This window comes from Coregonus clupeaformis, chromosome 36, assembly GCF_020615455.1.
Source record: "Coregonus clupeaformis isolate EN_2021a chromosome 36, ASM2061545v1, whole genome shotgun sequence".
NCBI classification, from domain to species: Eukaryota; Metazoa; Chordata; class Actinopteri; order Salmoniformes; family Salmonidae; genus Coregonus; species Coregonus clupeaformis.
Genome location: NC_059227.1, coordinates 753,337 through 825,425, shown reverse-complemented (window position 1 = coordinate 825,425; position 72,089 = coordinate 753,337). Strand labels below are relative to the sequence as shown.

At 43.2% G+C, this 72,089-nt stretch overlaps 1 protein-coding gene across 4 annotated transcripts; it reads right to left on the bottom strand.

Moving 5' to 3' along the window:
• Nucleotides 1-36,780: 36,780 nt before the first annotated feature.
• On the bottom strand, nucleotides 36,781-71,686 carry LOC121552215 (Golgi resident protein GCP60). Of its 4 annotated transcripts, none has more exons than XM_041864956.2 (8): nucleotides 71,369-71,686; nucleotides 52,021-52,162; nucleotides 51,552-51,692; nucleotides 51,265-51,423; nucleotides 50,906-51,080; nucleotides 40,661-40,880; nucleotides 39,854-40,141; nucleotides 36,781-39,549 (listed from the first exon to the last, which is right to left on the bottom strand). In XM_041864956.2, the coding sequence occupies exons 1-8, from the start codon at nucleotides 71,637-71,639 to the stop codon at nucleotides 39,335-39,337; spliced, it is 1,611 nt and encodes a 536-aa protein (XP_041720890.1). In that variant the 5' UTR covers nucleotides 71,640-71,686; the 3' UTR covers nucleotides 36,781-39,334. The 4 variants fall into 4 exon arrangements, with proteins under 4 accessions (XP_041720890.1, XP_041720891.1, XP_041720893.1 ...); XM_041864957.2 differs by having other exon boundaries at nucleotides 39,854-40,138; XM_041864959.2 differs by having other exon boundaries at nucleotides 40,682-40,880.
• Between the last annotated feature and the right edge of the window lie 403 nt (nucleotides 71,687-72,089).

The following is a 72,089-nucleotide window of genomic DNA, read 5'->3' as shown; positions in this document are numbered from 1 at the left end:
ATTATTCGCAAATGGAAGAAACACAAATTAACTGTCAATCTCCCTCGGCCTGGGGCTCCATGCAAGATCTCACCTCGTGGAGTTGCAATGATCATGAGAACGGTGAGGAATAATAATAATAATAATAATATGCCATTTAGCAGACGCTTTTATCCAAAGCGACTTACAGTCATGCGTGCATACATTTTTGTGTATGGGTGGTCCCGGGGATCGAACTCACTACCTTGGCGTTACAAGCGCCGTGCTCTACCAGCTGAGCTACAGAGGACCACAGAACTACACGGGAGGATCTTGTCAATGATCTCAAGGCAGCTGGGACCATAGTCACCAAGAAAACAATTGGTAACACACTACGCCGTGAAGGACTGAAATCCTGCAGTGCCCGCAAGGTCCCCCTGCTCAAGAAAGCACATATACAGGCCCGTCTGAAGTTTGCCAATGAACATCTGAATGATTCAGAGGAGAACTGGGTGAAAGTGTTGTGGTCAGATGAGACCAAAATCGAGCTCTTTGGCATCAACTCAACTCGCCGTGTTTGGAGGAGGAATGCTGCCTATGACCCCAAGAACACCATCCCCACCGTCAAACATGGAGGTGGAAACATTATGCTTTGGGGGTGTTTTTCTGCTAAGGGGACAGGAAAACTTCACCGCATCAAAGGGACGATGGACGGGGCCTTGTACCGTCAAATCTTGGGTGAGAACCTCCTTCCCTCAGCCAGGGCATTGAAAATGGGTCGTGGATGGGTATTCCAGCATGACAATGACCCAAAACACACAGCCAAGGCAACAAAGGAGTGGCTCAAGAAGAAGCACATTAAGGTCCTGGAGTGGCCTAGCCAGTCTCCAGACCTTAATCCCATAGAAAATCTGTGGAGGGAGCTGAAGGTTTGAGTTGCCAAACATCAGCCTCGAAACCTTAATGACTTGGAGAAGATCTGCAAAGAGGAGTGGGACAAAATCCCTCCTGAGATGTGTGCAAACCTGGTGGCCAACTACAAGAAACGTCTGACCTCTGTGATTGCCAACAATGCAGAGGGGTCAAATACTTATTTCCCTCATTAAAATGCAAATCAATTTATAACATTTTCTACATGCGTTTTTCTGGATTTTTTTGTTGTTATTCTGTCTCTCACTGTAAAAATAAACCTACCATTAAAATTATAGACTGATCATGTCTTTTTCAGTGGGCAAACGTACAAAATCAGCAGGGGATCAAATACTTTTTTCCCTCACTTTATGTACCCAACTAATGTGCTCTCTGTCAGCTGGGGCTGCATGGTAAATTGCCCCAAAACACAAAGACAAAGATTTAAGTATGCCTTTCCCCCATTTGAGGGGCCAAAATGTATCTCTCTCTCTACAGTATCCAGATGACTGACTATACAGCTCGCCAGCTTGTAGTCCTAAAATCCGGAAATGATTTACCTCTAGTTCGTTCAGCCATTCCTTTGGGCAAAATGAATGGGGAAAGAATAGGGTTTTGGAATAAATGCAGAAAATAAGGTCTGACGTTAACACAGGCTTATGATTGAAATGGACTTCACGTGACACGACAGAATGGACCAAATTTAACCAACTATAGCCTCTTAACACCCGGAAAAGCCCACTAAGTTCGCAAACTGTACTTTGTACATAATTGGATGATTGACTGGTAGAGGAGTCCGATGGGAGACCAGGCAAACAGCAAATTAATTTGAGACAGATTGGCGTGCTACCAAACAAATGATGACCGAGGAGGAGACACCGAGCTGGGCACGGCACCTGACTGAGGAGGTCACCAGCATCAAGAACTCATTCCAGCAAGAGGATTGACATACTCGACAACTCCATGAACGTAATCCCGGTTCTATGATATTATGTGTGAGGTCTCTCACTTATGGGTAGCGTCCCCTTTAGGAGCAGAGTCAACAGAAGATCTCACAATGTCTCTCAGTCCCAAAGAACGTTCTCCTAAAATATAAACATGTTTTTAGACACCACCCCTTATTGTTGCTGAGCCCATCAAGGCCCTGATTGGTAAACCACTGATCCATTCACAGCTCTTTGTCTGCTGGCTAGGGACACCCACAGTGATTTTAACACACAATGTTCTCAACTTACATGTTTGACACACACGATTACATTGTGCATTTATACAGTAATTAATATTCAACATGTCTTCACCTGGGATTCTAACTCACAACCTCTTGGTTCACAGCGTTCCAATCTTCCTGCTACACCACCATGTCTCTCTAGTGTTTTATGTATAGTTGTCTCATGTTGCTGGGGCATATTACTCTGTTTAATGCTACTCCTTAATCACTATGGTAAATAAAATGGTTTTTATTGAGTGTACTTTTAACAGTGTTTAGATTTACTTCAGAGTGCAAAGTGTAGCAATACAGGTGAAATTAGTAATTGACATGGTGCCGTAGCAGGAAGATTGGAATGCCGTAAACCAGGTGGTTGTGAGTTCAAATCCCAGGTGAGGACATGTTGAATAATAATTACTGTATAAATGTAATTATGTACAGTATGTCAAATATTTAAATTGAAAGCACTGTTTGTGGGTGTTCATAAACTTGCCAACAGACAAAGAGCTGTGAATGGACCAGTGCTTCTATTTCAATTACTCATTTGGTCTCTCACATATGAGTAGGGCCCCCTTTAAGGGCGGAGTCAACGGAAGATCCAATCACACAACATGTGTCATAGACAGACAGGAGCAACGGCCAATAGTGGACCACTCTACTTCCCATGTAAGGTTCTGTAGTTGGATCATATCTTCACTTCTTTCGTCTTCCTTACAGATTTGATCAGGATCCTACGACTCTCCTCAGCTTTTGACTTGGACCTCTACTTTCCTGCTAACCTGTTCACAGGTGGACCGTCAAGGACTCTGCCGCCGAACGTAGGAGAGCAGCTTCTCGTCGAGAGGATTGAGCTCACAACAAAGAAAACATGGCTAGCTCTCGCCCACTTGCACAGTAAAAATTACAGAGTAAATTTAACTCTAACTGAAGAAAATGCAGCTCTGTTACAGATAAGATTTGGTCCCAGTCTAAAAATAGTAAAACGTTATAAATGCTCAATTTAGTGTTGATATTTAACTCTGCGTCATTGTATTTTACTCTGTACTGTATTAATTGAAAATAACTCTGTTACTTTAAGTCTCTGCAGTGTTGTTCAGTCATCTAGAGTTAATTATATAGAGTAATGTTTATTCTCATAATATAATCACAAACGTTAATTAAATTATGGACTCAAACTCAACACTATCTTGGGGTTTAAATGGTCCCATTTGAGGTGTAAAGTCAAATTTTCATATTTCTTAGTGTTTAATATAATGGTGGCTTGCAATGTGACATCCAATGTGACACTGGTATTCATTTAAGAAGGAGGATGTCCAGGAATTTTACATCACCCACAACTTAAAATCAAAATGCATGTCAGAGCCTGTTGTTAGAGACTACCTACATTATATAAACTGGAACAGCCTTCTCAGTAACGGTTGCAATAAATCCAACCACTTACAGATTAGATTAGGAAAATGTATATTACATAAAATTGTATAGCATAAAATCAAAAACAATCAGTGACGTGTATTCATGGATGCGAAGGGTAGCCAGGCTTTTTCAAAAATCTGACCAATATGTTTTATTTTTTAATCAAACAATTTCTCTTTCGTCTCTCTGTGTATTCCAAATGTTCCTTCAATTGGCTGAATTTATCTCACCGGAGAAATCATCCGAAGCGAGGGAAAAAGCACACCTACAGTTGAAGTCGGAAGTTTACATACAGTTAGGTTGGAGTCATTAAAACTCGTTTTTCAACCACTCCACAAATGTCTTGTTAACAATCTATAGTTTTGGCAAGTCGGTTAGGACATCTACTTTGTGCATGACACAAGTAATTTTTCCAACAATTGTTTACAGACGGATTATTTCACTTATAGTTCACTGTATCACAATTACAGTGGGTCAGAAGTTTACATACACTAAGCTGACTGTGCCTTTAAACAGCTTGGACAATTCCAGAAAATTATGTCATGGCTCTAGAAGCTTCTGATAGGCTAATTGACATCATTTGAGTCAATTGGAGGTGTATCTGTGGATGTATTTCAAGGCCTACCTTCAAACTCAGTGCCTCTTTGCTTGATATCATGGGAAAGTCAAAAGAAATCAGCCAAGACCTCAGAAAAAAAATGGTAGACCTCCACAAGTCTGGTTCATCCTTGGGAGCAATTTCCAAATGCCTGAAGGTACCACGTTCATCTGTACAAACAATAGTATGCAAGTATAAACACCATGGGACCACGCAGCCGTCATACCGCTCAGGAAGGAGACGCGTTCTGTCTCCTAGAGATGAACGTACTTTGGTGCGAAAAGTGCAAATAAATTCCAGAACAATAGCAAAGGACCTTGTGAAGATGCTGGAGGAAACAGGTACAAAAGTAACTGTATCCACAGTAAAACGAGTCCTATATCGACATATCCTGAAAGGCCACACAGCAAGGAAGAAGACACTGCTCAAAAAAGCCAGACTACGGTTTGCAACTGCACATGGGGACAAAGATCGTACTTTTTGGAGAAATGTCCTCTGGTCTGATGAAACAAATGTAGAACTGTTTGCCCATAATGACCATTGTTATGTTTGGAGGAAAAAGGGGATAGCTTGCAAGCCGAAGTACACCATCCCAACCATGAAGCACGGGGGTGGCAACGTCATGCTGTGGGGGTGCTTTGCTGCAGGAGGGACTGGTGCACTTCACAAAATAGATGGCATCATGAGGAAGGAAAATTATGTGGATATATTGAAGCAACATCTCAAGACATCGGTCAGGAAGTTAAAGCTTGGTCGCAAATGGGTCTTCCAAATGGACAATGACCCCAAGCATACTTCCAAAGTTGTGGAAAAATGGCTTAAGGACAACAAAAGTCAAGGTATTGGAGTAGCCATCACAAAGCCCTGACCTCAATCCTATAGACAATTTGTGGGCAGAACTGAAAAAGAGTGTGCGAGCAAGGAGGCCTACAAACCTGACTCAATTACACCAGCTCTGTCAGGAGGAATGGGCCAAAATTCACCCAACGTATTGTGGGAAGCTTGTGGAAGGCTACCCGAAACGTTTGACCCAAGTTAGACAATTTAAAGGCAATGCTACCAAATACTAATTGAGTGTATGTAAACTTCTGACCCACTGGGAATGTGATTAAATAAATAAAAGCTTAAATAAATCATTCTCTCTAGTATTATTCTGACATTTCACATTCTTAAAATAAAGTGGTGATCCTAACTGACCTAACACAGGGAATTTTTACTAGGATTAAATGTCAGGAATTGTGAAAAACTGATTTTAAATGTATTTGGCTAAGATGTATGTAAACTTCTGACTTCAACTGTATGTCTCAGTATGTGTAGCCCATGTACAGTGGGGAGAACAAGTTTTTGATACACTGCCGATTTTGCAGGTTTTCCTACTTACAAAGCATGTAGAGGTCTGTAATTTTTATCATAGGTACACTTCAACTGTGAGAGACGGAATCTAAAAAAAAAATCCAGAAAATCACATTGTATGATTTTTAAGTAATTAATTTGCATTTTATTGCATGACATAGGTATTTGATACATCAGAAAAGCAGAACTTAATATTTGGTACAGAAACCTTTGTTTGCAATTACAGAGATTTTGCAGAGGTTTGCACACACTGCAGCAGGGATTTTGGCCCACTCCTCCATACAGACCTTCTCCAGATTCTTCAGGTTTCGGGGCTGTCGCTGGGCAATACGGACTTTCAGCTCCCTCCAAAGATTTTCTATTGGGTTCAGGTCTGGAGACTGGCTAGGCCACTCCAGGACCTTGAGATGCTTCTTACGGAGCCACTCCTTAGTTGCCCTGGCTGTGTGTTTCGGGTCGTTGTCATGCTGGAAGACCCAGCCACGACCCATCTTCAGTGCTCTTACTGAGGGAAGGAGGTTGTTGGCCAAGATCTCGCAATACATGGCCCCATCCATCCTCCCATCAATACGGTGCAGTCGTCCTGTCCCCTTTGCAGAAAAGCATCCCCAAAGAATGATGTTTCCACCTCCATGCTTCACGGTTGGGATGGTGTTCTTGGGGTTGTACTCATCCTTCTTCTTCCTCCAAACACGGTGAGTGGAGTTTAGACCAAAAAGCTCTATTTTTGTCTCATCAGACCACATGACCTTCTCCCATTCCTCCTCTGGATCATCCAGATGGTCATTGGCAAACTTCAGACGGGCCTGGACATGCGCTGGCTTGAGCAGGGGGACCTTGCGTGCGCTGCAGGATTTTAATCCATGACGGCGTAGTGTGTTACTAATGGTTTTCTTTGAGACTGTGGTCCCAGCTCTCTTCAGGTCATTGACCAGGTCCTGCCGTGTAGTTCTGGGCTGATCCGTCACCTTCCTCATGATCATTGATGCCCCACGAGGTGAGATCTTGCATGGAGCCCCAGACCGAGGGTGATTGACCGTCAACTTGAACTTCTTCCATTTTCTAATAATTGCGCCAACAGTTGTTGCCTTCTCACCAAGCTCACCAATTCTATCCCTGATGTCCTTACACAGCTCTCTGGTCTTGGCCATTGTGGAGAGGTTGGAGTCTGTTTGATTGAGTGTGTGGACAGGTGTATTTTATACAGGTAACAAGTTCAAACAGGTGCAGTTAATACAGGTAATGAGTGGAGAACAGGAGGGCTTCTTAATGAAAAACGAACAGGTCTGTGAGAGCCGGTATTCTTACTGGTTGGTAGGTGATCAAATACTTATGTCATGCAATAAAATGCAAAATAATTACTTAAAAATCATACAATGTGATTTTCTGGATTTTTGTTTTAGATTCCGTCTCTCACAGTTTAAGTGTACCTATGATAAAAATTACAGACCTCTACGTGCTTTGTAAGTAGGAAAACCTGCAAAATCAGCAGTGTATCAAATACTTGTTCTCCCCACTGTATCTGATGCTGTCTGGCCAAAAATATTATGACATGTTGCTGCCGTAGCATTTGATTGACTGATTGATGCCAGAGAATATTTGGCTTCCCTTGATATTTGTTTATTTTTATAATTAGCCAATCAGCGTTGAGCTGAGCTCAACTGTGGTTGGTCCTGGCGCAGTGAAATCACCCCCCAAGGGAAGCCAGTTTGGAGTGAGAAAAACATGTCTGTTTCTGGTCTGCTTGTGTTGTTGTCCTGCAGTAGATACAGTGCCTTCAGAAAGAATTCACACCCCTTGACTTTTCCCACATTTTGTTGTGTTACAGCCTGAATTTAAAATTGATTAAATTGAGCTTTTTTGGTCAATGGCCTACACACAATATGCCATAATGCCAAAGTGAAATAATGTTTTTAGACATATTTACAAATTAATAAAAAATGAAAAGCTGAAATGTCTTGCGTCAATAAGTATTCAACCTCTTTGTTATGGCAAGCTTAAATAAGTTCAGGAGTAAAATGTGCTTAACAAGTCACATAATAAGTTGCATGGACTCACTCTGTGTGCAATACTAGTGTTTAACATGATTTTTGAATGACTATCTCCTCTCTGTACCCCACACATACAATTATTTGTAAGGTCCCTCAGTCGAGCAGTGAATTTCAAACACAGATTCAACCACAAAGACCAGGGATGTTTTCCAATGCCTCGCAAAGGAAAGAAGGGCACCTATCAGTAGATGGGTAAACTAAAGAAGTCTGACATTGAATATCCCTTTGATCATGTTGAAGTTATTAATTACACTTTGGATGGTGTATCAATACACCCAGTCACTACAAAGATACATGCATCCTTCCTAACTCAGTTGCTGGAGAGGAAGAAAACCTCTCAGGGATTTCACCCTGAGGCCAATGGTGACTTTAAAACAGTTACAGAGTTTAATGGCTGTGACAGGAGAAAACTGAGGATGGATCAATAACAATGTAGTTTCTCCACAATACTAACCTAATTGACAGAGTGAAATTAAGGAAGTCTGTAAAGAATAAAAATATTCAAAAAAATGCATCCGGTTTGTAACAAGGCACGAAAGTAATAATGCAAGAAATGTGACAAAGCAATTAACGTTTGGTCCTGAATATAAAAGTGCTATGTTCGGGGCAAATCCAATACAACACATTACTGACTACCATGCTCCATATTTTCAAGCATAGTGGTGGCTACATCATGTTATGGGTATGCTTGTAATCGTTAAGGACTGGGGAGATTTTCCAGCATATAAAATAAATGTAATGGAGCTAAACAGAGGCTAAATATTAGAGGAAAACCTAGTTCAGTCTGCTTTCCACCAGACACTGGGAGATTAATTCACCTTTCAGCAGGACAATAACCTAAAACACAAGGCCAAATCTACACTGGTTGCTTACCAAGAAGTAAGTGAATGTTCCTGAGTGGCCGAGTTACAGTTTTGACTTAAATCTACTTGAAAATCTATGGCAAAACTTGAAAATCATTGTCTAGCAATGATCAACCACCAATTTGACAGAATTTTAAGAATTTTGAAAAAAATTATGGTTGCACAATCCAGTTGTGGAAATCTCTTAGAGACTTACCCAGAAAGACTCAGAGCTGTAATTTCTGCCAAAGCTGCTTCTACAAAGTGTTGACTCGGGGGTGTGAATACTTATGTAAATGAGATATTTCTGTACATCATTTTCAATATATTTGCAAAAATATATAAAAACATGTTTTCACTTTGTCATTATGGGGTATTGTGTGTAGATGTGTGAGAAAATAAATGTAGATTTAATCCTGTCACGCCTACTCCCGTTCCCTCTCTCCGGCGCTCGATGTCGCCGGTCTACCAACCACCTGTCCTGACAACCCACATTACGCACTCCTGCTCCCCATCGTTATGCACACCTGGACTTTATCATTACCTTGATTACTATCCCTTTATTTAGCCCTTAGTAGCCTCAGTCTTCAGGCAGTATTGGTTTTGTTCACGTTCAGTATGCTTCTCCTGTTTTGTTTATCTGCTTATTCTCATTATTGAACTCACCTTCTGCACATGCTTCCTGACTCCTAGTGTTTACGTGACAGAATACGGCCTCTGAAAAAAATGGAAGCAGCAGAAGATAACACCATCTTCCGGACGGTCGAGGAACAGGGTCATCTACTCCACCAACACCACAACCAGCTGGCTCTACTGGGTATGACCATGAAGGAGGTCCTTCGTGTTCTCCACTGCCTCGACACCACCAGCGAGGTTCTCCATACTTCTGACGGAGGGCCTCCTACCATGGGTCGTCACAGTGAGCCAGTCCCCCAGCCTACCCAGCCGTCCACCCAGGTCGGCGATGCCCAATTGTCCCTTCTGGAGAAGTATGACTGTACTCCATCGAAATGCCTTGGCTTCCTACTCCAGTGCTCCCTCTATTTTGCATATCAGACGGGAGCCCCCACCACCGAGAGGTTCAAGGTTGCCACAGGCATTTCCCTGCTGACCGGACGGGCGTTGGAGTGGGCTACGGCCGTCTGGGAGAAAGAAGAGGAGGAGCTGGGTTCCTATGAGAGGTTCATGGCTCTGTTCAGGGAAGTCTTCGACCATCCTCCAGAGGGCAGAGAGGGAGGTGAGTTACTTTTCCAACTCCAGCAGGGTGCCCAGACCGCTACGGAGTACGCCCTCAGCTTCTGGACTGTGGCAGCCTCCAGCAGATGGAATGAGCCGGCGCTCCGCACTCTATTCCGCAGTGGACTGCACGAGGAGGTCCAGACGGAGTTGGCAATATCGGGATGACAACATATCCTTGGACGCTCTCATCGCGATGGCTATCCATCTGGATAACCTTCTTCGGGAGCGCCAGTGTCCACCTCGCCTCCCTCCTTTGGCTGTCCTGAGGCAGAGCCTGAACCCATGGAGGTAGGGTCCACACACCTATCCGCGGCAGAGCGGCGTCGTCGGAGACCGCTGGAGCTCTGTCCCTATTGTGGCCAGGAGGGGCACCAGCTTCAGCGGTGTCCGGTGCGTCCCAACCCGCCAATCCCTTTCTGGTTCCCATTTCACTGGCTGGCTGTCCCTCAAGTGTTGCCTCTACAGCTCTAGTGGACTTCCTGACTCCTAGCATATATAAGATAAGAGTACATTCTTCAAGATGTTCAAACGTTCTTAGATGACCAGCAGGGTCAAATAATAATCACAGTGTTTATAAAGGGTGCAACAGGTCCGCACGTCAGGAGTAAATGTCAGTTTTCTTTTCATAGGCAAGCATTCAGAGGTATAGAGAGAGAGCAAGAGTTCCATAGTCGCAGGCAGAACAGCAGAAACTGGATCAGCAGCAAGACCAGGTGGACTGGTGACAGGGACAGCCAGGTGTCACCAGGCCAGGTAGTCCGGAGGCATCAGCTTGGAAAAGTAGGCTGATCGAGCAGCAGTGAGGGCTTTTCGATATTGCACAGTACTGTCTTTACAAGCTAGTCAGAAGACTTCCAATTTGGTGGAGCGCCATTTCCGTTCCAATTTTCTGGAAACTTGTTTCAGGGCTTGGGTATTTTCTGTATACCAGGGAGCTGGTTTCTAGTGTCAAATGTTTTGTTGTTGTTAGCAGTCTGACTGCATCTAGGGTATTACGCGAAGTTAAGTTTAGATCCTCCGTTAGGTGTTTAACAGATTTTTGTACTCTGACGTCCTTGGGTAGGTGGAGGGAATCTGGAAGGGAATCTAGGAATATGGAAGGGAATCTTTGCGTTGTCCGAGAATTTATAGCGCAGCTCTTGATAATCCTTGGTTGGGGTCTGAGTGAATTATTTATTGCAATTGCGTAATAAAATGGTCGTCCAACAGTCCAGGATTATGAGGAAAAACATTTAGATCCACAATATCTATTTGTCGGGACAAAACTAGATCATGGGTATGATTGTGGCAATGCGTAGGTCCCAAGACATGTTGGACAAAACCAACTGAGTCAATGATGGCTCCGAAAGCCTTTTGGAGTGGGTCTGTGGACTTCTCCTTGTGAACATTGAAGTCACCAAAAATGTGAATATTATCTGCCATGTCTACTAGGTCCGATAGAAATTCAGGGAACTCAGTGAGGAACGCTATATCAAATCAAATCAAATCAAATTAAATTTTATTGGTCACATGCGCCGAATACAACAGGTGCAGACATTACAGTGAAATGCTTACTTACAGCCCTTAACCAACAGTGCATTTATTTTAAACAAAAAAAGTAAGAATAAAACAACAACAAAAAAAGTGTTGAGAAAAAAAGAGCAGAAGTAAAATAAAGTCACAGTAGGGGAGGCTATATATACAGTAAAATAAAGTGACAGTAGGGGAGGCTATATATACAGGGGGGTACCGTTGCAGAGTCAATGTGCGTGGGGCACCGGCTAGTTGAGGTAGTTGAGGTAATATGTACATGTGGGTAGAGTTAAAGTGACTATGCATAAATACTTAACAGAGTAGCAGCAGCGTAAAAAGGATGGGGTGGGGGGCAGTGCAAATAGTCCGGGTAGCCATGATTAGCTGTTCAGGAGTCTTATGGCTTGGGGGTAGAAGCTGTTGAGAAGTCTTTTGGACCTAGACTTGGCACTCGGTACCGCTTGCCGTGCGGTAGCAGAGAGAACAGTCTATGACTAGGGTGGCTGGAGTCTTTGACAATTTTGAGGGCCTTCCTCTGACACCGCCTGGTATAGAGGTCCTGGATGGCAGGGAGCTTTGCCCCAGTGGTGTACTGGGCCGTACACACTACCCTCTGTAGTGCCTTGCGGTCAGAGGCCAAGCAGTTGCCATACCAGGCGGTGATGCAACCAGTCAGGATGCTCTCGATGGTGCAGCTGTAGAATTTTTTGAGGATCTGAGGACCCATGCCAAATCTTTTTAGTCTCCTGAGGGGGAATAGGCTTTGTCGTGCCCTCTTCACGACTGTCTTGGTGTGTTTGGACCATGATAGTTCGTTGGTGATGTGGACACCAAGGAACTTGAAGCTCTCAACCTGTTCCACTACAGCCCCGTCGATGAGAATGGGGGCGTGCTCAGTCCTCTTTTTTTTCCTGTAGTCCACAATCATCTCCTTTGTCTTGGTCACGTTGAGGGAGAGGTTGTTGTCCTGGCACCACACGGCCAGATCTCTGACCTCCTCCCTATAGGCTGTCTCATCGTTGTCGGTGATCAGGCCTACCACTGTTGTGTCGTCGGCAAACTTAATGATGGTGTTGGAGTCGTGCCTGGCCATGCAGTCATGGGTGAACAGAGAGTACAGGAGGGGACTGAGCACGCACCCCTGAGGGCCCCCGTGTTGAGGATCAGTGTGGCAGATGTGTTGTTACCTACCCTTACCACCTGGGGGCGGCCCGTCAGGAAGTCCAGGATCCAGTTGCAGAGGGAGTGTGTTTAGTCCCAGGATCCTTAGCTTAGTGATGAGCTTAGAGGGCACTATGGTGTTGAATGCTGAGCTGTAGTCAATGAATAGCATTCTCACGTAGGTGTTCCTCTTGTCCAGGTGGGAAAGGGCAGTGTGGAGTGCGATAGAGATTGCATCATCTGTGGATCTGTTGGGGCGGTATGCAAATTGGAGTGGGTCTAGGGTTTCTGGGATTATGCTGTTGATGTGAGCCATGACCAGTCTTTCAAAGCACTTCATGGCTACAGACGTCAGTGCTACGGGTCGGTAGTCATTTAGGCAGGTTATCTTAGAGTTCTTGGGCACGGGGACTATGGTGGTCTGCTTGAAACATGTTGGTATTACAGACTCAGTCAGGGACATGTTGAAAATGTCAGTGAAGACACTTGCCAGTTGGTCAGCACATGCTCGGAGTACACGTCCTGGTAATCCGTCTGGCCCTGCGGCCTTGTGAATGTTGACCTGCTTAAAAGTCTTACTCACATCGGCTACGGAGAGCGTGATCACATAGTCGTCCGGAACAGCTGGTGCTCTCATGCATGCTTCAGTGTTGCTAGCCTCGAAGCGAGCATAGAAGTGGTTTAGCTCGTCTGGTAGGCTTGTGTCACTGGGCAGCTCGCGGCTGTGCTTCCCTTTGTAGTCTGTAATAGTTTTCAAGCCCTGCCACATCCGACGAGCGTCAGAGCCAGTGTAGTAAGATTCAATCTTAGACCTGTATTGACTCTTTGCCTGTTTGATGGTTCGTCGGAGGTCATAGCGGGATTTCTTATAAGCGTCCGGGTTAGAGTCCCGTTCCTTGAAAGCGGCAGCTCTACCCTTTAGCTCAGTGCGGATGTTTCCTGTAATCCATGGCTTCTGGTTGGGGTATGTACGTACGGTCACTGTGGGGACGACATCATCGATGCACTTATTGATGAAGCCAGTGACTGATGTGGTGTACTCCTCGATGCTGTCTGAAGAATCCCCGGAACATGTTCCAGTCTGTGCTAGCAAAACAGTCCTGTAGCTTAGCATCTGCGTCATCTGACCACTTTTTTATTAACCGAATCACTGGTGCTTCCTGCTTCAGTTTTTGCTTATAAGCAGGAATCAGGAGGATAGAGTTATGGTCAGATTTGCCAAATGGAGGGCGAGGAGAGCTTTGTATGCGTCTCTGTGTGTGGAGTAAAGGTGGTCTAGAGTTTTTTTCCCTCTGGTTGCACATTTAACATGCTGGTAGAAATTAGGTAGAACGGATTTAAGTTTCCCTGCATTAAAGTCCCCGGCTACTAGGAGCGCTGCATCTGGATGAGCGTTTTCCTGTTGATTAATGGCCTTGTACAACTCATTCAGTGCAATCTTAATGCCAGCATTGGTTTGTGGTGGTAAATAGACAGCTATGAAAAATATAGATGAAAACTCTCTTGGTAAACAGTGTGGTCTACAGCTTATCATAAGATACTCTACCTCAAGCGAGCAAAACCCTCGAGACTTCCTTAGTATTTGATTTTGTGCACCAGCTGTTGTTTACAAATATACAGAGACCGCCACCCCTTGTCTTACCAGAGTCTGCCGTTCTGTCCTGTCGATGTAGCGTATAGCCTGCTAGCTGAATGTTATCATTGTTGTCGTTCAGCCACGACTCCGTGAAACATAAGATATTACAGTTTTTAATGTCCCGTTGGTAGGATAACCGTAATCTTAAATCGTCAATTTTATTCTCAAAAGATTGAACGTTGGCTAATAGGATTGATGGGAGAGGCAGTTTACTCGCTTGCCGTCGGATCCTTACAAGGCACCCGGATCTGCGTCCGCGATATCTCCGTCTCTTCCTCACGCGAATGACGGGGATCTGGGCCTTGTCGGGTGTTAGTAGGATATCCTTCGCGAACGCCTCGTTGAAGAAAAAATCTTCGTCCAATGCGAGGTGAGTAATCGCTGTCCTGATATCCAGAAGCTCTCTTTGGTTATAAGAGACGATGGCAGAAACATTATGTACAAAATAAATTACAAATAACGCGGAAAAACACACATAATAGTACAATTGGTTAGAGGGCTGTAAAACGGCAGCCATCTTCTCCGGCGCTGTTATATACGGCCCAGGAGGCCTGTAAACAGTAGCTATAAAAGTGATTGAGTAGGCTGCATAGATGTCATGACTAGAGCCTCAAAAGACGAAATCACTGTAAATTGAAATTTGCTGTCATAAATGTTAGCAACACCTCTGCCTTTGCAGTATCGCCTTTACCGTATCTGTTTTTGGGATCTTTAAGTCTTGTATTAGACTAAGCATATACTGTACACTATCCCCAGTAATTTTACCCACGCAACGCTACTGAAACAATCAATGTACATGATAAAAAACACAGATATTGAAACAAATAATTCAAAAAATCAACCTGAAACAGGGCATGCTGAGAAATATGACAATGACGCCCCTCCCACATCTGTGGACACTCAAGTTTTCTCTGGTTACTCTTAATGGAGTTGAAAGTACTCAGTCCCAATCAACTCCAGTTAGCAACACTAACTCCAGGGAGCATATCACTTTGTTGAAGGTTAAGATAACTCCAGTAGAGTCAATTTAACTAAAAAAAATTTTACTCTGTGATTTCAACTCTCCTTGATTTAGTCCTTTACTACCTGCTTCTTGGTGCCCATTCCCACCTAGGTGGGAGAGATATACTTTTTGACAGCTACGAAGAACGCACATTCTCTTCAGCTAACAACGTGCTTGCTATAGCTAGGCTACTAAACCATGAGGTGAACGCTAGCTAGCTAACGTCAGTCTACTAGCTAGATGGCTACAGTGTCGACCAGCACATGCATAGCCCGGGTGTCCATACTGTAGCTATCGCAAACTTTACCCCTACATAGGGCGAAAACAGCATTATTGCTCACCCATGCCCATGTGGCACTCTCATGTCGAGCAGGGATACCCACACCCTATGCCTCGACTGCCTGGGACTAGAGCATGCCCAGATGGGGCTCGCTAACCCTGAGTCCTACGTACATTGCAAAGAGTTGTCAAAGACTAGCCTCAAATGTCTGGTACAACAGGCTGCCGCCCCATGTGCATCTTCCTACCAGCTTTCGGGGTGAAGAGGCAACTCAACAACCCCTACTCTCCCATACCGAGCACATCTGGGGTTATGGACAGTCTCCCCCCGGACATGTGGTTTGACGAGCTAGCATTAAGGGAAGATTACTTGGTCATAGACGAAGGTGAAGACGATATCCTGCGTCTCCTCCATGATGGAGAAGAGGAGGGGGAGGAGGAACTCCCGGCTCCCACCCCCAGACCCAACAGTGCACAGGGTGGGGATGGACCTTCTGCTCTGGGGTATGGGCTCATTGATGTGTGCAAACAGGCTGCAGCCAAGCTCAACAATTACTGGCCTGCTCCGTTGGGAGATAAGGGACTGGTTCAATGGAAAGAGGCTTCCGTCCCATACCACCCCGAGAAAACAACGAATGCCAGCCATACCAGCCTGCTTGGCACAGGCCAAATGCAACTGGGACAAACCTTATCTGGCAAGGCCCTAGCCAGGGACACCGCTGCCATGGAAATGCATGATATGGAGGATCAGGGGTTCCAGCCTGTGAGGTGGGTTGTACGTTATAAGCCTCGCAGTGGTGGGGGAGAGAGCCCTGTGGCTGAACCTGTCCAGCCTCACAGAGAAGGAGAAGTCAGACTTCATAGATGCTCCCATCGAGCCAAAGGACCTGTTTGGCCCCACTGTCGCTACCATGCGGCAGAGTGTGGAACTGCGCAGAGTAGAAGGATGAGGCTTTCAACTTCTGCCTGCCCCGGAACCCATCCTGGCCCAACTTCCACAGTCATGAGCCAGCGTGCCTACTCAGCAGGAAGAGGCTAGTACTCCTCCACCAGGGGCACCAAGCCACCAGCGGCCCAGCAGACTCCCAGCGACACCCTTGTAAGCCGTATCAGAGGCCGGAAAACAAGGTTTCAGTTGTCATGAAGCACTGTCTCCGTTCCGTGTTCGTTCACTGCATTTTCAAATAAAAGTACCACTGTTGCACCAAAGCTTTTTGCAAAGGGCACAGCTCAAGAGTAATTACCAAAAGGCAACTTCCTATAATGCCACCAGAGGATGTTATGGCACCACTGGTAGGCGAGAGTCATATGAACAATGGCCATCTCCCCACACAGTCAGAGAACTGGTGCGCATGCACAATCCATCCCTGAGTCCTGTCCATGGTTACGAGAGGCTACAGGATTCAGTTGGCCAGGAAACCCCCCTGTAGCGAGTGGCGAGGGTAGAGGTGGAGGTCTCCTCTCTGTTGAGCAAAAGGGCCATCAGAATAGTACCAGCAACAAAGAACCAACTCGGCTTCATGGTTTCCAATTAAAATTATGTTTATGCAAAATGTGCTATCTCGCTCCATTCGTCAAGGCGATTGGTTAACCACAGTCGATCTACAAGATGCCTATTTTCACATAAGCCTTCCAGGACACGACCTACGATTATCGCGTTTTCCCGTTCAGACTATCACTAGCCCCAAGAACGTTCAGCAAAAGTGTGGAACCGGCTCTGACACCCCTGAGGTCCATGGGGCTCAGAATCTCTGCCTACATAGACGACTACCTGCTCTGTGCTTAGACATGAGAGCAGGCAGTGAGAGACACAGCTATCCTTACAACCCACCTCATAGAGCTAGGGTTCAGGATACATCAGATAAAGAGCTGTTTGGTGCAGAACGTAGAATATCTGGGTATCAGAATAAATTATATTTCCTTCTGGGCCACCCTATCAGAACGAGTCATATCATTCTGCCAGTGCCTCAACCTGTTACAACTAGGGCAAGGTCACACTATGGACATGTCTCTGTATACTAGGGTTGATGGCCTCCACCATATCAGTAGTCCCACATTGATTATTGATGATGAGATATTTCCAATGCTGGGTTTCTGCCCTAGACTTGTGTTCCCGTCGTCGCCTCAATTGACAGATAACGGTATCCTCGTCCTGCATGACTGCTCTCAGCCACTGGAGAGACCCCTCAACCTTCACCAAAGGCTCTCCCCTAGGGGTAATAGCTATGAGGAAGGTGGTGACGTCAGACGCATCTCTCACAGGGTGGGGAGCAGTTTATGAGGGCAGAGTTGCGAACGGACTATGGTCCCCACAACTCTGCGTCACTCACATAAACTACCTCGAATTGCTTACAGTGCTTTTAGCCTTAACGCATTGTCTGCCTTTTCTTCAGAATTATCATGTCCTGATCAGAACAGACAATACAACTACAATGGAATACATCAACCGCCAGGGTGGCACTCAATCCCTGCACAAACTATCCCACAGACTCCTGTTGTGGAGCAGCGCACATCTCCTGTTATTCAGCGCGACCCATGTCCCATGTATAATGAATACAGGAGCGGACTTGTTGTCCAGGGAGAATCCCCTATATGGGGAGTGGGCATACCATCCTAAAAAACTCTGTAGTCCTTGCCGATGACAAGCATACTCATAACATAATGCAGCACAACCATTCTTGAAAATATGAAGAGTGGTACTCAGTGATGTGTTGGATTTGCCCCAAACATAACACTTTGTATTCAGGACATGGAGAAAAAAAAAGCCACATTTTCGGCAGTTTTACTTTAGTGCAGCGTTTCCCAAACAGCGAACCCCAAGTGGTGCACGTTTTGGTTTTTGCCCTAACACTACACAGCTGATTCAAATGATGAAAGAGTGATGATTATTTGATTATCTGAATCAGCTGTGTAGTGCTAGGGCAAAAACCAAAACGTGCACCCCTTTATGCCATATTGCAAAGATTTAGGTTAGTATTGTGGAGTAACTACAATGTTGTTGATCAATCCTCAGTTTTCTCCTATCACAGCCATTAAACTCAGCAACTGTTTTAAGGTCACTATTGGCCTCATGGTGAAATCCCTGAGCGGTTTCCTTCCACTCCGGCAACTGAGTTAGGAAGGACACCTGTATCTTTGTAGTGACTGGGTGTATTGATACACTATCCAAAGTGTAATTAATAACTTCACCATGTTCAAAGGGATATTCATTGTCTGCTTTTTTTTTTTTTTACCCTTTTACCAATAGGTGCCCTTCTCTGCGAGTCATTGGAAAACATCCCTGGTCTTTGTGGTTGAATCTGTGTTTGAAATTCACTGCTCGACTGAGGGACCTTACATATAATTGTATGAGTGCGGTACAGAGATGAGGTAGTCATTCAAAAATCATGTTAAACACTAGTATTGCACACAGAGTGAGTCCATGCAACTTATTATGTGACTTGTTAAGCACATTCTTATTCCTGAACTTATTTAGGCTCGTCATAACAAAGGAGTTGAATACTTATTGACTCAAGACATATCAGCTTTTCATTTGTTATTAATTTGTAAACATATCTAAACATAATTCCACTTTGACGATATGGGGTATTGTGTATAGGCTGGTGAAACAAAATGTCAATGTATCCATTTTAAATTCAGTTTGTGACAAAACAAAATGCAATATTGTGTAACGGCAGCCCGCAATTTGGGGTGTTCCTGCATCTGCAGCAGGGCCGGCATTATGGGTGGGCCTTAGGGGGCCTGGCCCACCCTACCCTACCTCCTTGGCCATCCAAATAAAATATTGAAATATTTATCATTTATTTGATCGAGACGCAAGCCGACAGAAAGACGCATCAATCTCAGATAAAGCATCCGATCGAGCGAAACGGTTCCCCTCTGTCTCAGTACATGTAGACCATGTATCTGTTTGGACAAAAATAGTATGGCATGTCATCCTATTTCTGGCCAGAAAGGATCAGACACATGTGTTACATATAGTAAGACAGAGGGGCCCTGTTTGACTCGCTCGGATGCTTTCTCCTGTGATAGTTTCAGCAAGGAGGAAGAGGCCAAGATCTGTCCAGAATACACCCAATGCGATTTTATGGGCATATTATGCAGACCTAAGATTGTAGCCTGCCTTCCTGCCTTTGGGACAATGACTCCCATTGTTAGGATGGAGACATGAGCATCTCGTCAATATATACAGATCTCTGGTTTCAGCCTCTTGCGAATTGGAAAGGAAAGTTTGTGATTGAACAGTGCACTGTTCAGATGTTGGCTTCCCCTCAAGTAAATTGATGTTTTGACAAAATTACATAATTACTCCTGTCAAAAAAAAAAACATATTTCAAAATACTTCACCAGAGCTTGACTTAGCCAAAGAGGATCATTAAGCTTCTTAAATTTTTTTTTGCTGTGGATTGTTTCAAATCACAAGTATGTTTATTTGGGAAGCCCGCGAATTTGGGCAGAGTGTGTGGCAATAGGCCTAGCTGATTGAGTTGCGCCTGTCAGTGAAAAGCATCTAAAATATCTGTGAGGATAATGTGTCTTGAGTATAATAAAACAATTTGCAACAAGAAGAAGGGGAGGGTTGGTGTCGAAGACATGGCACGTCTCTATCCAGAATACAGCCAATCAGCTCTCCATCATGCGCTCAGCTGTCTCCCATCAATTCTTGCACACGCTCCTGAGAACGCATAGAAGTAGGCCTTTTTATTTGTTATTTTATTTTATTTTACCTTATTTAACCAGGTAAGCCAGTTGAGAACAAGTTCTCATTTACAACTGCGACCTGGCGAAGATAAAGCAAAGCAGTGCGATAAAAACAATAACACAGAGTTACATATGGGGTAAAACAAAACATAAAGTCAAAAATACAACAGAAAATATATATACAGTGTGTGCAAATGTAGCAAGTTATGGAGGTAAGGCAATAAATAGGCCATAGTGCAAAATAAATACAATTAGTATTAACACTGGAATGATAGATGTGCAAGAGATGATGTGCAAATAGAGATAATGGGGTGCAAATGAGCAAAATAAATAACAATATGGGGATGAGGTAGTTGGGTGGGCTAATTTCAGATGGGCTGTGTACAGGTGCAGTGATCGGTAAGGTGCTCTGACAACTGATGCTTAAAGTTAGTGAGGGAGATTCCCACGGGGGGCCAGTGTGAAAAATGTATGCACACATTAACTGTAAGTCGCTCTGGATAAGAGCGTCTGCTAAATGACTAAAATGTAAATGTAAATAAGAGTCTCCAGCTTCAGAGATTTTTGCAGTTCGTTCCAGTCATTGGCAGCAGAGAACTGGAAGGAATGGCGGCCAAAGGAGGTGTTGGCTTTGGGAATGACCAGTGAGATATACCTGCTGGAGTGCATACTACGGGTGGGTGTTGCTATGGTGACCAATGAGCTAAGATAAGGCAGGGATTTGCCTAGCAGTGATTTATAGATGGCCTGGAGCCAGTGGGTTGAAAATGAACTTAATCCCCAAAAAACATTTCCACTGCGTGTCAGCCCTGCCACAAAAGGACCAGCTGCCATCATGTCAGTGATTCTCTCGTTAACACAGGTGAGAGTGTTGACGAGGACAAGGCCGGAGATCACTCTGTCATGCTGATTGAGTTAGAATAACAGACTGGAAGCTTTAAAAGGAGGGTGGTGCTTGAAATCATTGTTCTTCCTCTGTTAACCATGGTTACCTGCAAGGAAACACGTGCCGTCATCATTGCTTTGCACAAAAAGGGCTTCACAGGCAAGGATATTGCTGCAGTAAGATTGCACCTAAATCAACCATTTATCGGATCATCAAGAACTTCAAGGAGAGAGGTTCAATTGTTGTAAAGAAGGCATCAGGGTGCCCAAGAAAGTCCAGCAAGCGCCAGGACCATCTCCTAAAGTTCATTCAGCTGCGGGATCGGGGCACCATCAGTGCAAAGCTTGCTCAGGAATGGCAGCAGGCAGGTGTTAGTGCATCTGCACGCACAGTGAGGCGAAGACTTTTGGAGGTTTGCCTGGTGTCAAGAAGGGCAGCAAAGAAGCCACTTCTCTCCAGGAAAAACACCAGGGACAGACTGATATTCTGCAAAAGGTACAGGGATTGGTCTGCTGAGGACTGGGGTAAAGTCATTTTCTCTGATGAATCCCCTTTCCGATTGTTTGGGGCATCCGGAAAACACCTTGTTCGGAGAAGATAAGGTGAGCGCTACCATCAGTCCTGTGTCATGCCAACAGTAAAGCATCCTGAGACCATTCATGTGTGGGGTTGCTTCTCAGCCAAGGGAGTGGGCTCACTCACAATTTTGCCCAAGAACACAGCCATGAATAAAGAATGGTACCAACACATCTTCCGAGAGCAACTTCTCCCAACCATCCAAGAACAGTTTGGTGGCACGACTCCAACACCATCATTAAGTTTGCCGACGACACAACAGTGGTAGGCCTGATCACCGACAACGATGAGACAGCCTATAGGGAGGAGGTCAGAGATCTGGCCGTGTGGTGCCAGGACAACAACCTCTCCCTCAACGTGACCAAGACAAAGGAGATGATTGTGGACTACAGGAAAAAAAAGAGGACTGAGCACGCCCCCATTCTCATCGACGGGGCTGTAGTGGAACAGGTTGAGAGCTTCAAGTTCCTTGGTGTCCACATCACCAACGAACTATCATGGTCCAAACACACCAAGACAGTCGTGAAGAGGGCACGACAAAGCCTATTCCCCCTCAGGAGACTAAAAAGATTTGGCATGGGTCCTCAGATCCTCAAAAAATTCTACAGCTGCACCATCGAGAGCATCCTGACTGGTTGCATCACCGCCTGGTATGGCAACTGCTTGGCCTCTGACCGCAAGGCACTACAGAGGGTAGTGTGTACGGCCCAGTACATCACTGGGGCAAAGCTCCCTGCCATCCAGGACCTCTATACCAGGCGGTGTCAGAGGAAGGCCCTCAAAATTGTCAAAGACTCCAGCCACCCTAGTCATAGACTGTTCTCTCTGCTACCGCACGGCAAGCGGTACCGGAGTGCCAAGTCTAGGTCCAAAAGACTTCTCAACAGCTTCTACCCCCAAGCCATAAGACTCCTGAACAGCTAATCATGGCTACCCGGACTATTTGCACTGCCCCCCACCCCATCCTTTTTACGCTGCTGCTACTCTGTTAAGTATTTATGCATAGTCACTTTAACTCTACCCACATGTACATATTACCTCAACTACCTCAACTAGCCGGTGCCCCCGCACATTGACTCTGCAACGGTACCCCCCTGTATATATAGCCTCCCTACTGTCACTTTATTTTACTTCTGCTCTTTTTTTCTCAACACTTTTTCTGTTGTTGTTTTATTCTTACTTTTTTTGTTTAAAATAAATGCACTGTTGGTTAAGGGCTGTAAGTAAGCATTTCACTGTAATGTCTGCACCTGTTGTATTCGGCGCATGTGACCAATAAAATTTGATTTGATTTGATTTGACGACCAATGCCTTTTCCAGCATGATGGAGCACCTTGCCATTAGGCAAAAGTGATAACTAAGTACCTCGGGGAACAAACCATCAACATTTTGGGTCCAAGGCCAGGAAACTGCCCAGACCTTAATCCCATTAAGAACTTGTGGTCGATCCTCAAGAGGCGGGTGGACAAACAAAAACCCACAAATTCTGACTAACTCCAAGCATTGATTATGCAAGAATGGGATGCCATCAGTCAGGATGTGGCCCAGAAGTTAATTGACAGCATGCCAGGGTGGATTGCAGAGGTCTTGAAAAAGAAGGGTCAACACTGCAAATATTGACTCTTTGCATAAACTTAATGTAATCGTCAATAAAAGCCTTTGACACTTATGGAATGCTTGTAATTATACTTCAGTATACCATAGTAACATCTGACAAAAATATCTCATAACACTGAAGCAGCGAACTTTGTGAAGACCAAAACTTGTCATTCAAAACTTTTGACAACGACTGTACAAATAAAAAACAGAAATACCTTATTTACATAAGTATTCAGACCCTTTGCTATGAGACTCGAAATTGAGCTCAGGTGCATCCTGTTTCCATTGATCATCATTGAGATGTTTCTACAACTTAATTGGAGTCCACCTGTGTTAAATTTAATTGATTGGACATGATTTGGAAAGGCACACACCTGTCTATATAAGGTCCCACAGATGACAGTGCACGTCAGTCAAAGGAATTGTCCGTAGAGCTCCGAGACAGGATTGTGTCGAGGCACAGATCTGCGGAAGGGTACCAAAACATTTCTGCAGCATTGAAGTTCCCCAAGAACACAGTGGCCTCCATCATTCTTAAATGGTAGAAGTTTGAACCATCAAGACTCTTCCTAGAGCTGGCTGCCCAGCCAAACTGAGCAATCGGGGGAGAAGGGCCTTGGTCAGGGAGGTGACCAAGAACCCGATGGTCACTCTGACAGTGCTCCAGAGTTCATCTGTGGAAATGGGAGAAACTTCCAGAAGCACAACCATCTCTGCAGCACTCCACCTAACAGGCCTTTATGGTAGAAACCACTCCTCAGTAAAAAGCAGATGACAGCCTGCTTGGAGTTAGCCAAAAGGCACATCTGGAGGAAACCTGGCACCATCCCTACGGTGAAGCATGGTGGTGGCAGCATCATGCTGTGGGGATGTTTTTCCACAGCAGGGACTGGGAGACTAGTCAGGATCGAGGGAAAGATGAACGGAGCAAAGTACAGAGAGATCCTTGATGAAAACCTGCTCCAGAGCGCTCAGGATCTCAGACTGGCCGACCCTAAGCACACAGCCAAGACAACGCAGGATTGGCTTCGGGACAAGTCTCTGAATGTCCTTGAGTGGCCCAGCCAGAGCCCGGACTTGAACCCGATCGAACATCTCTGGAGAGACCTGAAAATAGCTGTGCAGCGACGCTCCCAATCCAACCTGACAGAGCTTGAGAGGATCTACAGTGAAAAATTGGAGAAACTCCCCAATACAGGTGTGCCAAGCTTGTGTCGTCATACCCAAAGGTGCTTCAACAAAGTTCTGAGTAAAGGGTCTGAATACTTATGTAAATGTGATATTTCAGTGTTATATTTTTAATACATTTGCAAAACATTCTAAAAAGCTGTTTTAGCTTTGTCATTATCTGGTATTGTGTGTAGATTAGTTAAGGGAAAAAAAACAATTGAATCAATTTTAGAATAAGGCTGTAAATGTCAAGGGGTCTGAATACTTTCTGAATGCACTGTAGGCTACTATTCCATTGCATGGGCACATATTGGCTCACCATATAAGATGAACAAAAAGAAGCCTATGCCTACAAGTGGATATCGAACTACTTAAAACGGACTATCCTCTGAATCTCTCCTCGCTGCTCTTTATATTTGTGATGAGTACTGAGGATTCGAAAAGGCAGGACACAGGCGCAGGAATCAACAATGTAAAGGTTTACTTAACAATGAGCAAGAGAACAACAAAGAGCGAGTACACGACATGACACTAACAATCACACACAACACTGAACAGTCCAGGGCTATATAGGGGTGGTGATGAGATGATGAGGTGCAGGTGCACTGGAGGTGATTAGGGTGCGTTGGATTTCCATTCCGGTGTTGCCGAGGTGGTGCGCTCAGACTGGTCGCTCAGTAGACCGGAAGGGGAGCAACGGAAGGAGACGTGACAATATTTGTATTTATTATGGATCCCCATTAGCTGCTGCCAAGCAGCTACTCTTCCTGGGGTCCAGCAAAATTAAGGCAGTTATAAATGTTTTAAAACATTGCAATACATTCACAACAGATTTCACAACATATTAAGTGTGTGCCCTCAGGCCCCTACTCTACTACCACATATCTACAACACAAAATCCATGTGTACGTGTGTGATTCAACTTATCAGCTAATCATCAAGCCCTCAACGAGTTGAATGAGGTGTGTGTCAAGCAGTGGTGGAAAAAGTACCCAGTTTTCATACTTGAGTAAAAGTATAGATACCTTAATAGAAAGTTACTCAAGTAAAAGTGAAAGTCAGCCAGTAAAATACTACTTGATTGAAAGTCTAAAAGTATTTGGTTTTAAATATGTTTAAGTATCAAAAGTAAACGTAATTGCTAAAATATACTTAAGTATCAAAGTAGAAGTTAAAATTCTTCATAGATTAATTTGTTTTTAGTGAGTCCACCAGACCAGAGGCAGTAGGGATGACCATGTGTTTTGGGTTATTGTCATGCTGGAATACCCATCCACGACCCATTTTCAATGCCCTGGCTGAGGGAAGGAGGTTCTCACCCAAGATTTGATGGTACATGGCCCCGTCCATCGTCCCTTTGATGCGGTGAAGTTGTCCTGTCCCCTTAGCAGAAAAACACCCCCAAAGCATAATGTTTCTACCTCCATGTTTGACGGTGGGGATGGTGTTCTTGGGGTCATAGGCAGCATTCCTCCTCCTCCAAACACAGCGAGTTGAGTTGATGGAAAAGAGTTCGATTTTGGTCTCATCTGACCACAACACTTTCATCCAGTTCTCCTCTGAATCATTCAGATGTTCATTGGTAAACTTCAGACGGCCCTGTATATGTGCTTTCTTGAGCAGGGGGACCTTGCGGGTGCTGCAGGATTTCAGTCCTTCATGGCGTAGTGTGTTACCAATTGTTTTCTTGGTGACTATGGTCCCAGCTGCCTTGAGATAATTGACAAGATCCTCCCGTGTAGTTCTGGGCTGATTCCTCACCGTTCTCATGATCATTGCAACTCCACGAGGTGAGATCTTGCATGGAGCCCCAGGCCGAGGGAGATTGACAGTTATTTTGTGTTTCATCCATTTGCGAATAATCGCACCAACTGTTGTCACCTTCTCACCAAACTGCTTGGCGATGGTCTTGTAGCCCATTCCAGCCTTGTGTAGGTCTACAATCTTGTTCCTGACATCCTTGGAGAGCTCTTTGGTCTTGGCCATGGTGGAGAGTTTGGAATCTGATTGATTAATTGCTTCTGTGGACAGGTGTCTTTTATACAGGTATCAAACTGAGATTAGGAGCACTCCCTTTAAGAGTGTGCTCCTAATCTCATCTCGTTACCTGTATAAAAGACACCTGGGAGCCAGAAATCTTTCTGATTGAGAGGGGGTCAAATACTTATTTCCCTCATTAAAATGCAAATCAATTTATAACATTTTTAACATGCGTTTTTCTGGATTTTTTTGTTGTTATTCTGTCTCTCACTGTTCAAATAAACCTACCATTAAAATTATAGATGGATCATTTCTTTGTCAGTGGGCAAACGTACAAAATCAGCAGGGGATCAAATACTTTTTTCCCTCACTGTATATAGGGACACTGTGCATCTGTCCGCTGGACTCAAAGGCTACTTAAGCTCACTCACGCCAAAGTTAGAGGTAGGCCTAATTTAGCAGGGCTAAAGAGCGTTGTTTGGAAGGCTGATCTCACGGGTAGTAGTGGCATTCTGAGATTTGAGGTGAAGATCCGTGTCTGGGTGTTGGAGAGGCAGCCTGTTCTTGCGTTCGTAGGTCGACATCCTCGACAGTAGGCTAGCAGACAATGTGGAGGCTGGAGAGACAACGAAAAGTTGGGTATAAAAGTCAACAGGATGACATAGCCTAAATAACTCACGCTGTATTAGTAGGCAGGTTAGAAAATTACCATGTCTCAAAAGCAGAGCTGGAGAGCTTTGTATCCTGTAGCCTCCCGTCTTCCGTCTATGGTCTTGGGCTCGGCGCAGTGGTTATGTTTCTCCTCCCCGGAGTTGCGCGCCAATGTAGAAACGCCAGGTAGAGGTCTGCTGACAATGCTTCCCTGTCGAGACCTGCAGAGGGAGCAATCTTTCCAAAACAATAGCACTGCCTATCTCAATTACTTAGGCTAAAAGGGTCTGCATGGTCAATCCGACATCTGCAGTGGCCCTACAACATTTACTGTGATACGGCCTCTGCAGAAGTCAGGGCATTCATACTTCTCGCCCCCACCTACCGTCAACCAATCATGTCAGTGCAGAGCTTTACAGAGAACTCTGCTTTGTTACAGAATTTGAGAGGCGCACGGCTATACAGTATGTAGTTTGATTTGGCCTCTGCATGCCTCCAGAGGCTCCGCAACTGCGTCACACTCTCCGTACGAAGCCTCCAACCACATTTTCTGATCAAGCATAAATTGGCTTTTAGTCTCTATAATAGAGACTCTGTAATCATTGGATCTATGAATTTGTATAAATGTTTAAGTATAGGCCTATTGCAATTTGCAGCAAAAATACATTGTCACAAAATAGCTTTACATTATTTAACCCATCCAATGATGACATGGCCTATAGGCCTATGTGACCCGTCTGCATAGGCCCTAAATCAAAGTAGAAATTGATTCCAGCCTCAAGTGGGCCAGATGCACAGTTGTCAATAGGCCTATGGACGCATTACCGCTTGACTGACACCACTTGTATAGAGATGGACACCATAGAATACTGCATAAACCCCGTCCTCAAACATTAATTTCACTAAATGGATAGGCTATAATTTTGGCCTTTTTCGTATCGTAGGCTAATTATCCAGTCAAAGTATCCTATATTTCTATGAAACATTTCCTTGACAATCAAGGCTAGGCTACTGCAAAAATACCAACTTGTTAATTTATCCGACGCACCCCATCCGGCTATTTGGCGAGCCGCACTGTGCCCATGCATTGTAACGGCATAGTATTTTTTATTTTTATTTTTTCAACCTTTATTTAACTAGTAGTATAGTAGCCTACATATTTTGATGAATAAACATTGTAAACCATAGCCTAATAGCGTTGCCAACTTGGTTGTTGAACTGTGAGGCACTTTTCCAGGGGAAAGTCACTGAAGGTGACGCAGTCCGGTTGCGCATCAGAAAGTCTCAAAGGACATGTCATATGCTCATAGGTCCGTGGACAGAGCTCAGTTTTTATATCATACCTAATTATTGATGTAGTTTATAGGCTCATCAGAAATGTCCAGACCCTGAAATAGGCTAAACTAAAAACTGTTCTCCATGGGTCATGACCACTGTGTAGATCATTGGTCATGACACACAAATTTCCCCAGACCGTGGTTGCCTGCCCATGATTAAATGCCTCTATAATGGAATATCAAATTACATTCATGCTTTCTTGTAAAATTGAGTGGTTGTTGTCTAAGCTCGTAGGCACTGAAGCTTGTCGTGATCAGTTTTGAATTTATTAAGGATCCCCATTAGCTGCAGCCAAGGCAGCAGCTACTCTTCCTGGGGTCCAGCAACATTAAGGCAGTTCCCTCAGGCCGCTACTCTACTACCACATATCTACAATACAAAATCCATGTGTACGTGTGTGCAGAGTGCGTGTCTTATCATGTGTCTGTGCCTGTGTGTGTGTCTCTTCACAGTCCCCGCTGTTCCATAAGGTGCATTTCTATCTGTTTTTTCAATCTGATTCTACTGCTTCCATCAGTTACCTGATGTGGAATAGAGTTCAATGTAGCCATGGCTCTATGTAGTACTGTGCGCCTCCCATACTCTGTTCTTGACTTGGGAATTATGAAGAGACCTTTGGTGGCATGTCTTGTGGGGTATGCATGGGTGTTCGAGCTGTGTGCTGGTAGTCTAAACAGCCACCTCAGTGCATTCAGCATGTCAACACTTCTTACAAAAACAAAGTAGTGATGAAGTCAATGTCTCCTCCACCTTGAGCCATGACAGATTTACATGCATACTATTAATGTTAGCTCTCTGTGTACATTTAAGGGCCAGCTGTGCTGACCTGTTCTGAGCCAATTGTAATTTTCTGAGGTCCTTCTTTGTGGCACCTGACCACATGACTGAACAGTAGTCCAGGTGCGACAACACGAGAGCCTGTAGGACCTGCCTTGTTGATAGTGTTGTTAAAAAGGCAGAGCAGCGCTTTATTATGGACAGACTTTTCCCCATTTTAGCTACTGTTGTATCAACATGTTTTGACCATGACAGTTTAAAATCCAGGGTTACTCCAAGCAGTTTAGTCACCCCAACTTGCTGAATTTCCACGATTTATTACAAGATTTAGTTGAGGTTTAGGGTTTAGCAAATGATTTTGCCCAAATACAATGCTTTCAGTTTTTGAAATATTTAGGACTAACTTATTCCTTGCCACCCATTCTGTTGCAGTGATTTCACTCGCTGTGGTGGCTGACGTGTATAGTGTTGGGTCATCCGCATACATACACACACTGGCTTTACTCAAGGCCAGTGGCATGTCATTAGTAAAGATTGAAAAAATAAAGGTGCTTAGACAGCTGCCCTGGGGAATTCCTGATTCTACCTGGATTATGTTGGAGAGTCTTCCATTAAAGAATATCCTCTGTGATCTATTAGACAGGTAACTCTATATCCACAATATAGCAGGGGGTGTAAAGCCATAACAAATACATTTTTACATCAGCAGACTACGATCGATAATGTTAAAAGCCGCACTGAAGTCTAACAAAACAGCTCCCACAATCTTTTTATCATCAATTTCTCTCGCCAATCATCAGTCATTTGTGTAAGAGCCGTGCTTGTTGAATGTCCTTCCCTATAAGCGTGCTGAAAGTCTGTTGTCAATGTGTTTACAGTAACATAGCATTGTATCTGGTCAAACACCATTTTTTCAAAAGTTTACTAAGGGTTGGCAACAGGCTGATTAGTCGGCTATTTGAGCCAGTAAAGTGGGCATTACTATTCTTGTGTAGCAGAATTACTTTTGCTTCCCACCAGTCCTGACGGCCCACACTTTCTAGTAGGCTTAAATTGAAGATATGGCAAATAGGAGTGGCAATATTGTCCGCTATTATCCTCAGCAATTTTACATCCAAGTTGTCAGACAACGGTGGCTGGTCATTGTTGATAGACAACAATACTTTTTACATCTCTTCCACACTCACTTTACAGAATTCAAAATTGCAATGATTGTATTTCATTTTTCTTATTTCATAATTTGATCAGTTATACTTGATGTGTAGTGTCAGTGTTTGTTGCTGGCATGTCAAGCCTAAGTTTGCTAATCTTGCCAATGAAAAAATAATTAAAGTAATTGGCAATATCAGTGGGTTTTGTGATGAATGAGCCAACTGATTCAATGAATGATGGAGCTGAGTTTACCTTTTTGCCCAAAATTTCATTTAAGGTGCTCCAAAGCTTTTTACTATCATTCTTTATATAATTTATCATCTTTGTTTCATAGTATATTTTCTTCTTATTTTTCTTCAGTTTTGTTACATGGTTTCTCAATTTTCAGTACGTTTGCCAATCGGTTGTGTAGCCAGACTTATTTGCCATTCCTTTTGCCTCATCCATCTCAACCATACACATTTTTCAATTCCTCATCAATCCACATGGATTTAACAGTTTTTACAGTCATTTTCTTAAAGTGTGCATGCTTATTAGTAACTGGAATAAGCAATTTCATAAATGTGTCAAGTGCAGCGTTTGGTTGCTCCTCATTACACACCACAGACCAACAAATATTATTTACATCAACAACAAATCACTACTAAACTTATTGTATGACCTAGATATGGCTACTATATTGTGATCACTACATCCGATGGATTTGGATACTGCTTTAAAGCAAATTTCAGCAGCATTAGTAAAGATGTGATCAATGCATGTTGATGATTTGATTCAATCAATCAATCAATTTTATTTTATATAGCCCTTCGTACATCAGCTAATATCTCGAAGTGCTGTACAGAAACCCAGCCTAAAACCCCAAACAGCTAGTAATGCAGGTGTAGAAGCACGGTGGCTAGGAAAAACTCCCTAGAAAGGCCAAAACCTAGGAAGAAACCTAGAGAGGAACCAGGCTATGAGGGGTGGCCAGTCCTCTTCTGGCTGTGCCGGGTGGAGATTATAACAGAACCATACCAAGATGTTCAAAAATGTTCATAAGTGACAAGCATGGTCAAATAATAATCAGGAATAAATCTCAGTTGGCTTTTCATAGCCGATCATTAAGAGTTGAAAACAGCAGGTCTGGGACAGGTAGGGGTTCCATAACCGCAGGCAGAACAGTTGAAACTGGAATAGCAGCAAGGCCAGGCGGTTCCAGTTTGATTCCTGTACTGTTTGTAATTACCCTGGTAGACTGATAACCTGAACCACGTTGCAGGCACTGGTTACAGTTTGAAGCTTTTTTTGAGTGGGCAGCTTGATAAAAGCCAGATAGGTACATTTTCTGGGTGCTTGAAATATGTTAAAGCAAAAAATGTACCTTTCTGTTGATATCACATACAGTACATTATCAAGCATTTCAAACATTATCCAGATACTGACTGTTAGCACTTTGTGGGCTATAGCAGCTTCCCACAAGAATGGGCTTTAGGTGTGGCAGATGAACCTGTATCCATATTACTTCAAAAGTATTTAACATGAGATCATCTCTAAGCATTACAGGAACGTGGTTCTGAATATAAACGGCAACACCGCCACCATTGGCATTTCTGTATTTTCTGTCAATGTTATAACCATGATTACCACCAATTGCTACCAATGTATCATCAAATGTATTATCTGAGTGAGTTTCAGAGATTGTCAGAATATGAATGTAATCTGTTACCAGCAAATTATTGATTTCATGAACCTTGTTTCTTAAGCTACATATGTTAACATGGGCTATTTTTAGCACTTTTCTGGGATGCTCGATTGTTTCCATTGCTTTACTGGGAAGCTTAACAGAAGTAGACATGCTCATGTTATTTATGTTAGTGAGCTGCACACAGTGGACTTCCTACTAAGGCACACCTCCTCAGTGCTAACAGTAAAACTCTGGTTCATAGGCCCATGATTACCGCATACAATAGCTGTAGGATCAGAAGAGGCATTCAGGGCAGTTAGAGGGACATAAATTAGGTTACTTACATTGTGTCTTCCAATAACCCTGGGATAATGTACAGTGGGGAAAAAAAGTATTTAGTCAGCCACCAATTGTGCAAGTTCTCCCACTTAAAAAGATGAGAGAGGCCTGTAATTTTCATCATAGGTACACGTCAACTATGACAGACAAATTGAGCATTTTTTTCTCCAGAAAATCACATTGTAGGATTTTTTATGAATTTATTTGCAAATTATGGTGGAAAATAAGTATTTGGTCACCTACAAACAAGCAAGATTTCTGGCTCTCACAGACCTGTAACTTCTTCTTTAAGAGGCTCCTCTGTCCTCCACTCGTTACCTGTATCAATGGCACCTGTCCACAACCTCAAACAGTCACACTCCAAACTCCACTATGGCCAAGACCAAAGAGCTGTCAAAGGACACCAGAATCAAAATTGTAGACCTGCACCAGGCTGGGAAGACTGAATCTGCAATAGGTAAGCAGCTTGGTTTGAAGAAATCAACTGTGGGAGCAATTATTAGGAAATGGAAGACATACAAGACCACTGATAATCTCCCTCGATCTGGGGCTCCACGCAAGATCTCACCCCGTGGGGTCAAAATGATCACAAGAACAGTGAGCAAAAATCCCAGAACCACACGGGGGGACCTAGTGAATGACCTGCAGAGAGCTGGGACCAAAGTAACAAAGCCTACCATCAGTAACACACTACGCCGCCAGGGACTCAAATCCTGCAGTGCCAGACGTGTCCCCCTGCTTAAGGCAGTACATGTCCAGGCCCGTCTGAAGTTTGCTAGAGTGCATTTGGATGATCCAGAAGAGGATTGGGAGAATGTCATATGGTCAGATGAAACCAAAATATAACTTTTTGGTAAAAACTCAACTCGTCGTGTTTGGAGGACAAAGAATGCTGAGTTGCATCCAAAGAACACCATACCTACTGTGAAGCATGGGAGTGGAAACATCATGCTTTGGGGCTGTTTTTCTGCAAAGGGACCAGGACGACTGATCCGTGTAAAGGAAAGAATGAATGGGGCCATGTATCGTGAGATTTTGAGTGAAAACCTCCCTCCATCAGCAAGGGCGTTGAAGATGAAACGTGGCTGGGTCTTTCAGCATGACAATGATCCCAAACACACCGCCCGGGCAACGAAGGAGTGGCTTCGTAAGAAGCATTTCAAGGTCCTGGAGTGGCCTAGCCAGTCTCCAGATCTCAACCCCATAGAAGATCTTTGGAGGGAGTTGAAAGTCTGTGTTGCCCAGCGACAGGCCCAAAACATCACTGCTCTAGAGGAGATCTGCATGGAGGAATGGGCCAAAATACCAGCAACAGTGTGTGAAAACCTTGTGAAGACTTACAGAAAACGTTTGACCTGTGTCATTGCCAACAAAGGGTATATAACAAAGTATTGAGAAACTTTTGTTATTGACCAAATACTTATTTTCCACCATAATTTGCAAATAAATTCATAAAAAATCCTACAATGTGATTTTCTGGATTTTTTTTTCTCATTTTGTCTGTCATAGTTGACGTGTACCTATGATGAAAATTACAGGCCTCTCATCTTTTTAAGTGGGAGAACTTGCACAATTGGTGGCTGACTAAATACTTTTTTTCCCCACTGTACATTTGCTGAGGCATTATGACAACTCAGCGACACAATGGTAGGGATTAACTCAGCTGGGCTTGGGTCATTGATAAGTAATTGTCTCAATGCAGCCTTATAATGCTGTGAAAGGATCCAGTAACCCAAATTATTAAACAAGCTTTGTTTCTAGAATAAATGTAACACCCACAGATCTGCAATAGTCACGTAGCCAGTTATGGAGGGCTAAAAGTCTGCTGAAACGTTCAATGCACAGGGCCAGATATTATGGGGCTTTTGTTGGATTTTAAAGAACTGATTGGGTCTCTGCTTGACACCATCTTCAGCTGTTCTGAGCTGCCCTTCATTGAATCCCACATGAACTATGATACTCAATTGTGGGTGTCCACCTGTGAAGTGTTGGAGGAAGCCGGCCATGTCCTCTTTGTTTCCGGGACGAGACAGCAGTCATCATCGGGGCTCTGCAGTAGGCCGCAGAGAAGTGGAAAATACTTGTGAAGGGCTGCTCTTTAGAATGATTGATAGGTCACACTCTCTTGTTCTCTCTGTGACAGCTTCATGTCAAAAGATGAAGATAGGACGATGACAAACTTTTTGACTGGTAGGGACATCTCAGGGCTTCCTGCCCTCTTCTCCATGTTTCGGTCTGGTGAAGGTCAGGTTTAGCAAGGTACAAGGGGGAGGGGGTGGTGGTGTTCTCCTTTTTTCTTCCTCAACTTGATTAAAACAAACTTTAATGGATTTCAAATGTAAAGAAGTAGAGTACGTTTAAAAAAATTACAAATAATACAAAAAAATAGAGGAGGAGGGGGGGTTGGGTAGAGGATACGAACCTGGTTTAGGGTAAGTGTTTAGGTTTGAGGGGAAGGATTGGGAATAGGATATGAACCCGGTTTAGGGTAAGGGACTTGGTTTGGGGGAAGAGGTAAATAACTTTATTAAAAATAGAAAGTAGGGGATGGAAACGTGTTATTTTGGATACTAGGAGGAGAGTGGTGGTTTGTGATTTTGGAAAGTGGGATGAATGGTTGCAGTTATTATTTATGTTGTTTGTGTTTCCATAGAGTTTAGAAAAATAATCATCAACTTACAGTGAAGTAAAACTGCTCTTTAGGTTGTTAAAATGTCAGCTTCTACTGCGTAAGAGTGGATAATATCACAATAGAATGCATCAGATATCCACTCTAAAATGATTTTAAAAGTGATAAATATGCTCAATAGTTAAGAAGCACGGAGAGGGTGGTGCTGGATAAAAATCTAGGCGGGTCAGCTTGTTCCTCCCGAATAATGGGCTTCAGAGATGGATTGTCAACCGACCTGAGGATAAATCTACGCCCCAGAACAGCCATCCTCTCCTCTACTGTTCTCAGTCCTGAAAGCTAATGTACGTAGTGTGTTTGTGAACGTGGGGGCGTCTGTATGCCATCTTGATGGCAAGGTTTTGAATGATCTGAAGTTCTGACATGATACCTCCCCACGTTACACCAGGCTGGTGTAGCATACTCAAAGAGTGGCCGGATGTAGCTCTGGTACACTCTGATGGCTGTTCTGGGCGTGGCTCCTCCTTTTCTTCTGCAGAGCACCCTCAGGTGGTTCAGGCACTTCCTTCCCTCCTTCTCCAGGCACTCCAGAACATGTTTTCTTGAAATGTGACCCCAAGGAATTTAGCCGTTGGGGCCGTCTAGTGTGCCTGTCCATACAGTTTAAGGTGCACTTGCTTGGTTCTTTTGAGGTGCCTGGAGAAGAGGATGCACTGGGTCTTCAGGGGGTTGAGCTTGACCCGCCACAGATTGGCACAGTTCTCGATCTCTTTTATGCTCTTCTGTAGATATTTTCCAGCATGGGCAAAGTTTTTGGAGGAGGCCTGCGAACTGGGCCACTTTTCCCTTTCTTGGGTGGGGGTAATAAATATCACAGATGTTCATTAAAAACAGTAGAGGACTGAGGGCAGAGCCTTGGGGTACTCCCGCCTCTGGAGAGAACCTGAATGATGTGGCTACTCCCACCCTCACCGCTATCTCCCGCTGATTTAAAAAGCTGTTTAAAAGACTGACTATCTGAGTGGGGAGTTTCAGGTTTGTATCCGATAGCACTGTCAATGTCGAAGAAGATCGCCACCGTCGCCTCTTTTTTTGTTGAACCCTCTTTGTACATTGGCCAGCCTCAGGATGTTGTCGGTAGTTGATCTCTTCGTCCTGAAGCTGGCCAGGACCCTCTCCAGCAACATCCCCAGACCGTTCAGTAGGCTGATGGGCCTATAGTTGGCCGCCACTGAATGGGTGCAGAGGCAGAGGTCCAGGTATTTGACCGAGTTATAGGATGATGCATAGTGGGTGGGTTCATCACTGTTGATAAGGACAAGATCGTGCTGTTCAAGGATGGTGTTAAGTGCTCTACCGGTTGAGTTTGTGCTTTTATTGTTGAAGGTGGGGTGTTTGGCGTTTTAGTCACCCATGATGTTGACCTTGTCCTCATGATGAAGGAGATGTTGGAAGAAATGTTGGGAGGGGATCACCCCTGGCGGACTGTAGAATGCCGCTCCTTCAGGCTGCTCCAGATGGCAATGTATTTGGCATCGTCCTGACAGAGGCCCTTGAGGTCCTTATGAAGATCATTGACCCAGATGATTCTGGGCATCTGTTCAGGACTGGGAGTGAGGCTGAGAGGGTTGCCTGGAGTTGAGCAGGGACAGGTAGGTGGGGCACTGCGGACTGGGGCCCCCCACAGTTGGCGCACTGTGCATCATGTTTCTCCTTAGTGCAGGTTTTGTGGTAGTGTCCCCATCCACACCTGGTGTCTTCTGTGCAATGTTGTGCTGTGTGGTTAAACGCTGACATTTAAAACACTGTTTAAAATGTACAGGAGTGTGGGCTTTAATGACTCTAGTGGAACTAGTCCATATAAAAACCCTCCCGTAGGAGTCTGGGGGCATCGTCAGGGCGTGAGGGTTACCCGGATATGGGAAGTGGAGTGGTCCAGTTTTGGCAGTTTCTCCTGTCTAGATGTGTAATTGGATCTTCCTAGATTGACTCCACCCCCAGGCATTACCCATAGTGAGACACAGAACGAGTAATTGAAATAGAACCTTTGCGTAACCTCTTGACTGTAACAAAGAGTTGAACACAAACGGTAATTATACATTTTTTACATTGTACTTTTTTTTTTTTTTGATGTGAGAAGAAAATGACATTCAGGTAATAGAGATGAACATATAATTTAATCAAGATGAAATATATGCCCAGATTCTTCTTTAAACTCATACGGATCAAAGATAGTCAAAGCAAAACAAAAATGGTTGAGCTTTTTTTCCACATTTCATTCAGTCTTTCAGTTTAGAGTTTGACTTTTCTTTTGGGGAACAATGTACATAATATCCCATTCACCATACTTTACAGTGCATCAACTCTCAACCAATGGCCTTTTCACCCATCTCTAGAACCCACACTTCCAACCCATTTATATAATGATTTACATACAAGGCTAGAACAATCTGTATCATTAGGCTACCAGTTGGTGAGAAAAAGTACTTCAGACAAATGAACAGAACAATGAAAGAGCTAAATAATGGGCATTTCTTGAACTTTGTGGCTCCTGACTAGCTTTACCATCAACAGTGCCTTGCATGATGTATTTCTCAATTTCTGGGTCAAAACCATGGCCACATTCCAATTTTATCACTTGACTCCTTTCCCAGACAAGTCAACAAGGATGAACTACAACTAGGAGAGGGAGTGGGTGAGCCATCTCTTTCTGACCCCTGTTGATGAGCCCGTCTGATGACGCTGTGCAACCATCCTCGGCACAGTGAACGTTAATAAGTGTTAAGGTAATGTCAGGCATCTTTTAATTGAAACGAGACATGGAAACCCATCAGAAACCAAACAATAGTATGATTAATCGAAAAACAGTCTTTCAAAAGAAGAACAATTCATACAGAATCATCATCAACAAACCCTGGTGGCTATCTGACTTCAAGTGAAACACAAAGCATGCAGATGCAATGTAGGTGAACAGTCTGACTGAACAATACTAAATAATGGCAACAAAATAAACAACTAAGAGAGCATAAGAGTTAAAGAAAATATATCTTCAGAGCTCAGTCTGAGTTCAGTTAGTAACTGATTACTCTCAACCAGAGACATGAATGACTAGAGAGCTAGATGTGATCATCTCAGAAAAATCGGAATCAATCCATCAATTACGAAATATAAAATGCTATCGAGATGTAACAGTAAAATGACCAAAACAAAAGGCTAAAATCATCTTAAAGGGGCAATCTGCAATTGCATCATCCATTTTTGGACTTCTGAATTAATGAAATATTCCCATTGATTCTTGAAGAATATAACTTAGAAATGCCTCATGAGCTTAGTTCAACAGTCATAACCTATCAGAACTCCAAATATAAGCTTGTTTCACTCCAATGTTGGTAAACAAAGTAAATGTAAACAAGCACTATATAGCCTCAAAACATGGTTAAAACTATAATTGTAATATCATGGATTTGCATCCATAGCTCGGTCAATGAATTTGAGAGTGGTTACCTTTCTCCGACCCTATCCCTCAGCTTTTTACCGACTACAGGGGTGGGGAGTTCACTTTGTTATTGTTTCAACTGATGATTCCCTTTTTAGGTGGTTAGCCGGCAGTTGGTATGTATGAGTCAGAAATCTAATTAGCATCTCCAGTCCAGTGACAAACTCACACAGAGTGGTCAATAGAGGACTCCTTCAGAACAGACAATACTCCTTACTGGCTTGCTTTCCTTGTCCTTCATAGCCACTGATAGGGAAAGATGGGTAGGTTTCCATCCTTATCATTTTCACCTCTCATGTCTTTTGAGATCAGTGGCCATGAAGGAAAGGAGGTGAGGAAAGGAAGCATCTAAAGACTATAGAGACATGTCTCCTGAAGCAGGGAGGCCACTGTTTGGAGATTAAATACACCCAAATATTATACAGACAAAAGTTATCCTACACTACAAGAAAGGGTGAATAATAAATATGAATGAAATGCTTTTTAGACACAATCTCGCAAATTCTGCAATATTGCTTATGTCTTTAATTCAACCCTCTCAGATCTCCAGGAGTGTGTAGGTGGTAGGGGCTAGGGGTTGATGTGGATTTGGGCTTAGCTCTTTCGATAGAAGCATTGCCACTTGAGGAGTAACTGATTGTGTTCAGATGAGTGTGTTTTAGTGTTACTCAGTGGTGGTCTATGAGGGACTCCTTCTGTAGTACAAAGGCATGTTGCTGTAGCGTAGTGTGTCACTATGTTTGGACTCTGTTTGACCAATGACTTCTCTCATTGGACAAAACCCCAACCCATTATGGACTTCAGCTTAAATATAAACTCAGGTTAAGGAGTGTCTCATTCAGATAGAAGCACAGCCATAACAATGACATGACAGGGTAGAATAGGGCTAGATGATGTTTGGGCAGAAAAGATGGCCATTAAATACAAGAAAGTCCTACAGTTGATCTCTAAGAGCAAGAAGAAGACAGGTGGTGAATACACTACAGGGTTAACTCCCTCCCGGACTCCACAGGCTCCAACGAGGTGTAGGCGCACACACACACACACACACACCAAACAGATAGGAGTCCCATCTCCAACGGGAGTCCCATCTCCAGTGGGAGTCTGACGCAACTCTGTCGCCCTCTGGAGGTCTAGTCCAGAACAGATCCTCTCATCCCCCCCTCCTCTCCTCACACACACACACTCCCTGCCTCCTGTAGTCCCTCCAGGCTTATCTAGTGTAGTAGACTCTGTAGTAGACACTCTTGGACCTCCAAAGAGAGTAAGAGTTGTCGAACTTGAGAAGGTAGACTCCACGGCCGGGGTATTGGTGACTGCCGGCGTAGACCTCCTCGTGACAGTCCCGCCGGTACACCGGCACTATCTCATCCACCTGCGGCTTCCCTGCCTCCTTCTTAGCCTTCTCCTCCTCACTAGGGGGCTCTCCTGGAAATAGAGGGAACACAGACCATCAGGGGGGCTGGTCAGTAGCTACTGGATCACACTACAAGATTATATTAATCTGGTCTGAGGTGGCTTTCAGTAAATAGCCTAGTGTTTTTCTAGCAGTGTGAAAGGACCAAACACATTAACAATAAGGGGGTATGTTTAAAACATGAAAAAAATCCATATTAGCCCTGACAAACAAGCAGGTATAAGCCTTCTCAGTAGGACTGCATCCTGGGTCTCACGAAAGAACCCATAACATCCCATTAGAAATCCAGCAGCCATCTAATCTTCCTCTCCTCACCTTCCTCATCCTCGTCTTCGTCGCTGGACTCGCTGACGTGCACGCTGACCGAGGCATTGGCGGCGTCCGTCCACTCGAAGAAGACTCCGAAACCGATATCGTAGTGGTCCGTGGCGAACTCCCAGAAGAGGTAGGAGCCCTCCTCGTGGGTGGGCACGCGCACTGTCACTACCTCGCCACGCCCCACCGTGATCACACTGTCCACGTCCTGCCGAATCTTCTCCTTGAAGTCCTTGATCTGGGGACGCGTCCACATGGAGGGGGCTGCTATGACCGGGGGAGAGTCTGCTGGGGGAGAGAAGGGAGAGTACGGAATGAGAGGGGCGTGTAAATATAACAGTGGCAGATTACGCACAATGTACATCCATTTCTAAAGTACAACATTTCAAAGAATGTACAACATACAAAAAATATCTGCTTGTGAGTACTTAAAGTTACTTTAATTTTCACTAGATGAGACAGAACTGGCTTTAGGGCAATACTGGAACACTGTCTCCTTGTTCTATCCAGGATAACAGAGTAGGCAGAGATACTCTGCTATAACCGATTAATTAATTCCATGGCTTGATTCCAAACCAGAAATGTGCATCCTCTGTCCTGGGCAGCAACTTCTTACCCCATCGAAGGGTTAGGTGGAGTCATTCACGTATCCCTTACACCTATTCATCCCTTTCTGATCCCCAAAGTCACATCACCAAGTGTAGAGGGTAAGGCATCACATTACAGTTTGGAATGTGTGCGCGCTTGTGCATATGTATGTGCGTCTGTCTACCTGGCCGGTGTGTGTACGTGCATGCGTGTTTGTACCTGCCCGTTGCGTGTGTGTACCTATGGGCCCGTTCTCAGTGACCTCCTCAGCAGGCTCGAGGGGCTCTGGTTCCCTGTCCATGCCCTCAGAGTGGGAGTCTGACTGGCCATTGAGCAAGGGGACCTCCTCTCTAGCCGGGGGCGCTGCAGCTACAGGCTCACTGGTGGCTTCCAGGGTGGCCTGCACCACTGCATCCTCCTGCTGCTTCTGTAAGGCCGCCTGGAAGGGTGAGGGAGGTGGAAAGGAGGAAGGTCAATGACTGGCAGCAGAATTAAGACATTCCTGTATAATCTCTAGTTTTTTCCCTTTATGATCACTTAAAATCTCTTTATAAAAAATGAAAGACAACACTGGTTGACAGCATCTCTAATTAGGGACATGTTTTAGTATCAGTGTTTAAAGACGTCCTCCAGCTATTTTTTAACTTTTCCTGTTGAAAAGCGATATCCCAAGTATAAATAGGGGAGGAGTGGGGTAAGTTTAGCCAAAGGGGTAAGTTGAGCCACCCTTGTTTCTAGGAAACCATACACAAAATTAATCATTACCCAAATACTTAGGAAGAGGTCATTTCATGGACACTTAAGAAACTACATGGAAAAAGTGGTAAGCAAGTCAGTCCCAAAAAACTGTTTTTCACCAAGTGAAATTAATTTGTGTTTGAGGTTTCATGATGCTTGTATCTAAACCAAAGTAGATCATTTTAAGATTGTTCTATACATCAGTTGGGTTCTCTATAAGCGTCAATATGAGGTCCTAAACCTAGCATGAAAGTGCATCCTTGTAGCTGTGTGGGCTCATACCCTGAGTATACAAAACATTAAGAACACCTTTCAATGACAGACTGACCAGGTGAAAGCTATGATCCCTTATTGATGTTACCTGTTAAATCCACTTCAGTCAGTGTAGATGAAGGGGAGGAGACAGGTTAAAAAATGATTTTTAAGCCTCGAGACAATTGAGACATGGATTGTGTCTGTGTGCCATTCAGAGGGTGAATGGGCAAGACAAACATATTTAAGTGCCTTTGAACGGGGTATAGTAGTAATTGCCAGGCGCAACGGTTTGAGTGTGTCAAGAACTGCAACACTGCTGGTTTTTCACACTCAAGTTTCCCGTGTGTATCAATAATGGTCCACTACCCAAAGGACATCCAGCCAACATGACAACTGTGGGAAGCATTGAAGTCAACATGGGCCAGCATCCCTGTAGAATGCTTTTGACACCTTGTAGTCCATGCCATGATGAATTGAGGCTGTTCTGAATGTTTTTAACACTCTATAGTCAAAACGTTTGCCTTGGGGTAAGTTGAGCCAATGGTTGAGCTAATGGCAAGTTGAGCAAATTGATGTGTTTTCTTCCCAGTTGTAATGCAACGCATTATCACTGGGATATGCGGTAATAACAGGGCCTGGCCTGTTAAAAGTGTAAAAAAAAAAGTACAAAGTGTTTGTTAGGTGTCAGCCTATGTTAAAATATGCTTAAACACCCACAAATCAGTGTGTGATGATTTAGGGCACACAAAATGTACTTTGTGTCTTACATTTTCATGTACCGAATAGAAATCTAAAGTTCAATGCGTTTCCATTATATTTTCAACTCTACCAATAGTTTTGTCACAACAACTGTTGTGTTAAATAGCAAATGTGCCTACTCTGGTCTTGGCTCGTGCGCTCTAGCCAACAGCTCACAGATACAGTGCGGGTAGGCTGTGCAGGTAGGCTAGTCTACATGAGATTTTTATGGATAAGAGCGATAATATTTGTATTTTTCAAATGGCACTCAAGCATCGAGCATCATGTCACCAGAATAAGACCCTCAATATTTATTGGAAAGGAGCGTCAAGATCACAGTACACTTTCACCACCCTGTGAAGTTCATCATAATTTATTTCATCTGTAGCCTAATAAACTGCATGGTTTCCTGAGTCGTAGTGGGAGGACCACACACCATGTCATCGCGTGACTCCAAGTTTACTTCGATATGATTGATGGTTGTTATATCAATATTTGCAAAGGCGTTTCCACCGCCATTTATCGCATAATTAATTTTAACGACACAAAAAGATCCCACCATGTCGAACGAACAAATGAGCTGTCGGCATTTTAAAATTGTACTGAAACTTCCTGTTTCCATCACAGCTGTCGTGATTTTTTATATACGGTACTATACTCACATAAAAACAGTGGATGGAAAAGTAGTTAAGTCATCATTTTAGTCAAAGTTGAAGTGCCAAATTTGAATGTGTGACTTCGGATGTTTCCGTGAGTCTTACATGTCTTTTCCTATGAGATGACGTGCAAATTATTTTCAAGCTGTTTCGTTTCAGGGCTGGGGTTTCTTTCAATGTTACCACCCACCAGCATGGCAATGTTTATTAATCAGAAACACCTGCTGCAAAGTTCTATGTGAGTCTTATCCCAAACAGCTTTTCTCTGTAGCCTACACTTGGGGTCCCACTAGATAAAAACAGCCACAAAGTCAAAATTGGCTATATCATGCAAATTCAAGAAAACTAAAATGACCTTTTTGGTCTTAATTTAAGGTTAGGCTAAGGTTAGCAGTGTGGTTAAGGTTAGGGCTGAGGTGAGGGTTAGGTTAAAAATCAAATTTTAAGTAGAGAAAATGTAGAAATAGATGGGGTTTATGACTTTATGGCTGTGTTAACTAGTGACGACCCTGGACTTGGCCACCTTGCAATGGAGCTAATTAAAATAGGGGGTGCAACCTAATGTTTTTGCACCTCCCCTTTTTTACCAGCATATCATAATCCATTGGATAATTTGTCAAGTTTCACTTTAAGTTAGTCTGCATTAAATAATATATATTACCATTTGATAAAATTGTAAAATTGCGTGATATGATTACATTTTAGCTCCCTCAGTCGCTCAAGATGAATGGTTTTGACCACTAACGTTTTAGGCATTAGTTTTGCATGCCCCGGGTGTGCAGGGTTTGCTCAATTTAGACCATTCCATTGATCCTAAAGAGAAATCTCCACCCACCCGGGGCAACGGGCCATGCAAAACGAACTCACCCATTGCTTCAATACACGCTCCAAACCGTTCAATAGTTAGGCTAACCATATTGCCGGAGCTTACAGTGCCTTCAGAAAGTATTCACACCCCTTGACTTATTCCGCATTTTGTTGTGTTACAGCCTGAATTTAAAATGGATTAAATTAAGATGTTGTGTCACTGGCCAATACACAATAATGTAGAAGTGCCAGTAACCGAAAGGTTGCTGGTTCTAATCCCCGAGCCGACTACGTGAAAAATCTGTCGATGTGCCCTTGAGCAAGGCACTTAACCCTAATTGCTCCTGTAAGTCGCTCTGGATAAGAGCGTCTGCTAAATGACAAAAAATAAAAAAATAAAAATAAAAATAAGTGGAATTACGTTTTTCAAAACAAAAAAAATATTAATATTAGTATTCAACCCCTTTGTTATGGCAAGCCTAAATAAGTAATATAAGTTGCATGGACTCACTCTGTGTGCAATAATAGTGTTTAACATGATTTTTTTATGACTACCTCATCTCTGTACCCCACACATACAATTATCTGTAAGGTCCCTCAGTCGAGCAGTGAATTTCAAACACAGATTCAACAACAAAGACCAGGGATGTTTTCCAATGTCTCGCAAAGAAAGGCACATATTGGTAGATGGCAAAAAAGCAGAGATTGAATATCCCTTTGAGCATGGTGACGCTATTAATTACACTTTGGATGGTGTAACAATACACCCAGTCACTACAAAGATACAGGCATCCTTCCTAACTCAGTTGCCGGAGAGGAAGGAAACAGCTCAGGGATTTCACCATGAGGCCAATAGTGACTTTAAAACAGTTACCAAGTTGAATGGCTGTGATAGGAGAAACCTGAGGATGGATCAACAACATTGTAATTACTCCACAATACTAACCTAGTTGACAGCGTGAAAAGAAGAATATTCCAAAACATGCATCCTGTTTGCAACAAGACACTAAAGTAATACTGCAAAAACATTTGGCTAAGCAAATCACTTTTTGTCCTTAATACAAAGTGCTATGTTTGGGGCAAATCCAATACAACACATTACTGAGTATCACTCTCCATATTTTCATGCATAGTGGTGGCTGCATCATGTTATGTGAATGCTTGTAATCGTTAAGGACTGGGGAGTTTTTCAGGATAAAATTTTTTTTTGAATGGCGCTAAGCACAGCAAAATCCTAGAGGAAAACCTGGTTTTGTCTGCTTTCCACCAGACACTGGGAGATGAATTCACCTTTCAGCAGGACAACTTAAGTGTTTTAGTACTATATCTCTTGACACAATGATGAAAATAATCATGGCCTCTAAACCTTCAAGCTGCATACTGGATCCTATTCCTACTAAACTGCTGAAGGAGCTGCTTCCTGTGCTTGGCCCTCCTATGTTGAACATAATAAACAGCTCTCTATCCACCGGATGTGTACCAAACTCACTAAAAGTGGCAGTGATAAAGCCTCTCTTGAAAAAGCCAAACCTTGACCCGGAAAATATAAAAAACTATCGGCCTATATCGAATCTTCCATTCCTCTCAAAAATTTTAGAAAAAGCTGTTGCGCAGCAACTCACTGCCTTTCTGAAGACAAACAATGTATACGAAATGCTTCAGTCTGGTTTTAGACCCCATCATAGCACTGAGACTGCACTTGTGAAGGTGGTAAATGACCTTTTAATGGCGTCAGACCGAGGCTCTGCATCTGTCCTCGTGCTACTAGACCTTAGTGCTGCCTTTGACACCATCGATCACCACATTCTTTTGGAGAGACTGGAAACCCAAATTGGTCTACACGGACAAATTCTGGCCTGGTTTAGATCTTACCTGTCGGAAAGATATCAGTTTGTCTCTGTGAATGGTCTGTCCTCCGACAAATCAACTGTACATTTCGGTGTTCCTCAAGGTTCCGTTTTAGGACCACTATTGTTTTCACTATATATTTTACCTCTTGGGGATGTTATTCGAAAACATAATGTTAACTTTCACTGCTATGCGGATGACACACAGCTGTACATTTCAATGAAACATGGTGAAGCCCCAAAATTGCCCTCGCTAGAAGCCTGTGTTTCAGACATAAGGAAGTGGATGGCTGAAAACTTTCTACTTTTAAACTCGGACAAAACAGAGATGCTTGTTCTAGGTCCCAAGAAACAAAGAGATCTTCTGTTAAATCTGACAATTCATCTTGATGGTTGTAAAGTCGTCTCAAATAAAACTGTGAAGGACCTCGGCGTTACTCTTGACCCTTATCTCTCTTTTGACGAACATATCAAGACTGTTTCAAGGACAGCTTTTTTCCATCTACGTAACATTGCAAAAATCAGAAATTTTCTGTCCAAAAATGATGCAGAAAAATTAATCCATGCATTTGTTACTTCTAGGTTAGACTACTGCAATGCTCTACTTTCCGGCTACCCGGATAAAGCACTAAATAAACTTCAGTTAGTGCTAAATACGGCTGCTAGAATCCTGACTAGAACCAAGAAATTTGATCATATTACTCCAGTGCTAGCTTCCCTACACTGGCTTCCTGTTAAGGCAAGGGCTGATTTCAAGGTTTTACTGTTAACCTATAAAGCGTTACATGGGCTTGCTCCTACCTATCTTTCCGAGTTGGTCCTGCCGTACATACCAATACGTACGCTACGGTCACAAGACGCAGGCCTCCTAATTGTCCCTAGAATTTCTAAGCAAACAGCGGGAGGCAGGGCTTTCTCCTATAGATCTCCATTTTTATGGAACAGTCTGCCTACCCATGTGAGAGACGCAGACTCGGTCTCAACCTTTAAGTCTTTACTGAAGACTTATCTCTTCAGTAGGTCATATGATTGAGTGTAGTCTGGCCCAGGAGTGTGAAGGTGAACGGAAAGGCTCTGGAGCAACGAACAGCCCTTGCTGTCTCTGCCAGGCCGGTTCCCCTCTCTCCACTGGGGTTCTCTGCCTCTAACCCTGTTACAGGGGCTGAGTCACTGGCTTGCTGGTGCTCTTTCATGCCGTCCCTAGGAGGGGTGCGTCACTTGAGTGGGTTGAGTTACTGACGTGATCTTCCTGTCTGGGTTGGCGCCCCCCTGGTTTGTGCTGTGGTGGAGACCTCTGTGGGCTATACTCGGCCTTGTCTCAGGATTGTAAGTTGGTGGTTGAGGATATCCCTCTAGTGGTGCGGGGGCTGTGCTTTGGCAGAGTGGGTGGGGTTATATCCTTCCTGTTTGGCCCTGTCCGGGGGTTTCTTCGGATGGGGCCACAGTGTCTCCGGACCGCTCCTGTCTCAGCCTCCAGTATTTATGCTGCAGTAGTTTATGTGTCGGGGGGCTGGGGTTAGTTGGTTATACCTGGAGTACTTCTCCTGTCTTATCCAGTGTCCTGTGTGAATTTAAGTATGCTCTCTCTAATTCTCTCGTTCTCTCTTCTCTCTGAGAACCTGAGCCCTAGGACCATACGTCGGGACTACCGGCCGTGGTGACTCCTTGCTGTCCCCAGTCCGCCTGGCCTTGCTGCTATTCCAGTTTCAACTGTTCTGCCTGCGGTTATGGAACCCCTACCTGTCCCAGACCTGCTGTTTTCAACTCTTAATGATCGGCTATGAAAAGCCAACTGAGATTTATTCCTGATTATTATTTGACCATGCTTGTCACTTATGAACATTTTTGAACATCTTGGTATGGTTCTGTTATAATCTCCACCCGGCACAGCCAGAAGAGGACTGGCCACCCCTCATAGCCTGGTTCCTCTCTAGGTTTCTTCCTAGGTTTTGGCCTTTCTAGGGAGTTTTTCCTAGCCACCGTGCTTCTACACCTGCATTACTAGCTGTTTGGGGTTTTAGGCTGGGTTTCTGTACAGCACTTCGAGATATTAGCTGATGTACGAAGGGCTATATAAAATAAAATTGATTGATTGATTGATTGACAATAACCTAAAACACAAGGCCAAATCTACACTGGGGTTGCTTACCAAGAAAACAGTGAATGTTCCTGAGTGGCCGAGTTACCATTTTTACTTAAATCTACTTGAAAATCTATGGCAAGACCTGAAAATGGTAGTCTAGCAATGATCAACAGCCAATTTGACAGAGCATGAATATTTTTTTTAAGGAATAATAGGCAAATGTTGCACAATCCAGGTGTGGAAAGATCTTAAAGACGTACCCAAAAAGACTCACAGCTGCAATCGCTGCCAAAGGTGTTTCTACAAAATATTGACTCTGGTGTCTACTTATGTAAAATGAGATATTTCTGTATTTAATTTTCAATAAATTTGCAAACATGTTTTCACTTTGTCATTATGGGGTATTGTGTCTAGATGGGATTTTTTTTTTTAATAAATATGTAATCCATTTTGAATTCAGGCTGTAAAACTAAATGTGGAATAAGTAAATGGGTATGAACACTTTCTAAAGGAACTGTAGGTTGACAATTAGAAAATATGTCTGTTAAACTCAGTTATTTTGCAAAAGAAAGCCACGCATTTCAATGCATGCCACAGGAACACCTACCATATATGATACTTTGCCTAAAACGATGACTTATTGACTTAAAAGCTTTGTGCAACACCATGGGTAAGCTCTGGTTATCGTCTTTCAGCTCGAAAATGTGGATTCCTACTGGTATGGGTGTTTAAAAGACAAAAGTGATTGTGACGGTATTGAATTGTGTTTGGTTTTAAAAAGGCAGTGGTAATATTTCATTCAGTACAGAAATTTGTAGGCGGCTTAAAGGAAAACTCCGCCCAAAAACGATTAGTCCATTGTTGATATAGTCTCAAAATGCTTTGCATGACAACAATCAAGTTTTGAAAATATACAGTGCATTCGGAATGTATTCAGAACCCTTGACTTTTTCCACATTTTGTTACGTTACAGCCTTATTCTAAAACTGATTAAATTGTTGTTTTTCTCATCAATGTCCACAATATACCCCATAATGACAAAGCAAAAACAGGTTTATAAAATGTATAATAATAAAAAATATATATATAATATTTACATAAGTTCAGACCCTTTACTCAGTACTTTGTTGAAGCACCTTTGGCAGCGATTACAGCCTTGAGTCTTCTTGGGTATGACATTATAAGCTTGGCACACCTGTATTTGGGGAGTTTCTCCTATTCTTCTCTGCAGGTCCTCTCAAGCTCTGTCAGATTGGATGGGGACCATCACTGTATAGCTATTTTCAGGTCTCTCCAGAGTTGTTCGATCGGGTTCAGGTACGGGGTCAGGCTGGGCCACTCAAGGACATTTAGAGACTTGTCCCAAAGCCACTCCTGCATTGTCTTGGCTGAGTGCTTACGGTCGTTGTCCTGTTGGAAGATGAACCTTTGCCCCAGTCTGAGGTCCTGAGCGCTCTGGAGCAGGTTTTCATCAAGGATCTCTTTGTACTTTGGTCCGTTCATCTTTCCCTTGATCCTAACTAGTCTCCCAGTCCATGCCGCTGAAGAACATCCCCACAGCATGATGCTGCCACCACCATGCTTCACCGTAGGGATGGTGCCAGGTTTCCTCCAGATGTGACGCTTGGCATTCAGGCCAAAGAGTTCAATTTTGTTTCTCATGGTCTGAGAGTCCTTTATGTGCCTTTTGGCAAACTCCAAGCGGGCTGTCATGTGCCTTTTACTGAGGAGTGGTTTCCTTCTGGCCACTCTACCATAAAGGCCTGATTGGTAAAGTGCTGCAGAGATGGTTTTCCTTCTGATAGGTTCTCCCATCTCCACAGAGGAACTCTAGAGCTCTGTCAGAGTGACCATCAGGTTCTTGGTCACCTCCCTGACCAAGGCCCTTCTTCCCCGATTGCTCAATTTGGTCAGACGGCCAACTCTAGGAAGAGTCTTGGTGGTTACAAACTTCTTCCATTTAAGAATGATGGAGGCCACTGTTTTCTTGGGGACCTTCAATGCTGCAGAAATGTTTTGGTAACCTTCCCCAGATCTGTGCCTCGACAAAATCCTGTCTCGGAGCTCTACGGACAATTCCTTTGACGTCATGGCTTGATTTTTGATCTGACATGCACGGTCAACTGTGGGACCTTATATAGACATGTGTGTGCCTTTCCAAATCATGTCCAATCAATTGAATTTACCACAGGTGGACTCCAATCAAGATGTAGAAACATCTTAAAGATGATCAATGGAAACAGGATGCACCTGAGCTCAATTTCGTGTCTCATAGTAAAGGCTCTGAATACTTATTACTTTTTTATTTTTAATACATTAGCAAACATTTCTAAAATCCTGTTTTTGCTTAGTCTTTATGGGGTATTGTGTGTACATTGATGAGGATTTTTTTATCTATTTAATCAATTTTAGAAAAAGGTGTAACGTTACAAAATGTGGAAAATGGGAAGGGGTCAGAACACTTTCCAAATGCACTGTATAACTTTCAAAATACAGAAATACAGCCTTGCGATGCACTTTCCATCATATAATGCAAAACGCAGAATCATATAATGCTAAATGCATCATATCAGCTGTATTTCTGTATTTTCAAAGTTATACTGTATATTTTGAACACTTGATTGCTGACATGCAAATCATGTCACTCACAAACTTTTACAGATGCACAATTGAGAGCATCCTGTTGGGCTGTATCACCGCCTGGTACGACAACTGCACCGCCCGCAACCGCAGGGCTCTCCAAAGGGTGGTGCGGTATGCCGAACGTTAGATATTAATTGTTAGATATTACGGCACTGTCGGAGCTAGAAGCACAAGCATTTCACTACACCCGCAATAACATCTGCTAAACACGTGTATCTGACAAAAAAAATGTTGATTTGATTTGGGGACTATCAACAATGGACTAATGAAACAAATACCAAAAGATAGTTTTGGGGTGGAATTGTCCTTTAACTTACATCTGCTTGTAAAAAAAATGCCAAGAGAACACTTTTTTTGGACAAGCTATGTTTTCAAAACTAATGTTTACATGAATTCTGATTATTTCTGGGCATAAACATCCTGAAATATATGTAGATATCTTTGTTAGAAAGAAAACTATATTTTCCTTGACGGAGTGATGCTGAATGTAAAAAATGCTCAATTTACCCCACTCTCCCCTAGAGTAATGTACACACACTTAACGGTAAAAAAAACCGTTTTTTTGCGCAAAACAGTGGTTTTTACAACTGCAAACTTCAAGAAGTATGGCATTCAAGGAGTTGGTCTGATGTGATGTCATCGGCCTCCCCACTTGCTTGAGGAAGATGTGGAGTGCATATAATGTAGTGGTGTGTACCTGTTGTTGTGCCAGCTGGACCTGGTAGAGCTGCTGCATGTACTGTTGGTAGTGTTGTTCCTGTAGCTGGTGTATGAGACCCAGCTGCTGCTCAGGGCTCTCTGGGTACTGCTGGGCAGCATACTGCTGGAACTGCACCGCCGTCTGGGCATTCAGCGCTGCCATGATCTGCTGTCTGCAGACAGGGAGGGGGAGGTTGGAGGAGAGCGTCAACTCAGCACCCTTCAATGAACACTGGCCTACCATAAAAAGCTACATAAACACCGTAGATAGAGGTAGCTTTAACATTCTATGCACTCCACATCTTCCTGAAGGTAAAGAAATTGATAATATATCATACACACAGACACACGACTCACTTCTGCTGCTCCACCCGTAGCCTCTCCTCCTCCAACTGTCTCCTCTCCTCCTCCTCCCGCTTCAGCCTCTCCTCCTCTTCAAGCCTCCGTCTCTCCTCCTCCTGCCTCTGTCGCTCCCGCTCTTCATCCTCCCGGCGCTGTCGTTCCTCCTCCTCCCTCCTGAGGTGAGATGGAAGGAAAGAGACAAAAACATGACAAACTTGAGTAAACTCCCTAAATACTAGGCTTGTTTCCACCATGTTGCTGTCATGGGCAGAAATGTCTGTCTGTCCTCCTGGGCATCTTACCGTTTCCTCTCCTGTTCCTCCTTCTCTATTTGGTGGGAGGTGACATAGGGAGCGAATAAATTACAGCATTTGTTCAACAGCTTGACAAACTCCACCATGGCCTCCTCCTTCTCCATGTTACCCAGAGCAGCCCACTCTTTCCTACAGAGGGGAAATAGGGATAATATAGTTTTGTTTCTTCTCACTTTTGTTTATTTCACTTTCTTTGGCAATGTAAACATATATTTCCCACGACAATAAAGCCCCTTTGAATTTAATTGAGGGTGGGAGATAGAGAGGAGAGATCGAGATTAGGGACAACTTTCTTTTTACACTGAGCTGTGAAAAACCTTTAAAAAACTCCAAGAGGAAAAGCTCTGATTCCACACTGTTTCCTCACGTTTCCTGGAACACAGTAGCAGCACTAGGGCTGGAGCGTCAGCTGGAGTCAAAAGGTCACACAAACATACTGGGGAGGTGGGGGGGGTACCTGCGGTCATTTCCCAGGACGTCAAAGAAGCCCACCTCTGGAGAAGCGTCAAGGTTGTATGGCCCCAGTAACACCTGCTTGTGGAGTGCCACCAGACGAAGCTTCTCCTCATAGGTGGGGTGGAAGGCCTTGCCATCCTTATCTGAGGACAAGACAAACACAAACTAATGGTCGAGACTGCAATACACTATCAAGGCAAATCATCTGTTGATCATTCATTGCTAGACAGGCCTATATTGGAAATTGCACACAGAACATCTTGTTGCTAAGTGTGCTGCTAGCGAATGGTGACTGACATACATGTCCCTATTACAGTGTATACAGTCAGCGAAGAAGCAACTTAGCCATGTCTGACCTTGGTCATAGAAAGAAGCCTCAATTTAGACAAGATCAAATGACAAGAGAGAAAGACATGCTCTCTCTAAATGTGCACTCCTTATATTGCCAATGCCCTTCGGGAACAATCAATAATACATGCAATGCACAGCTTCACTGAAGAATAGGAGGAGTCCAGCTTTGGAACCTGTTTGCAAAATGCCAAAAGTCACCTGGAGTGCTCTCACAATAAACCAGCAGTAAACATTGATTGAATGTTGTTTGAAAATGGTCAATGCAATTCAAAGATGTTTACTTAGCGAACACAGCTGTGTGGGAGAAATAGGCTACTCCTTTAATGTTTCGTTAAAATTGGCAGCCCTCTAATATTTTGCTCCCCTCTAAAGATCTAGGCTGAATTTCATTCCAGAAATGTATCCTCTCCCCTCTGCCCTTGTTCACTCCACAAGTGTAGATCTGAGATGATTGATTATGTGTAGGTAAGCAATCGCTTCACCTTGTTTCAGTCACGCTGCTTTCATCTACTCATTCCTGTTAGATCCGTGAGAAGAAGGGAATCGGAGCAGAAGGCATACACGTGTGCTGAAAAAAAGCAGAAATCCGCAGGTTGTGGGCGAACCTATGCTACCCAACATCTTGTGTAGTGTTACACTTTGAACAAAAACAAGGGGGTTGAGCTCTGAGCTGCCTTGGGCTGGACTTCTATGCTAGGTGTGTCTTTGCGCTAATCCCGCCTACTCGAATGACCCTACTTCCCCAGAGCTGGAGAGGAAGTGAAAGTCACTTGCAACCTAATGTCACTGCCGCCAGAAACAAACAGAGCAGACGAAGCATACAAGCATCCTTCTCTGTTCTTGGATCTGAATCAACTCGACCCCAAAAGAGAAAAAGAAGCGAGATAATGACAGCTCATGACCAATCCATAAACATTGGAATTCATTTTGACAGGTGGAAGAGTGACTCTGACATGGCCACCGTTCTCATGGACAGGTAACGTTAGGTAAGGGATGGGTTTCGTTTTTAGCCTGCTAGCTACATTAGCTGCTAACCTTAGTGTGCTATATGTTCAAGCTAGCAGCTAACAAAGCTACTTCGCTAGCTAGCTAACATCTTCTGTATTCGGACTGTTTTGTACTCAAAGGAATCTAACGATACCATCATGTAGCGACACTGCAAAAACCCCAACAAGATACCCAATGCCTTTATTTCAACTAGCTACCGTTAGCTAGCTAAAGCTAGATATGCAGATTGTTGACATGATAGTGTGTTTCGTTTGTAGATGAAAATGCTAGCTAGCTAGGTGGTAGACAGCAGTTTCTGCCCAGGACCACCCCAAAAAATGCATCTAGCTATAAAACTTTGCACAGTAACATCACAGAAACATGTATTTCACTGACATTGCCAAATACTTTAATCATTTTTTCATTGGCAAGATTAGCAAATTTAGGCATAACATGCCAGCAACAAACGCTGACACTACACATCCAAGTATAACTGATCAAATTATGAAAGACAAGCATTGAAATTTTGAATTACTTAAAGTGAGTGTGGAAGAAGTTTAACAATTATTGTTGTCTTGGATGCAAATTACTGAGGATAATAGTGGGCGTTATTGCCACTCCTACTTCCCATATCTTCAATCTAAGCCTACCAGAAAGTGTGTGCCCTCAGGCCTGGAGGGAAGCAAAAGTCATTCCGCTACCCAAGAATAGTAAAGCCCCCTTTACTGGCTCAAATAGCTGACCAATCAGCCTGTTCCCAACACTTAGTAAACTTTTTTGGGAAAACACGTATGTGTTATGGCTTTACACCCCCTGCTATATTGTGGATAAATAGTTACCTGTCTAACAGAACACAGAGGGTGTTCTTTAATGGACGCCTTTCCAACATAATCCAGGTAAGAGTCAGGAATTCCCCAAGGCAGCTGTCTAGGCCCCTTACTTTTTTCAATCTTTACTAATGACATGCCACTGGCCTTGAGTAAAGCCAGTGTCCCTATGTATGCGGATGACTCAACATTATACACGTCAGCTACTACAGCGAGTTAAATCAAAGCAAAACTTAAAAGAACTCCAGTTAGTTTCAGAATGGGTGGCAAGGAATAAATGAGTCCTAAATATTTCTAAAACTAAGAGCATTGTATTTGGGACAAATCATTCACAAAACTCAAAACCTCAACTGAATCTTGTAATAAATAATGTGGAAATTGAGGTGACTAAACTGCTTGGAGTAACCCTGGATTGTAAACTGCCATGTTTTTATTTATTTAATCAATTTTAGAATAAGGCTGTGACATAACAAAATGTGGAAAAAGTCAAGGGGTCTGAATACTTTCCGAAGGCACTGTATGTGATAGTGGAGTAGTGGTCTGAGGGAACACACCAAATATATTGGGTAAAGTGTTCTGAAATGTAATGTCATGTAATATTTTAAACTGTATATAACTGTACTAATGTTGCTGGACCCCAGGAAGAGAAGGCAGCAGCTAATGGGTATCCTTAATAAATACAAAATAAAAATGTATCAGGGAGATACTGGTGGAGACAGTCTGATTTCGAGGGAACCTAAGGCTGTGCAAGTTGTGGTTGTGCAAACCCCAACACTTAGAGGTAAGAAATGCTGTATGCATTTTCTGTTATGCTTTGTGATTCAATAATTATTTTGTTGGTAATAGACCAAAATAGTTAGCCATGTTTGCCTGTTCAGCACATTGCTGTCTATATACAGCATTGATTCCTACCTAGTGTGAATTACCCACCAGAATGACTGAATGAATATCCAGTGTGGTCAGTCAAGTAAACAATGGCTCATCTGCATGACGTATTGGTGGACTATGGGCCATCAAATAATAGGATGGTACATCAGCATGTTACACTGGTAACAGCACAACACCACATATTCCATCCATATAATGTTATCAAAATCAATGTTTATTTAGCATATGCACAGGATACAGTGGGGTGTATATGGGAATATGGTAGGAAACTTTTGTTCATACAAGTACTTTGAGTATACTTAAGAAATTAATTATTTCGCTCTCAAAACAGTGCGTAGGTTCACACAAATTTACTCATATGCCATCAATATTATGTTATCAAAATCAATGTTTATTTTTTGGCATATGCACAGGATGCAGTCTGATGTATACGGGAATTTGACATTGCATTGTACCGTGTACTATTGAAGTAACAATTTGTTTGTTTTCCCAGTGCCAACAACCCCCAAAGACTCAGGACTCATCCCCATCCCTCATGTACCATTACCAACCAAGCAAGAGTTTCTCCAGGAACATCAATGCAAAGGGATTGGTAGGAACATTTTGTTGATACAGAATGGCAGACATTACACTCGTTACAAGTATTTCACCTTTTCCTGATGAAACTTGAGAAATGAATATACAATTACATTGAGTTAGAATCAATACTATGAACACTTGGAAAGGCCATTGACACTAGCACTAATAATTTCAGTGACATTTTTTTTCTCCCATCAGCATTAAACACTGCCATAGTAACATAACCATAGATTACCAGGACTACATGCAGCATTATAAAATACTTGACTCTTTTGTAAAATCCCACATAATTCACAATTCAACTTTACAAGGTAAAAGTGACTTTTCCACCCAAAAATGGGACAATTACAATGACAACTGAACACTTGAAGAACTTAAATAAAAACACACATACAAGGCAGGACATACACAGCTAGCTACCAGCTTCCAGGAAAAAAAAGCCTACATGGTGCCACAGCGGATCTCGGGAGGCCAGTACTCGCCACACACAGCAGCTTGGAATGACGACCCTTTTGATAGGTCCCACACCTCCAGACCAAACGTATCTGCTGCTCCTGGTTCCCACCTTTCACCCCCTACTAGGTCATCAGAGCCGGTATGACCGCAATGCATCCTAACGGCACTGCTACAGAGGTTCAATTTTCAATGGCTGATGCGCAAGTTCATTGTATCTTGTGAATTGAAATAATGAGACAAAGTTGATTTGGTTGGTGAATGGTGTAGCAGATATAAACGTCACATGGACACTTTTGATGGTGATGCATGTAGTGTTAGGATGTTCGTCATCATCTATGGCTGACTGTTTCTTCCATCCAACAGGTCCAAACTATCCTGTGCATTATAGGTTGACATTGGGAAAATATTAAACAAGTTGTTACTTCAATAGTACACGGTACAATGCAATGTCATATTACCATATACATCAGACTGCATCCTGTGCATATGCCAAAAAAATTGTGATTTTGATTTGATAACATAATATTGATGGAATATGAGTACATTATAGAATTCAACCACATATTCTTCAACGCTCTCCAGGGTTGTCAATCACCAGCTCTGTTGACTACAGATAAATAGGGGGGGGGGGGGACATTACCACCAAATAAGTCTGTCACAACAGTGTCCTTTACATACAGTGCATTCTGAAAATATTCAGACCCCTTCACTTTTTCCAAATTCTGTTACATTACAGCCTTATTTTAAAGTGAATAAAATTGTTTTCTCCCCCTCAATCTACACACAACACCCCATAATGACAAAACAAAAATATGTTTTTATACATTTTTGCAAATTTATTAGACAAACTAATATATTACATTTACATAAGTATTCAGACCCTTTACTCCGTACTTTGTTGAAGCACCTTTGGCAGCGATTACAGCCTATAACATAAGCTTGGCACACCTGTATTTGGGGAGTTTCTCCCATTCTTCTCTGCAGATCCTCTCAAGCTCTTTCAGATTGGATGGGGAGTGTCGCTGCACAACTTTTTTGAAGTCTCTCTAGGGATGTTTGATCGGGTTCAAGTCCGTGCTCTTGCTGAGCCACTCAAGGACATTGAGACTTGTCCTGAAGCAACTCCTGCGTCGTCTTGGCTGTGTGCTTAGGGTCGTAGGTGAACCTTCGCCCCAGTATGAGCTCTGGAGCAGGTTTTCATCAAGGATCTCTGTACTTTGCTCCGTTCATTTTTCCCCCCTCGATCCTTACTAGTTTCCCAGTCCCAGCCACTGAAAAACATCCCCACAGCATGATGCTGCCACCACCATGCTTCACCGTAAGGATGGTGCCAGGTTTCCTCCAGATGTGACGTTTGGCATTCAGGCCAAAGAGTTCAATCTTGGATTCATCAGACCAGAGAATTTTGTTTCTCATGGTCTGGAAGTCATTTAGGTGCCTTTTGGCAAACTCCAAGCAGGCTGTCATGTGCCTTTTACTGAGGAGTGGCTTCCGTCTGGCCACTCTACCATAAAAGGCCTAATTTGTGGAGTGCTGCTGAGATGGTTGTCCTTCTGGAAGGTTCTCCCTTCTCCACAGAGGACCTCTGGAGCTCTGTCAGAATGACCATCGGGTTCTTGGTCACCTCCCTGACCAAGGCCCTTCTTCCCCGATTGCTCAGTTTGGCAGGGCGGCCAGCTCTAAGAAAAGTATTGGTAGTTCCAAACTACTTCCATTTAAGAATGATGGAGGCCACTGTGTTCTTGGGGTGCTGCAGAAATTTTTTGGTACCCTTCCCCAGATCTGTGCCTCGACACAATCCTGTCTCGGAGCTCTACGGACAACTCCTTAGACCTCATGGCTTGGTTTTTACTCTGAAATGCACAGTCAACTGTGGGACCTTATATAGACAGGTGTGTGCCTTTCCAAATCAAGTCCAATCAATTTAATTTACCACAGGTGGACTCCAATGAAGTTGTAGAAACATCTCAAGGATGATCAATGGAAACAGGATGCACCTGAGCTAAAATTCGAGTCTCATAGCAAAGGGTCTGAAAACATATGTAAATAAGGTATCTGTTTTTAATTAATTTGCAAAAAATGGCTAAAAAACTATTTTTGCTTTGTCATTATGGGGTAGTGTGTAGTATGATGAGGGGAAAAAAACTATTTAAACTATTTTAGAATAAGGCTGTAACGTAACAAAATGTGGAAAATGTCAAACGGTCTGAACACTTTCCGATGTAGCATTGTGCTATAACCATGTAACATGTGTCATGTTAATGTGCCATCCTATGACTTGATGGCCCATAGTCCACCAATATGTTATACAGATGTTAACTTTACTGCCCATGCTGGGTATTCATTCAGTTGGGTTAACTCTAGGTCGGAATCAATGCTGTATATAGGCAGGCAATGTGCTGAACAGGCAAACATAGCTAACTATTTTGGTCAATTACCAACAAAATAATTGAATCACAAAGCATAACAGCAAATGCATACATTTCTTACCTCTCTTTCAGTGTTGGGGTTTGCACAACCACAACTTGTACAGTCTCAGGTTCCCTCAATCAGACCATGTTCACCAGTATCTCCCTGAGAAATACATATTAGTGTGATGTTACTGTACCAAATTTTATAGCTAGATGCATTTTTTGGAGTGGTCCTGTGCTGAAAATTCTATCTACCACCTAGCATTATCATCTACAAATGAAACACTATCAAGTCAACAACCTGCATATCTAGCTTTAGCTAGTTGAAATAAAGGCATTGAGCATCTTGTGGGGTTTATGCAGTGTAGCTACATGATGCCATTGTTAGATTCCTTTAAGTACAAAACCGTCTGAATATAGAAGATGTTAGCTAGCTAAGCTAGCTAAGTAGTCTTGTTAGCTAGCTTAAAACATTGAACACACTAAGGTTAGCAGCTAACGTAACTAGTAGGCTAAACACGCAACCCAAAACCTACCTAATGTTACCTGTCCATGAGAACAGTGGCCATGACGGAGTCACTCTTCCACCTTTCAAAATTAATTCAAATTTCTATCTGGTTTATGAATTGGTCATGAGCAGTCATTTTCTTGCTTCTTTATCTCTTTTGGGATTGAGTTGATTCAGATCCAAGAACAGAGAATGATGCTTGTTGGCTTCGTCTGCTCTTTTTGTTTCTGGCGGCGGTGACATTAGGTTGCAAGTGACTTTCACTTCCTCTCCAACTCTGGGGCAGCAGGGTCATTAGAGTAGGCGGGATTAGCGCAAAGACACACCTAGCCCAGAAGGCCAGCCCAAGGAGGCTCAGGGCTCAAACCCCTTGTTTTCGATCAAAGTGAAAACACTACACAAGAAGTGGGGCGGCATAGAGTCGCCCACGACCTGCGAATTTCTGCTTTAAAAAAGGTGTACATCGGAAGTGATGGTAATGACTCATTTCCACGCTTATCCATTGGCTGTGAAATGTGTGTGGTCCACGTTCAATGGCCCTTCAAAGGAAACGCAGGCACTTTCTTTTGATGTGAAGCCAAGTGCATTTAATTCTGAAAATTAGAAGGCAGTCAGCCTACAATTAAGCAGTAAAAGTCAAGTCACTAAAGCCCAGAAGGATCTCCAAAAGCTGACCTCTGGAAACTACACACTGCTTGTCAATGGTCTGAAAGACTGGCCGTGTCTCGAATCTGGCTTGCGTCCTACTTATTTAAAAGGTCGTTCCATTTGATTTCAATTACTTTTTGACGTCAACCCTTTTGATTTGAACGAAACTTTCCATATATACACTCAACAAAAATATAAAAAAACGCAACATGTAACAATGTCAAAGATTTTGCTGAGTTACAGTTCAAACAAACAAATCAGTCAATTGAAATAAATTAATTAGGCCCTAATCTACAGATTTCACATGACTGGGCAGGGGCGCAGCCATGGGTGGGCATAGACCCACCCACTTGGGAGACAAGCCCAGCTAATCAGGTGAAGAAGCCAGATGTGGAGGTCCTGGGCTGGCATGGTTACACGTGGTCTACGGTTGTGAGGCCGGTTGAACGTACTGCCAAATTCTCTAAAAATAGGTTGGAGGCGGTTTATGGTAGAGAAACTAACATTCAATTCTCTGGCAACAACTCTGCTGGACATTCATGCAGTCAGCATGCCAATTGCACGCTCACTCAACCCTTTTGTGGCATTGTGTTCTGTGACAAAACTTCACACGCAAACATTGTAATAGTGTTGTATGCTGGTATTGTACATTTTGTATTGTAGATTTGTAGTGGTTTAATAATGTTATATGATGTACTGTTTTACTATATATATAATGTAAGTGCTTTAATGTGTTTGTTCTCCAGGAAGAGTAGCTTGGCAGCAGCTAATGGGGATCCCTAATTAATACAAATACCAAGACACATCCATGTCTTCATCACTAAAAAAAGATTAAGGGTTGAGTTTGATATACATTGAACAAAAATATAAATGCAATATGCAACAATGTCAAAGATTTTACTGAGTTACAGTTCATATAAGGAAATCAGTCAATTTAAATAAATAAATTAGGCTCTAATCTATGGATTTCACATGACTGGGAATACAGATATGCATCTGTTGGTCACGATACCTTTAAAAGTAGGGGCGTGGATCAGAAAACCAGTCAGTATCTGGTGTGACCACCATTCGCCTCATGCAGCACGACACAACTCCTTCGCATAGAACTGATCTCCACTCCACTTGATCTCCACTTCAATGGCTGTGAAAAGTTGCTGGATATTGGCAGGAACTGGGACATGCTGTCGTAAATGTCAAACATGCTCAATGGGTGACATGTCTGGTGAGTATGCAAACCATGGAAGAACTGGGACATTTTCAGCCTCCAGGAATTGTGTACAGATCCTTGCGACATGAGGCTGTGCATTATCATGCTGGAACATGAGGTGATGTCGGCGTATGAATGGCACGACAATGGGCCTCGGGATCACGTCACGATATCGCTGTGTATTCAAATTGCCATCGATAAAATGCGATTGTGTTCGTTCTCCGTAGCTTATGCCTGCCGATACCATAAACCCACCGCCACCATGGGGCACTATGGTCACAACATTGACATCAGCAAACCGCTCGCCCACATGATGCCATACACACTGTTTGCCATCTGCCCAGTACAGTTGAAATCAGGATTCATCTGTGAAGAGCACACTCCTCCAGAGTGCCAGTAACAATTGAAGGTGAGCATTTGCCCACTGAAGTCGGTTACGACACTGAACTGCAGTCAGGTCAAGACCCTGGTGAGGACGACGAGCACGCAAATGAGCTTCCCTGAGACGGTTTCTGACAGTTTGTGCAGAAATTATTCGGTTGCGCAAACCCACAGTTTCATCAGCTGTCCGGGTGGCTGCATCCCGCAGGTGAAGAAGCTGGATGTGGAGGTCCTGGGCTGGCGTGGTTACACGTGGTCTCCGGTTGTGGACGTAATGCCAAATTATCTAAAATGACGTTGGGAGGCGGCTTATGGTAGAGAAATGTAATCTTGGGCAACAGCTCTGGTGGACATTCCTGCAGTCAGCATGCCAAATGCTCAAATGCTCAAAACTTGAGACATCTGTGGCATTGTGTTGTGTGACAAACGCACATTTTAGAGTGGCTTTTTATTGTCCCCAGCACAAGGTGCACCTGTGTAATGATCATGCTGTTTAATCAGCTTCTTGATATGCCACATCTGTCAGATGAATGGATTATCTTGACAAAAGGATAAAATGCTCCCTAACAGGGATGTAAACAATTTTGTGCACAAAATGTTTTGTGCGATGGAACATTTGGGATCTTTTATTTCAAATCAAATGTTATTGGTCACATACAAATATTTAGCAGATGTTATTGCGGGTGTGGTGAAATGCTTGTGTTCCTAGCTCCAACAGTGCAGTAGTATCTAACAATTAAAAACAATACACACAAATCTAAAAGTAAAAGAATGGAATTAAGAAATATATAAATATTGGGACGAGCAATGTCTGAGTGGCATGAACTAAAATAGAGTAGAGTACAGTATATACATATGAAATGAGTAAAACAGTATGTAAACATTAAATGACTAGTGTTCCATTAAAGGTGACCAGTGATTCCATGTCTATGTACACAGGGCAGCAGCCTCTAAGGTGCAGGGTTGAATAACCGGGTGGTAGCCGGCTAGTAATGGCTATTTAACAGTCTGATGGCCTTGAAATAGAAGCAGTCCAGGACCCAGTTGCACAGGGTGGGGTTCAGACCCAGGGACCCAGAGCTTAATGATGAGCTTGGAGGGTACTGTGGTGTTGAAGGCTGAGCTATAGTCAAATGAACACGCTTAAAATGTCTTACTCACGTCGGTCACGGAGAACGAGAGCCCACTGTCCTTTGGAGCGGGCAGCATCGGTTATCCTTAAAGCGTGCAAAAGGTGTTCAGCTTGTCCGGGAGCAAGACGTCGGTGTCCGCGACGTGGCTGGTTTTCCCTTTGTAATCCGTGATGGTCTGTAGACCCTGCCACATACGTCTCGTGACTGAGCCGCTGATTTGTGACTCCACTTTGTCTTTGTACTGACGTTTTGCCTGTTTGGGTGCCTTGCGGAGGGAATAATTGTGACTCATTTCAGGAAACTAGGTGTATGTCGTGCGTCACTACTTCACAGGAGAGCCATTTGAATGTAAACTATTAATTTTATTTTTTAAATCAAAATGTGTTTTTTTGCAGAAATGTCTTGTATGCCATCTGTAAATACCAATTAAATTGTTAAATTACGAGCCTAGTTGGTTTAGCCACAGAAAAAGACCGGAACCTTCCCACTTGCCATGATTGGCTGAGATAAATGGGTAGGCTGGACATGCCGAGAGATGAGTTCGGATTGGTCTGCCATGTAGCACGCTTCTGTCTATAATATGAGCTGGTCAGTATGTGTAGGGAATCCTTTCTAACGCTGCTTTTTTGAAAGATATCACGTAGTAGAACTGCAAAGTTGTTGCTCTCCACTTTCTGGAGGACCGAGTTTTGAAATCAGTGGAATGCCCGGTGGAAGCAGAGTATGATAGTTAAGGAGATGGACAAAATTCTGGCGTTTGATTGCAAATATGCAGACAGAAAAGAAAAGAGAACACACAGGAGGCTGTTGTATAAAACACCTGTCTCCGGATTACATTTACATTTAAGTAATTTAGCAGACGCTCTTATCCAGAGCGATTTACAAATTGGTGCATTCAACTTAGGATAGCCAGTGGGACAACCACCCAGTGGGTCCCATTATGCCTGGCGAAAACCAAACACTGCATTCCACAGTAAGAACATCATACCAAAGGTCAAGCATGGTGGTGGTGGTGTGATGGTTTGGGGATGCTTTGCTGCCTCAGGACCTGGACGACTTGCCTTAATAGAAGGAACCATGAATTCTGCTCTGTATCAGATAATTTCTACAGGAGAATGTCAGACCATCCATCTGTGAGCTGAAGCGCAGCTGTGTCATGCAGCAAGACAATGATCCAAAACACACAATCAAGTCTACATGAAAATTGCTAAAAAGCAACAAATTGGAAGTTTTGGAATGGCCTAGTCAAAGTCCAGACCTAATCCCAATTGAGATGTTGTGGCAGGACTTGAAACGAGCAGTTCATGCTTGAAAACCCACACGTCACTGAGTTAAAGCAGTTCTGCATGGAAGAGTGGGACAAAATTCCTCCACAGCGACGTGAGAGACTGATCAACAACTACAGGAAGCATTTGGTTGGAGTCATTGCAGCTAAACAGTTAGAGTGTAAGGGGGCAATTACTTTTTCACACAGGGGAATTGGGTGTTGCATATCTTTGTTTATGAAATAAATATGTAATTGTTGTGTTATTTGTTCACTTATTTTCCCTTTATCTAATATTAGGTTTTGGTTGAAGATCTGATAACATTCAGTATCACAAATATGCAAAAGTAGAGAAAATTAGAAAGGGGGCAAATACTTTTTCATAGCACTTGTATGTGGTTTCCAGTTTGCACAAAGTCCAGTGTAGTTCCTTGAGGGCCGTTGTGGTATCGGCTTGAGGGGGAATATACACGGCTGTGACTATAACCGATTGTCTTGGGAGGTAATACGGTCGACATTTGATTGTGAGATATTCTAGGTCGGGTGAACAAAAGGACTTGAGTTCCTGTACGTTAACACAATCACACTATGAGTAGTTAATCATGAAACAAACACCAACGCCTTTCTTCTTCCCGGAGAGTTCTTAATTCCTGTCTGCGCAATGTACTGAGAACCCAGCTGGCTGTATGGACGGGGACAGTATATCCGGAGAGAGCCATGATCCTGTGAAACAGAGTATGTCTCTCTGGAAAGAGATATTTGCCCTAAGCTCGTCTACTTTATTGTCCTAGGACTGAACATTAGCGAGTAAAATACTCGGAAGCGGTGGATGTTGTGCACGCCTCCTGAGTCGGACTAGAAGTCCACTCCGAATACCCCTTCTCCGCCGGCGGCGTCTTGGAGCAGCCTCTGGGATAAGTTAAATTGCCCTCTGTGGTACGAACAAAGGATCCAATTCGGGAAAGTCGTATTTCTGATCGTAATGCTAGTGAGTTACCGCCGCTCTGATATCCAAAAGTTATTTCTGGCTGTAAGTAATAACACATAAAACATTCTGGACTAATAATGTAAGAAATAACACACAAAAAAACAAAATACTGCAAAGTTGCTTAGGAGCTAGAAGCAGAGCTGTCATGTCTGTCGGCGCCATCTTCTTGAATTTCAGCTCATGAAACATGGAACCAGAACTTTACATGTTGCTTTTATATTTTTTTCAGTGTATATATTTGCCTATGGTAGAAGCGGTCAGAAAGTTACTTTTTGGACCTGAATGCCAAAAAACATTCAGGAGATAGAGGTGCTCAAAGTTGACCCATTTTGCATACTCCACCATACCATCAGACATCCAAATCTTCATCACTGGAAAAGGTTAATGGTTCAGTTTGATATCATTTAAAAGCTTGCAAAAAGGTTTGTCAAACTATTTGATAATTTCTTAAATATTTATTTAAAATAACACATTTCATTTTTTAACTTTTAAAAAGGGTCAATCGGCAGTTTAAACTTTAAAAGCTGAGGGATTGGGTTGGATAAATGTAAGCGCTCTCAAATTCATAGAGAAATGGATGCAAGGACTGACCATCCATGATGTCAAAATTATAGTTATAACCATGTTGAGGCTAGTGTTTGTTTACAAACATTGGAGTAAACAAGCTTACATTTTGGGTTCTGATGGGGTATGACAGATGAACTAAGCTCATGAGGCATTTATAAGATATATTCTTCAAGAATCAATGGGTACATATCACTCATTTATATACTGAACAAAAATATAAACTTGACATGTGTTGGTTTCATGTTTCATGAGCTGAAATAAATTGTGCACAAATTTGTTTACATCCCTGTTAGTGAGCATTTCTCCTTTGCCAAGATCATCCATCCACCTGACAGGTGTGGCATATAAAGAAGCTGATTAAACAGCATGATCATTACACAGGTGCACCTTGTGCTGGGGACAATAAAAGGCCACTCTAAAATGTGCAGTTGTCACACAACACAATGCCACAGGTGTGTCAAGTTGAGGGAGCGTGCAATTGGCATGATGACTGCAGGAATGTCCACCAGAGCTGTTACCAGATAATTTAATGTTAATTTCTCTACCATAAGCCTCCTCCAACATCGTTTTAGAGAATTTGGCAGTATGTCCAACCGGCCTCACAACCACACCAGCCCCTCCACATCCAGCTTCTTCACCTGCGGGACCCAGCCACCCGGACAGCTGATGAAACTGTGGGTTTGCACAACAGTAGAATTTCTGCACAAACTGTCAGAAACCGTCTCAGGGAAGCTCATCTGCGTGCTCGTCGTCCTCACCAGGGTCTTGACCTGACTGCAGTTCAGCGTTATAACCGACTTCAGTGGACAAATGCTCACCTTCAATTGTTACTGGCACACTGGAGAAGTGTGCTCTTCACAGATGAATCCTGATTTCAACTGTACTGGGCAGATGGCAAACAGCGTGTATGGCATCGTGTGGGCGAGCGGTTTGCTGATGTCAATGTTGTGACCATAGTGCCCCATGGTGGCAGTGGGTTTATGGTATCGGCAGGCATAAGCTACAGAGACCGAAAACAATTGCATTTTATCGATGGCAATTTCAATACACAGAGACACCGTGATGAGATCCTGAGGCCCATTGTCGTGCCATTCATACGCCGACGTCACCTAATTTTCCAGCATGATAATGCACAGCCCCATGTCCCAAGGATCTGTACACAATTCCTGGAAGCTGAAAATGTCCCAATTCTTCCATGGCCTGCAAACTCACCAGACATGTCACTCACTGAGCATGTCTGGGATGCTCTGGATCAACGTTTACGACAGCGTGTTCCAGTTCCTGCCAATATCCAGCAACTTCTCACAGCCATTGAATTGGAGTGGGACAACATTCCACAGGCCACAATCAAAAGCCTGATCAACTCTATGCGAAGGAGATGTGTCGCGCTGCATGAGGCAAATGGTGGTCACACCAGATACTGACTGGTTTTCTGATCCACGCCCCTACTTTTAAAAAGGTATCGTGACCAACAGATGCATCTGTATTCCCAGTCATGTGAAATCCATAGATTAGGGCCTAATTTTTTTATTTAAATTGACCAATTTCCTTATAAATATTTGACATTGTTGCATGTTGCATTTATATATTTTTGTTCAGTGTATATCAAACTTAACCCTTAATCTTTTTTAGTGATGAAGACATGGATGTCTCTTGGTATTTTGTATTAATTAGGGATCCCCATTGGCTTCTGCCAAGGCAGCAGCTACTCTTCCTGGAGTCCAAACACATTAAAGCTCTTACATTACATATAAAACAAAAGATAACACAGTTTATCATATAACATTATTACACCACTACAAATGTACCATACAAAAAGTACAATAAAACCATACAAAATTACAATGTATGCGTGTCTGTACCTTTGTGTGTGTCTCTGTGTGTATCTCTATGTTCCATAAGGTGAATTTACCTGTTTTATAAATCTGATTCTACTGCTTGCATCAGTTACCTGATGTGGAATAGAGTTCCATGTAGTCATGGTTCTATGAAGTACTGTGCGCCTCCCATAGTCTGTTCTGGACTTGGGGATTGTGAAGAGACCTCTGGTGGCATGTCTTGTGGGGTATGCATGGTGTCTGAGCTGTGTGCTAGTAGTTTAAACGGTACATTCAGCTTGTCAACACTTCTTACAAAAACAAAGTGATGATGTCAATCTCTCTTCCACTTTGAGCCAGAGACTGACATGCATATCATTAATGTGTATTTTTAAGGGCCAGCCCTGTTCTGAGCCAACTACAATTTTCCTAAGTCCCTCTTTGTGGCACCTGACCACACTACTGAACATTAGTCTAGGTGCGACAACACTAGGGCCTGTAAGATCTGCCTTGTTGACAGTGTTGTTAAGAAGGCAGAGCTGCGCTTTATTATAGACAGACTTCTCCCCATTTTAGCTAATGTTGTATCAATATGTTTTGATTATGACCGTTTACAATCCAGGTATACTCCAAGCAGTTTAGTCACCTCAAATCGCTCAATTTCCACATTATTCATTATGAGATGTAGTTGTGGTTTAGGTCTTAGTGAATGATTTGTCCCAAATACAATGCTTTTAGTTTTGGAAATATTTAGGACTAACTCATTCCTTGCCACCCATTCTAAAACGAAATGCATCTCTTTGTTAAGTGTTGCAGTCATTTCAGTTGCTGTAGTAGCTGACGTGTATAGTGTTGAGTCATCCACATACATAGACACACTGGCTTCACTCAAAGCCAGTGGCATGTCATTAGTAAAGATTGAAAAAAGTAAGGGGCCTAGACAGCTACCCTGGGGAATTCCTGATTCTACCTGGTTTATGTTAGGTTGTTCTTTAATGGAAGCCTCTCCATGTGGTCTGTTAGACAAGTAACTCTTTATCCACAATATAGCAGGGGGTGTAAAGCCATAACAAATATGTTTTCCAGCAGCAGACTATGATTGATAATGTCAAAAGCCACACTAAAGTCTAACAAAACAGCCCCCACAATATTTTTATCATCACCTTCCCTCAGCCAATCATCAGTCATTTGTGTAAGTGCTGTGCTTGTTGAATATCCTTCCCTATAAGCGTGCTGAAAGTCTGTTGTCAATTTGTTTACTGTAAAATAGCATTGTATCTGGCCAAACACCATTTTTTCCAGAAGTTTACTAAGGGTTGGTAACAGGCTGATTGGTCAGCTATTTGAGCCAGTAAAGGGGACTTTACTATTCTTGGGTAGCGGAATGACTTTTGTTTCCCTCCAGTCCTGAGGGCACACACCCTCTAGCAGCCTTAAATTGAAGATATGACAAATAGGAGTGGCAATATTGTGGGTTTTGTGATAAATTAGCCATTTGATTCAATGAATGAAGGACCCGAGTTTGCCTTTTTCCAAAAAATGTAATTTAAGGTGCTCCAAAGCTTTTTACTATCATTCTTCATATCATTCATTTTGTTTCATAGCATAGTTTCTTGTTCTTTTTATTTAGTTTAGTAACATGATTCCTTAATTTGCAGTACGTTTGCCAATCGATTGTGCTGCCAGACTTATTCGCCATATCTTTTGCCTCATCATCCCACCCAATCATACCATTGTTAAATTCCTCATCAATCCAAGGGGATTCAACAGTTTTTAACAGTCATTTTCTTAATGGGTGCATGCTTATTAGTAACTGGAATAAGCAAAATAGGTCAACTTTGAGCACCTCCATATCCTGAATGTTTTCGCATTCAGGTCCAAAAAGTAACTTTCTGACCACTTCTACCATTGTCAAATTTCTGGAAAATGTCATTCAAATCAAAAAGAGGTACGGTTAAAAGGTGATTGAAATTAAATGGAACTAACCTTAAAATTGCATACTGTGTACTAATCGTACTACATACCATTTAGAACGTACTGTTTAGTCAAAATGAATGTAGTACGCAACAATCAGCAGCATACTAGGCTCATCCTACTGAGAATGTGTCATCTAATGCAGAATTGCCTTTCAGTGCGTGTTGCATTATGGGGTAAAAAAATAATAATCTGACTACATGTCGACTGCATGAACTTTACAAAAATCAAAGGTCATTAAGTTAACTGCAGTTGTTCTTTGCCAACTTCATCCTGCAGCCATTGCCTGAATTGTATGAGGATCTATTGTCAACCAATCATTAGGGTGTTTTTATTTGACCCACGCGAACGTGACTAAAAACAGGACTGAAACAAGAACAAACTTTGCCGTAATTCATGTATACAGTGGAGTAATAATGTGATATTTGAGGCCCTCTCTCACTGACTGTACAATGTACACATATACATTCAATTTGTGAGTGTGTGATATGGGGTTTGGAGCCATGTTTAATTGTAAAAGAAAAACATTTATAAACAATGGCAACACTGCAATGTTGATCTGAGCATTGCTGTCGGAAAACCACATTAGTGTCCGATTTTCGACTGTCGCAAATGCAGCTCCCCCGACTTGTCTAGTCGGTTTCTTTCGCCACTCAAACGCGCCCTGGGAGTTGTATGCAACTCCACCTCCTCCACTGTAACTAGATGTATGAATGACAGTAGCGGGTTAGCCCAATAATGGACTAAAGGAGCCCAACGTTATTCCATACAGAAATGGTTTGTCGAGATCGGTGTGGAAGAACTTGACTGGCCTGCATAGAGCCCTGACCTCAACCCCATTGAACACCTTTGGGATGAATCGGAACACTGACTGCGAGCCTGGCCTAATCACCCAACATCAGTGCCTGACCTCACTAATGCTCGTGGCTGAATGGAAGCAAGTTCCTGCAGCAATGTTCCAACATCTAGTGGAAAGCCTTCCCAGAAGATTGGAGGCTGTTTAGCAACAAAGTGCGGACACACTCCATATTAATGCCCAAACTTTGTCGCAATAAGCTGCCAGTGCTTGTGAAATTTGCCAGCTGATTGCGTGGGATAAGGTTCGGTCTGTTTTTTACATGTCTGAAGGACTCTTTTAGCCCTTGGGCTAAAATAGTTCCTAATAAAATGTAAATCAAGCTCAGCCATTATTGACATATTGTGCAAGTCACGACCGAACTGCATCAGTATTGAAAATACTAACCGGAAATACAAACCGATATACAGACCAGCGTACTGAAAGTCTGCTTAATAACACTACTCTGTGGATATTTTGTCTCCGATTATCTCCTACATAAGGACAAAAACAGCAGACAACAGGTAAAGTACGTTCAAATTAAGTTTATTCAACATTCTGACTTGTGATGGGACTGTTCACAAAAAGTGAGCCTACATGTTAGAGAAGAGAGCCTCTACGAATCCGAGAGAGGAACACTATGTTTAAAGGCAAATTGGCTCTGGAAGCCAAAACAGCCAAATAACTCAATCTAAAACTGAATCGGTTCTCAATTGCGGTATGGTTCTAGAAACATAAATCCCTCTACTTTCATATATGCAAAATACACACTTACTGTACTGTTTTAACACAGTTGCAGCCAACCGTATTTTTCAGTAACAACACGTTTGTGGCGTCCGTCTTCCGTTTATACACAGGTGTTAGGAGATGCAGATCGCTAATTAGCACCGGTGGTCCACTGTCTTGCGTAAACACGCGCAGTAACATGGGAGATATGGCCGTGGGGCTCTTAACATAACTTCCCCCATACAAAAGACCCTTCGTCCAATGTGTAATGCAACTGAGACATGATCAAGGGTTAGTGGAGGGTGGTTGTCTGCCACATACCAATCAAACTAGTTACTGGATTCTCATTCACTAGACTCTAGAGAGTAACTAGTCAACTGACAGCTAGCTAGCTACGTGGAGGATCCACATGACCATATCGACACATGACATGTAAAGAGTTATGATTGTCGCCTCATCTTTAATCTGGACTATAACGTTACATAGTTAGCCCTTTATTCTCTCGTTGTCTTAACAACAATTCGTTCAACGAGAAGCAACATGAAACACCATCCAGCAATCATGCAGGTACATTTGGAATTCGGAGATTCTGATTGATGAAAAAGCTTCAAATTGCTATGGCATTTTGACAGTAAGCCAAGCATCATTAGCAAGTGGCTAGCTAGCTAACGTTAGCTAGTTAAACGTTAGCTACTGCACCGCACGAAAACAATAAACACAGGGATGAAAAAACTAGCTACCTAGTCACATCGTGTATCAATTCCATTATACATTGTTATTATGAAATACGAATATAAAATACCTTTGAAGAATTTCAAGGCTAGTCTGTATAGTTCCAGCAAACCAAAGCCCCATTTCCTCTCTATCGTGGTTTTGGCAGACTCGCCTTCCTCCCCATCGTCGGTGCCGCTCAGGTCCTCGGTATCCTGCCCCGTGGGCTCGGGGTCCGGTTCAGCGACTTGCTCCTGCTCGCCCTCGGGATCGGGGCTGAGGGTGAGGCCGTCGATGGAGACTTCGAGCCGGCTAGAACTGCCATTGTTGAGGTCGCCGCTCTGAACCTCTGTCGCCATCATGCAGAATGTTAGCTGCCTGAAGCGGCCACGTAACTATTTCCGTTTTTAGCGGAAGTTCCGGGAGATACTGTTACAAGATGTAAATAATGACGTACCCAAGACAGGATCTAATGCTGCGTTCATAATAACTGGGAAGTCGGAACTCGGAAATCTCATATTTCATAGCGTATAAAACAACTGGGAACTCGGAAAAAAATACTTTCAGCGGTCTAAGGCACTGCATCTCAGTGCTTGAGGCGTCACTACAGACCCCCTGGTTCGATTCCAGGCTGTATCACAACCGGCCGTGATTGGGAGTCCCATAGGGCAGCGCACAATTGGCCCAGCGTCGTCCGGGTTTGGCCGGTGTAGGCCGTCATTGTAAATAAGAATTTGTTCTTAACTGACTTGCCTAGTTAAATAAAGGTTAAATAAATAAATACAAATAAAGATCACTAACGTCGTAATTTG

Excerpts from the sequence above, each read along its gene's own strand:
- LOC121552215 (XM_041864956.2), bottom strand. The coding sequence starts at position 71,639 with ATGATGGCGACAGAGGTTCAGAGCGGCGACCTCAACAATGGCAGTTCT. Across the intron at positions 52,163-71,368 it reads AGCCTTGAAATTCTTCAAAG|ATAAGGATGGCAAGGCCTTC; the intron begins GTATTTTATATT and ends TCTTGTCCTCAG. Across the intron at positions 51,693-52,020 it reads GTCCTGGGAAATGACCGCAG|GAAAGAGTGGGCTGCTCTGG; the intron begins GTACCCCCCCCA and ends TCCCCTCTGTAG.